Genomic DNA, 72,089 nt, shown 5'->3' on the forward strand with positions numbered 1-72,089 from the left:
AAAATCGAAGACCTGAATACCTGGGAAGATTGCAGTGTTCCCAGAATGAGAGCTTGATGTTGTTAAGTTAGCAACACATGTCACCAAGAGTCATTACACATATGAGCAAAATCTCAAATCGCCTTTTTCTTTTCCCTAGAAATGGATGGCAGTTCCAAAATCCATGCAGAATTTCGAGAGACCCTGGGATAGACAAAATAACCATGAAAAATAGAATGAATTTGGGGGAGTAAAACTTTCTGATTTCAAGCCCTGCATCAAAGGAAAAGTAACACTCCTGTTCTCTTAAAATCGACAATAGCAAAACAGTAATCCAGACAGTGTAGCATAAAACCAGATTAGACAAAACCATAAATACATGGTCAGTTGCTTTGGAGAAGGGTAAAAGGCCACTCAATGAGGAAGAAGCACTTACATCAATGAATGCTGCTGCAGGAACTTGAAGAGTCGTGAAGAGTCTTGAGTCCTTCCTCACACCATATGTGAGGAATAACTCAGCCTAGGTCAGACACTTAAATGTAGGAGTCAAGGGTGTAAAATTCTTAGAAGAAAACAGGTGGGGATCTTCATGGTCTTTGACTCCTCTTAGACATGAAGCCAAAAGCACAAACACACATACACATGTGTGTGTGTGTATGTGTATGTATATGCATGTGTATGTGTGTGTGTATGTATATGCATGTGTGTGTGTGTGTGTGTGTGTGTGTTTTCATTGAAATAAAGCATTCACAAGGTAAAAGACACCATCACAAAGGGGAAAAGACAACTTGTAGTTTGAGAGGAAATATTTTCACCTCACCTGAAAAGGCTCCAGAATACAGAATATAAAAATAATTATAAAACTCAAGTACAAGAAGACAGGAAAGTATTTGAAAGAAGCAAAGATTTGGGACATGTATCCAAAAATGTCACACATAAATGACCAATAAGTGTGTGAAAAGATGCTCAACATCGTATTAACAACATGCATATCAAAACATAATAGGATGCCTCTTCATTGCCACTAGGATGACTATAAATGTTCCCTCAGGAAGGGCTGGGAAGATGGCTCAGTTAGTAAAATGTTTGCTGCACAAGCATGAGGACCTGAGTTTGATCCCAGATCCAGACCCATTCAAAGCTAAATGTGTTGGAGGAATCCTGCAGTCAGCTCTGGGGAAGTGCAGTATCTATGGGGTTTGCTGATTAGCAAGTCAGCTGAAGTGATAAGTCACAGGCTCAGTGAGACACCCTGACCCAAAAGGTCAGGTAGAGCATGAATGGGTCAGACATTCAATGGCAATCTTGGGTCTGCACATGTGCGCATATCTACGTGTACACATGCACACTTGTATATTAACACAGAGAGAGGGAAAATCAAGTAAGTAACAAGTAAGGTGCTGTGTAATCTCAACACTTGGAGGGAAAGAGGAGGATCAGGCAGGCTGGGAGACACTTTCTGAAAAAGTGACATGACAACATTGAACAAAACAAGAGACTAATAAAGAAACTTGAGTCCTCATTCACTACCGGTGAGGTGAGTGAAACTTGGCTTAGCCTCTTTAAGGAGCAGCTTGACAGTTCCTAAAGACAGTTAAGGATAGTGTTACCACGTGGGTCTATTACTAAGTGGATATACACGAAAATTGAAAACTCTTCACAAAGCATGAATATTCATAGTTGCCCAAACATGGAAACAGTCCATATGTCCATGTTGAGGGTTTGATTTGGGCTTACATGGTAATTTCCGCTTCTGCTGAGGGTCCCTGCCAACAGTTGGTTTTTTTGATAGGTCAATAAAGAGCAAGCAGCCAATGGCTGGGCAGAGGGACAGAGGCGAGACTTTGAGGATTCTCTGGAAAGAAATGCAAAGGAGAGAAGGGGCAGAATCACCAAGATGGGGAAGCAGACAGATCAGACTTAAGAGCCCGACGACACGTAAGGATCTGGGAGAGCACGCTCCCTCAATTGGGTCTGGAGTAGCAGAGACGAAATATAGATTTAGCAAGTATCAACTCAGATATATCAGAGGGGAGTGTGCTAGCCACATGGAGGTTCAGGAGTGACCCAGCCACTGAGCTAGGAAGGCATATTAAAAATAGTGCTACATGTGTGTGCCTTTCATTCATGAATCCAGAGCTCTTGGGTGGGTGCAGAGCCATGCGTGCTGGGATCCTAGAGCGGATTTCTAAATATTTACTGCTATATGCCCACAACACAAGTGAACAAAGTGTAGAATATCCATAAAATGAAATACCATTCAGCAATAAAACGAAAGGCATGCTGACTCATACTGGAGAGTTGATGAACTCTGAAAACATTTTCTACATAAAAGAAACATGACTTACGCTCATAACCTCATGTGTGAACTATTCCACATGACCCAATCTGTGTGGAAAAAAGTAGATTTGTGGTTGTCAAGAGTAGGAGAGGCAAATGTGGAAGTGGGCAATAGGGTTAGAGGATGTCATTTGGGGATGCTGAAATTATTTACTTCAGAATTGGATCGCGGTGATGTTTGGGCAACCTTAAATAGGCTAATATTATGGCATGAGAATTGCAGCTTGAATTATTTTTAAAAACTGTGGCGATAGAAGAGAGTCAGAAAAAGATGCAGCAGGAGATAAAGAGGTACTTGTGACCCAAGAAGTGGCTTCTGCAGTCTAGAGGAAGCATGAGGACATGTTTTTGTCTTGAGTCTCCAGTGGAACCCACCCTTTCATCACTTTGATTTTATTCCTCTGAGGCCTATGCCAGCCAGCCAATTTATACGACAAGATAATCACCTTATATTCTTTTTAATTACAATAATATAAATAGAGATGAGTATTCCAAAGTTTATATGATGCTTCAGGGTTCAGGCATGGGCTAGAAAATTCTAGGCTTTATTCCAGTGTGTGTGTGTGTGTGTGTGTGTGTGTGTGTGTGTGTGTGTGTAAGAGAGAGGGGGGACGATGGCATAGGGAAATAAACACATCAGATAAATATAGTCCCTTGAGACTAATTACTTCTTTTAAATAAGAAAACTAGGGCACGGAGTTCAGTAAGTTCCCTGAGGAATAGTGGAGGAGCTGACTAAAATATAGGGAGGGGGTTTGCCTTTAGAGTTGGGGATTAGTTGTAACAAATGTATCTGCTGAATGATTATCAAGTAAGTGGTAACAGAGGCCGTCTGAAAACAACCACCAACAGTAGGCAGCGGGTGCACACTGGTCAGCTGGGATGAGAGGCTTGGCTGGGTGGCGGAGCAGCTGAGGAGTTGACTGTTGGTATACATGGCCTTGCTGCAAAACATAGCTGTGACTTCACAGGTAGAGAGAGACAGATCAGTCCAATATGCCATGTCATTGGGTATCGACAGAAGCTTGGTTTTACAGGGGAAATCTTGAAAATGTGTAAAACAAAGACAAACAACAACAAGGAAACTATTTGGAAATTCTGGTGGAAGGTATAAATCTATAAAAGTGAGAGAATGGTCAATTAGTTTGCGTCTCTGTTACTGTGATAATCACTTTGGCCAAAAGCAACATGGAGAAGTTTATTAAATCTTATGGGTTAGAATGCGTTATGGAGAGAAGCCAAAGCAGGAACTGAAGCAAGAACCATGGAGGAACATTGTTTACTGGCTTGCTCTCATGGCTTGCTCAGCCTGCTTTCTCATACAACACCAGACCACCTGCCCAGGGAATGGCACCGCCCACAGTGGGCTGGGCCCTCTTACATCAATTATTAATCTAGACTTGCCTATTGGCGAATTTGATGGTGGCATCTTTTCAATCGAGGTTTCTTTTCCCCAAACAACTCTGTGTCAAACTGACAAAAATCAAATCAAATCAAGTCAAGTCAAAGCCAAGCAAGACGAAACAAAAAACCTGACCAGCACAAATTGATCTAGAAATTCTGGAAAAAAAAAAATGGGTAGGGACTCCAAACACTTATGGAGGCTTTATGAAGCAGGGGTTGTTTTTTCATTTTATCAGAGCGGAGTTCAAGGTTGGGTGTTGGTTAATATATTCAGTCCCTGAGAAGTAAAAACATTTCTGAGGGGTTTTGGTGGTCTTTTCTCTCCCTCTCCATTTCTCATAGAAAATAGAAATCAGGCTCACCCTCTGAGTATGGTGGCGATGGTGGTGGTGGGGTGATGGGCACATAGGTGACATTAGTGGTTGTAGCAGCCACCACAGAGTATGAGAAGTCTCAAGGGAGTGGAGTAAGATTAAAGTATCATTATGGGGAATCAGGAATAAATTGACCCAACCAGAATCACAGTGGTAATTTTATTGTTTTCAGGATTCATTTTAAGATCTACCAGATCTACAACTATTATCGTTTTGTTATTTCCAGGTTTTCACATGTGCATAACATTTTCCTTGCTCTCTGTCTCATTGATCCAAGGACTTGGGCCTGATTGGAGCTGCAAGAGAATGAAGAAAAGACGCACGCACGCACGCACGCACGCACGCACGCACGCACGTGCGCGCTCAAGCGCGCATGCACATTGGGCATGGGTGGAGACTGGAGTCCAGTAGACTGCGCTCTCTGACAGAGAAAGTGGAGGATCCTGGAAGCTCATTGAGCGGTGGGTGGGGTTGTTGCATACAGGAAAACAAGGAGTCATGGTTATTATATACAGGTAAACAAGGAGGATTTAGCTAATCTCGGTATGAGCAGGCTCTGTAGGGGAACAGTCCTTAGGTAGTAAATATGCAGAAGAGGAAGCTGTAGCAGACATTACACAGCTTTAACATTTGAACCTGCGGAAACTTTGCCATCACATACTCCTGAGCCTTACCTGGCCAAAACTTTGGCACTCCCATGGTGGTGCCCACATCAACAACATACCGTTCACCTAGGACTTCACCCATTTAGGGCTTCTTCTGCTCCCCATAATACCTTCCCCCATGTTATAAAATTATTTTTCCTATTTCCTTCTAGTATCGAGGATAGTGTTGAGAAAAATTTTAAGCTATACATTTAGATTGCTTCCCTAGGACATTTAATTAATCAGAATATCATCAAAATTCAATTATCAGAATGCTTTTACACAATGGACATACACTAAAACATGTTTGAACAGGCAGATAGCCTAGCCGTCCATTCAAACCTAGTTTTACAAGACAGGAACTTTAGCCAACTAAGTGACAGAACCACCTCAAAATTTGATTTTAATGAAAGTCTCGAATCAGAAAAGTCAAGTATGACACATCTTTTTCAATTTCAAACAAAACAAAAAGCAACTCAACAACAACAAAAGGTTCTGTCCTATCGCTGCTAGGAAACACTTCAACCTTCTTGTTTTCATTTTGAGATTCATAAACCTCTTCATGTTGTAAACTTACAGGCCCCTCATCAATGTGATCAACCTATACACAAGAGGGTTGAGTCTTGAGAAACTGAGAACTGGTGGGAAACAAGACCTGGAGCAGAAAGGGTTAAAGAACCAACCTCATTCCCTGCCTGCTACAGCTCACAGACGTGAGTGGTGTGCCCGGCATCTGCTCTGCTCCAGAGGCTAATTAAAGAAAAAAAAAGTGCTGGCTTGGCTACCAATGGAAATCAGAGTCTAAGAAACTCAGCAACCAGGACTAGCGAGTCCCCAGGAAATCGCCCAGCAACAAATAAGAGTTCAAACAATGCCTCATAGCAACCACAGCATAACTTAGACAAATTGAGTCTAATCCATCAGGGTCAGGGGTCAGAAGACTTACACCTATTCAATCATACCCAGTAGATGCAATATGCCATTGTTTTGGTGGGAGCTATGAACTCTCAAGTTAAACAGAAAAGGGTCATTTTCTTTAGTGACAAATATTTGAAAACCCCAGTAATCCAGTTCAATAGTGCAAAGGTTTGGGGGAACGGAAGAGCTGGGCTGCTTCGGGATTTAATCTGAGATGTCTTCGGGGCATTCAAGTGAAGCTGATGAATTTACAGGCTGGATGCTGAAGGGAACAATCCAGCCGGTCAGAAATGTATGTACTCAGTAGTGAACGCCATGTGTGTGAAGAAAATCATGGGCATACAATAAAATAAGTCAGCACCCTGGGGAGCAATAATAGTTACAGGAAGCCGGAGAAGGGAACACACGTAGAGGAGAGCCAGGAAAGAGAAGTAAGGGAAGCAGAGGAAAGGAGAGATGCACACAGCTTGCCCAGTGCCGCTCACACAGCGAGTGCCCAGTGCTGCTCCGCTCTTCCAGGTACCAATTGGAGTTGGAGAGGAGGAAGTTGTGGCCAATACTCAAGAGATTATCCCAGGAGAAGGGCTAGGAGGAAGTCGTGCAACATGAGTAAGAAGGAAGAGAAAATAGAAACAGGTTCTGGTATTAAAAAGGAAATACAGGCCGGGCGTGGGAGTTCATGTTTGTTATCCTCCCACGCAGGCTGAGGCCGGAAGAACGAGAGTTCAAGGGTGGTCTGAGCTGCTTAGTAAGTTCACCAGGGACCACCGATTGGGTTGTGTGGGGGGAACCCTGTCTCAACCAAAGCAAGTAAAAAAAGGTGTGATGGTGTTTGTCTGTCATCCTCTAATCCTCATGGGAGGGAGAAGCAGGAGGATCAGAAGTTCAAGCTCATCTTCAACTACACGTGAAGTAAAGGTTAGATCCGTGTGTCTGCGCTAAATGAGAGCCTGCTTCAGAGAACAAACAAACCTGTAAAACAAACACTAGCAAGCAAACAGCCAACCAGGTGGAAAATCCCGTGATTCACGCAGCTGCTTTGACTAGAGCTTTAACAAAGACCTTCAAGCATCTATGTTGGTCATGGTTCTTGGCTCTGCGAACACTTTCTCCCTTCAGATGAGGGAGGGTTCAATGGTCAAACCTGGGACTCCAGCAGAGTGTGAAGTGAACGGACACTAAACTGTTATTAGGTACAGGGTTCTTTGTTTCTATGATTCATTTAATTGCCACAAAACCTGTTATAGAAGATACTTTTACTTTGAGATTTAGAGAAATAGCGGTGCTGAGATGTAACTTTAGTATGACCGGCTTTGATTTTATAGCCCTGGGAGGAATTTTCATTTTTCTCTTGCTTATAAATTTTCTAGGGTTTGAATACTTTTTAAGGGCTGTCACCGTGATGAAGAAGCAACGTTAGCCCTACTCCATCAAGAAGAATGGATTGCTTAGTTCTGGAAGGTCTAGAGCATGGTACTGGTGAGGACCTGACTTATGACATCAGAGAGACAGGGGCCTGCGGTGGAAGAGCTGCTTTCTTTGCTAGACAGAAGGTCAGAGAGAAATGGGGATCAAACAGTCCCTTCAGAAGGCACATCCATGGTGACCTCAGCACCCTACTTAGGTCCACCTAGGAAAGGTCCCAATTACCCCAGGATCACACTCCATTTACTTGAAACCCATGTTCAGTCCTATGACGATTTTCTTCCAAGTGAAAAAGGTATTTCTGAACACTGACTTGAAACAATTTACCCCTGTTTACATTCCCACTGCATGCCTGGTCCAACTGTATGAAACTCCTGGTCTCAGCGTCAGCAACCCCACGCAGGCTTCAGATGCTCACCTGAACTTCGCAATGAATGGAATGTTTGGTTTTCCACAGATGTCGTGGAGTTCGGGGTGATTCTGGTTAGGTGAGTTTATGAGGGTGGGTCCTTCCTAAGAGGAATCAGTGCCTTTCTCAGAGGCATGAAAGAGCCTAGCACCCATCTCTGCTTTGTGGGGTTGCAATAGAAGGTGTTCTGGGTCCACCTAGAAAAGAGCCCACTTCAGGGCCAGATCACCTGACCACGTAGGTTCACAGAGGAAAAGTGGAAACGGAACATTGACTTCATATTTTTCTGTGATCTAATTAATATGTATGCAGTCCTGTGCATTTAGTTTTTATTTTAAAATTTACACTGTTTGTATATTAGTAAGCTTGGGCTATGATTTTATTACTTAGGACATGCATTTACTTTTATACAAAAGAATCCCAAAATGGCATCGATTAAGTGAAGGGTTTAAAGCCCTCTATCGTACATCTATCTCTGAGGCTGAATTTTCACTAACTGCTTTTTGAGGGAAAAGCTATCAAGAGTTGTTCTCCACCTACACATGGCAGCTCCAGGCACTTTAACCAGGCCTCTGAGTTGCTGAATAATATTTCCTTACACAAATTCCTATCTGGAGCTCCACTTCAATCTATTTCAATTTCTTAAGCTGCACAGGAACAAATACCACATTAACTTTAAATATCAAAAGCATGCACTCATGTTGACAAAAAATATTAAGATCAAATCATATAGCCTAAATGCCTACTTTGTATTTGGTTTAAGAATTCGTTTACATACTCTCTTATTTCCTGGAGGCTTAAACGTTTACATCAGAAAGTGTATTGTATGTTACACTTTAAAATCAAGCTATTAGATTTTAAAAGTTCACCAAACACTAACAGAATGCTAATGCTACCTTTATATGGCTCTGGGAAGGAATGACAAACCCTCATATGGAAAGCTCATTTGAATTCAAATCCTCTTATGCTCGAGGAACCTGTGAAACAGGAGAACAAATCTCCAGCACGTGAACCTGTGGAGGCGAGCCGCGCCGCGCTGTAGCATCTGCTTGCTCTCGCAGGCTGCATTGCAGAGCACAGCTACACCAGAGCCATCAATCTGCAGAGTTACGGGCACGTCACCTACGCAATCTCTCTTTACCATTTCTTCAAGCTCATAGAGCTGTGCCCTGGTTATTCGAAGAAAAAAATGTTAAAAAGTATTTCCTAGCCTAGACAAAGTCTGACTTTCTACTCGTCACAACTTCAATCTCTACTCCAAACACATTTAATCTACTTCCCACTGGCAATCCCATGGGGGAAAATACAGTATCATTTCTCACAGTAGTTCTGTATGACTTTGATATGTAGGATTATTTGGGCTGGACCAAACGTATCTTTACGTTCTTTTTTTTTTCATCTGGAAATGAAAAGATTGGAAGATTCCAAAATAAAGACACATTTTCGTTTTTCTTCTTTAAAATTCATTAAAACAGAAACTCACATGGAATAGCAACCAAATCATTGGCTGAACATGGGTGGCCACGTGATGAAAAATAAGGCACACCTCGCCATCAGGAGAAAGAGATGGTTGGACAGGAGTCAATAGTTTCGTATGGGAATGCTTAAGGATTATAAGAGCGCACCGTGAAAGTGCATAACCCCAGCTGTAGTCTACAGTAAATTGCTAATGGAAGGCAAGATGTTCCAGCCTAGTGGAGACTACAGTCCCTTAAAAGGTATGGAAATGGAGTTTTATATCAGAGCTTTAACTCTTCAGAAAATTACCAAAATAGTGGAAGCTTGGGAGAAGCCTTGGGGACAAGCACTGTTCATTGACACTGCTTGCGTGGAGGAGTAGGGGGATGTAGTGAGATGAAATAAGTGACTTCAAAGGCACAAAAAGGCAATCCTGTGCTTTCACACCTATGACCCTGTCATGGAGTGGCCTGGTTGTATGGTTCCCACTACTGGAAACAGGAGGAGCATAAGAACTAAGGGTGACCAGAAGAATCCTGACCGCTCTTACCGTATAGAAGATGGCAAAATTGGGCCTCCAAGAAAAGTGATTGGTGGTATAATTGGGATTTGAACTGAGGGACTCTGTTCCTTGTCTTGGGGAAAATTTTGTTTGTTGTCACCTCTATGGTCTCATTATTTTTTTTAAATATTATGTATTTATATATAAATAAATATGCTGTGGCTGTCTTCAGACACACCAGAAGAGGACATCAGATCCCATTACAAATGATTGTGAGCCACCATGTGGTTGATGGAAATTGAACTTAGGACCTGTGGAAGAGCAGTCAGTGCTTTTAACCACCGAGCCGTCTTTCCAGCCTCGTGGTCTCGTTTTATTATTCTGGTACTGTGGTAACAAGGGCGATACAGTTGATGCATGTAAATATACACTACAATCATGGCCATTATTGCAGCAACTGTCTTACTAAGCATCTGAAAAAAAATCAACTCATAACCACTTGAGATAGAAACTGAGGATCCTCTGGAAGCCTTGGGACCAAGTTCTAGATCAAGGCTTTTACACAGGTTTAATCACAGTTTCTGTCGTTGATTCCTTTTGGTGAAAAATGACTGTTGACATTCCTTGTGGGTCTCAGTTACAGATCGTAGTTTCTTGGTTTGTTCTCATTTGTTTAGTTTTGTTTGCTTTTTAAAAATACAACATTGGACATTTCATAGAACGTTCTTCTTTGTAACATGAGGCCATGTGTGATGGCTCAGTCCCTGTTCCCCTCTGTAGGCTACCCTCAGAGACATGTGCCATCAGTAGGGATCCTACCGCAGCCCTGTGGTGAACACCGTGATGGTGCTCTAAACCATCGTGGTACCTATCTCCCAGGGACCAGTTCAGCTACTGGTAGCTCTTCTTGGGTCCTGGTGGTAGGTCCTTCCCGAGGCTGCTTCAACTGCCATCCAGAGTCTCTGAGGAGAGGCTGCTGTGCTGGAACTTTCCATGTCCCGATCTCAAGCTCATTCAGCAAAGGCTACTCTCAAATAATTCCTTCTGAAGGTACGTTGTGTCCCAGTTTCTTCAGGATCTGGCAGTGTGTTCCAATATGTGGGTTTCGGGCCCTTAACAAGTCAGATTGTGCACATGTGAATCATCAACCTGGTCAATACCTAACATTGACAGTTGTGTGACATCCGCAGTGTGTCCAGTCCTCTGCAGGTATTATCTCATTTTCATCCTCACAAAAGTGCCGGGAGGTTTTGTTTGGTAATCACCACACTCCACAGGTGAGGGAGTTTAGCCTGAGAGAGATTAAGCAGATTGCTCAAGATAATAAAACCAGCAAAGAAATAGGTCTTCAAATCCAGGCTAACAAACTATATGTATGTACACACACACACACACACACACACACACACACACACACACACACACACACACACAGTGTATGTGTATATATGTATATTTTTATAATGTTTATATTTGTTTTGGCTATAAAATTATGTATTTTTAAAGTATCTTATAATTTATGGTAGATTTTTGTTATTTTTCCTTTCCACTAATTTTCTATATTGAAAATGTGCCTCTACCACAGATGGTTGGTAAGTCATACAGCTTTTAAATCTCTGTGTGTGTGTGTGTGTGTGTGTGTGTGTGTGTGTGAGTGTGTGTGTGTGCGCGCACACACACGTGTGTGAACACAAGTGCACAGCAAACAGTGCTCAGAGGACAACTTTGGGCATTGGTCGCTGTCTTTCACATTGCCTGTGACAATGTTTACCACTGCTTATGTCACTCTAGCAGCTCGGGCTCTCGTCTCCCTCTTGTCTCTGCCTCGACTCTGGTGGGAGGAGCACTGGCTTGGCAGAGGCTGGCTTTATGTGGGATTTGAACACAATTCTTCCTGTTTGCAGAGTCTTTTGTTACATTTCTGTTGCACTGACAAAATATTCTTCACAAAAGCAACTTAGAAAGGAAAGGTCTCTTTTTTTTCCTCACAATTCCAGGTTATCATCTGTTCTTTCTCAGAAGTCACTGGGTAGAAACTTGAGGTGGCTGCATTGCATCTCCAGGCAAGCAGAGAGTGGTAAACAATTGTGCTCAGCTCAACTTACAGCCTCCTAATGTATACGTCAGGATAGCATCTCAGTGAATTCTGCTACCCAGGGTAGGCTGATCTTCCTGCTTCAATCAGTCTAATCAAGATAACGATTCACAGGCAAGCCCAGAAGTTAACCTAACAAAGACAATCCCTTACCAGAGTAGTCCAGAGGCTTTCCCCCTAGGTGTTAATTTGACAATACTAATCATCACAGGTTAACAAGTGATTTCTTTACCCATTAGCCAAACAAGAGCCAGGATTTGAGGTTATAGCTCAGTGGTGAAATACTTCCCCAACGTGCGCAAATCTGTGGGTTCAATCCCCAGCACTGAAATGAGTAAACTAATGACTGTTCAAAACTTTAAAATATGCAGGTGGGGAAACTGTAAGGTACCAGAACATCGTGCTTTAGTAGCATTAGACCCCAATCAAGACTTCCAGTTACATTAAGTTGGTCAGTGCTCCTATGTGCAGAAACAAACAAGGTAAAATTCATTCCATTTATTTATTCATCCATTTAATATATTTATGTCTGCTTCTACCAGGCATTGAGTTAGGAACTATATGAACAGAGCTCAAATAAGATATATGGGCAGACCTCAAACAATAAACAATGTCCTTCAAGCTAGGATTGGAGGTTCATGCCTGTAATCTTATCAGTGGGGAAGCCTACGTGAGAGGATTCCTGTAAGTCTGAAGCTAACCTGGTGTTAAAGAAAGTTCTCCAATAGTCTAGGCTAGACAAAAGGAAATTGTGTCTATCCATTGCAAGAGAATGACACACACTTTACCCTGTGAGCTCTTTGTATTCGTTTTCTAGTTATCCTCGCTTAGAATAAGCTCATATACCAAATGCAGCCATAAATCAGAATATAGAACACTCCACTCTAGGGAGCCGGCTTGGTCTGCTCCCCAAGTACTTTAGACACCTCTAGTTACTCCTGATGTCTTTAAATGGGTTTCCTCACACCACACAGAGTCTTTGGGTAAGAAGGAGAATTGATTTTTTTTCTTAAAAGGCTGTAATTCTCTTGATGGTAGAGGAAAAGTATGATTCATAGATTGTTTTTGAGAAATCCCCTTTCATATATTGAGGGGCGAGTCAGGAGAATGATTGGACAAGAAGAGTTTAAGAGCTTTTGTCTGTCTGGAAGTCAAGCTCATGGCATCCTCACTGCTGTCACCTTGCCTCAGATAGAAAGTGTGGATTTGGCCCCTGCTCTGGTGTGGATGTCAGTTTCTCTGTGTTTGTCTTTCTTTTCCTAACACTATAGTAACCAGAAGCCCTACAGCATGCTGACACATCTTGCTTGGAGTTGTCCTGAATCCTCACATTTCATGCCTCTGTCTGCCTTACCTTTCACTTGGCTATTGCTCTGTCCAACCCAGCCATCTTTGATTTATTCATCGAAGGACTGTTGACCATTGTTCCTTGACTTAGACACAAATAAAGAGCTTAATAGAATATGGTAACTAAAAGAACAATTTGATGATAAAAAATCACCACGGAGTTTCAGATACTAGAAGATATCAAAATGGAGTGAGCTAGATTGTTCCCTCATCTTCCATGCTAGGCTCCTCTTCCTGATATGTTCTATTTCCAGATTCTCAATCTGCACTGTCTGCTGTCCCATTGCAGTGAAAGAAACTTCCTCTTACAGGATATTAATAAAGTGAATAAGACTAAGTGCATGGGGGCACCATAAACTTGGAGATCAAAATAGGATGAGCTTTGTAAATGTTCAGGGGGCAAAAAACACAACTTCTGAAATTTAGTTAAAAAGAGGAACATGACCTGGGCTCCAACCTCATAGGTAGCACTGAATAGCCTAGCAAGAGCACCAGTGGAAGGGGAAGCCCTTGGTCCTGCCAAGACTGAACCCCCAGTGAACGTGATTGTTGGGGGGAGGGTGTTAATGGGGGGAGGATGGGGAGGGGAATACCAATATAGAAGGGGAGGAGGAGGGCTTAGGGGGATGTTGCCCAGAAACCGGGAAAGGGAATAACAATCAAAATGTAAATAAGAAATACTCAAGTTAATAAAGATAAAAAAAAAAAAAGGAACATGAGGCAGTAGCCTGTGTGTGAAGCCACAGCAGCAGTGAGCTACTATTGACCTAAGTCTACTTGGGTCATACGCTGGGTGTCATGGTGCCTCCCTGTCATTTCAGCCAATCAGGAAGCAGGATTACAAGCCTGCCTTGTCCTTACTGGAAAACAGCAATGTAGCCTCACCAACTCCAAACTCTTCCTACTTAGACAAGTATGCTTATTTAGACAGTTCTTTGGATTAGGAAGCCTCAATCTGTCCTTTAGTAGCTTTTGCATGAAGATTCTAGTTCTGAATTTTTAGTCTAAGAAAGATCAGTTCATTTTATGGCTTATGGTAGGCCTGGGCTGAGAGCTGCAGCCAGCTCTGAATTTAGGTGTGGAACACCACTTTGTTTGACCAGGAGTCTTAGGGGTTGAAACCAAGGAGAAAGTCCTAGAAACTTTGGTGAAGTGTTAGGTCACAATTGAAGGGCCAGTGTGAGTGGACATGGCCAATTCAATGAGAGCAGGGCAGAGATCATTTAAGAGAGACATGAATAGCAGTTTGGAGCAAATTGTGGAACAATAGCTTGAGCTCACCTGAGCTTTGAGGAACAGGAGAAAGGAGTAGGATATTATTGATAACGTGAACTTGTCTTCCCACCCACACACAGCTCAGTCAGAGGTGACAGAGGACTAATCAGCTTCAGAGAGTAATGGGAATATCCAAGCATTATCTGAGAATAGGTACAAGACAGTAGACAGGCATGTGAGGTGTTCTTGAGTCGGACTGCCTGAGTCTGATTCTTCTATTTGATCTCTGCTACAGTTCTTCCACATGGAGTATGGGAGAGTGAATATCACATCACGGCACAGGACTACTACACAACCTAGGTATGTTCTTTAGTTCAGGGAGTGCAGCAATCTTAACTTCTTAATACACCATTACGATCTAGTGACGTCTCCTCTGACAGACAATGTTTAGATTCCTCCCACTTCCGGCTGTCACTGAAAGCTTGACTTTCTAATAGACTGACAAAAGCTGCAGGAAAGTCATAGCAACAAATAGTTATAAGAACTTGAATTAGTAGTATTTTTTTCCTAGATTAAGAGGAGTAGAGAATCCAATTTGCCTCCTTTCTAACTATCTAGTTCTCTGGTGAGAACCTTCACTCTACTGTCCTGTTTAGAAACTGATAGAAATACGTACTTTGGGAGCATGAAAAATTCACAAAACAAGTATTTCATCAAAGAAAAAAGTATTTAAAGGAGATGACACAAAAATCTTTAGGCCTCAAAACCTAGCAGTAAATGATTTTATGTACATATCCAAGAAAAGCAGAGTATATATATATTTGTGTGTGTGTGTGTGTGTGTGTGTGTGTGTGTGTGTATATATCCTTACTTACTGAGCATCACATAGCTCATTCATCAAGGTACACAATATGCTATTACCATATAAATGCTTCGATAATTGAAAAAGTACTCAGGTCACACAAAGTACTTCTGACCACAATGGAATTAAATCAGAAATTGATAACAAAATGATCTATGAAAAATCTATAGACTTTTGATTAACATCAACACTTCTCAAACATCCATACGTTGAAAAGAGGGGATGGGGATACCAGAAAGTATTCTTAACTGATGGAAATTAAAACACAGCACATCAAAACTTGTAGAATGCCTTCAAAGCAATGCTTTAGGATGGGAATTGAAGGTACTATGTTTTTATGTTAGAAAAGAAAAGAATTTGAGTCAATATAAAGGGCCTGTGACCAAGTGCACTGGGCTTGCCTGGTTCTGAATGTAAAGCGACCAAGATTATATAGAAAACCTTGTCTCAAAGGAACCAAACCAATTCAAACCAAACAACCAAAACCAGCCTTTAAATGAGATCTAGTTAAAGTGCCAGCAACATTTTTTTGTAAGTATAGGATCTTTGCCATGAAAGTACCTGGAAACTAACGTATCTAAAATTGCCAAAACTTTTTCTTCTTCAATACAGAATTGATAGCTTGTTACTGTTTTTAGTTAGGATATGTGCTGGTTAGTTTTTAATTGTCAAATCCACATCCCTTGAATCATCTGGGAAAAGATTATTAATTGGCTAAATCAGGATAACCTGTGGGCATTTCTGTAGGGGATCATCTGCGTTGTTCACTGGGATGGGTGAATGCATCCCGGATGTGGACAGCACCATTTCATTGTCTGGGTCCTGAATTGTATATCAGAGAAGAAAAGCTAGTTATGCAAGGAGGCAGCACAGATGCGTTCTTCTCGGACCTTGACTGTGGACGTGACGTGAGTGAGTGGCTGTCTCCAACTCCTGCCTCTGTGACTCTCCTATAGTGATAGACTGCAAGTGGGAATTGTATGAAGAATAAGCTTCTCCTCCCTAAGTTGTTTTTGTTCAGGAGGCTTTTCACAATAGAAAAAAACCAGAATAGCATGTGAAATAATGTTTCATTACAGTTTTTGCACACATACATATGCTGTTGTACTTTGCCCATATTCGCCTCCCCATTCTCTCCTTCCCATCTTCCCTCACTGCTCCCCTCCCTTCCCCCAAAACTCCCCTCTGCTCTCTCGGTAGACATACACTTTTCTCCTCCTCTTGTTCCACCTCCTTTCCCTGACTCCTCTTCTCTCTCTCTCTCCCTGAAATCTAGATCCAAAACTGGAGAGAAAATATGTGATGTTTCCCCATCTGTCCCTTTAGATCTCCTCGTCTCACAGATCTTGATCTACTTTCTTCTCATTCATGTATTTACATGAATGACACGTGTTTCCACATATAAGAAGATATGCAGTATTTATCTTGTGTAGGCTAGCTTACTTCACTTACGCATTGATCTCCAGTTTCATCCATTTTTCTGAAAAAGACATAATTTTGTTTTTTATGAGAGCTAAAATACACTTTTATGAGCACTTCCTGATGGGTATCTAGGTAGGCTCTATTTCTGAGCTGTTATGAACAGTGAAATAAATGTTGGCTGTGCAAGTACATAAACATGTGCCTACCTGAATTTGTGTGCAAAAACACACACTCATGCATACACATGAACATGTAAGCATACATACACATACTCATGTATACTCATGCATAAACATGTGAGCACACATACACACAATCATGTACACACACACACACACATATATGATATGTATCACAACGTTTATTTCTGAATGTTTTACAAAGTGCTATAAGTACAATCTTGGTGGCTTTTGAAGTTAACATGGTTCAGAAGGTATACAGAATGAGCTTTTACTTTTGTCTACATTTTTTATTTTGCAAATGAGACTGAAAAGTATTTTCTGAGGGTCGTTATATAGGCTTGCAAGTAGGAAAGGAACGCTGATAGGATAAAGCAGGTTAATCAAGGTCAAAGGAATTCTTATTACACATAGATCCCAATCAAGTCAAGGATGTATTCTGACACTAACAATGACTGTAATCCTTTTGAAATGTTTTTCAGAAAACTGTATGTTTAAATATAATAAAGGAGGGTTGCCACAGAACGTAAGTGATATGAAAACAGAGAAGGTGAATTCTGGGAAGAAGGAGTTCTGGAGAGATAGAGGTAGAGTGGTGGGGAAGGCCAAGGAGAATGGAATGTTAACCAACTGAAGGGTGCATGAAAAACCATACAGAAATGGATTACTTGGCAAGCCAACTAAGGATACCTGAGAGCTAGAAGGATGATGGCTTGCATTAGGTTGCACCTAAATATCCACAGGTTAGTAAACAAAATCCCACTGTCAGAAGGAAAATACCTTCTCTTTTGCTATGGGTCAGTGAGGACCCATAGGCTCCTAAAACAAAAAAAGGTTCTTGGCATCCCTCTTAGTTGTCTACCAGAGCTAGCTGATAAGAAGAACCTACTGTTGAAGAAACCATACACCTTGGGTGCAAATACAAAGACATCAACCTGGAACTTAGATAGATACTTCCTCCATGCCGGCCAGTTGTAATAGTCATGGAAGGTTCGATGCAGGGCACGAGGGGAGACAAGGCATCAAATGATTTTACCTGTATAATTCACTACCAACCTACCAGGCAAGATGTGCCTACTAGTGCAATGGTGGCAAAATTGTTATGGGGGCTGTCAACCACTCTCTGGTTGATTTTGAGGCCCACCTGACAAGAGGAAATCCATCCCTGGTACTGTAACTGTGGTTAAATCCCATAGCTAAGAGGGAACTCATAGAATCCACCTCCAGTAGAAAGACAGGGCATCAAGTAGAGGGATGGGGTTGCCATCCCACAGTCAAAACCTCTGACACAGAGTTGCCTCTGTCTAAAAGAACTGCAGGAACAAAAATGGAGAAGAGACTGAGGGAAAGGAGGCCCAGTGACAGCCCAAATTGGGATCCAGCTCAAAGGGAGGCTCCAAGGCCTGACACTATTACTGATGCTATGTTGTGCTTATAGACAGGAGCCTAGCATGGCTGCCCTCTGAGAGGCCCAACAAGCAGCGGAAAGAGTCACATACAGATATATACACCCAACCAATGGACAGAAGCTGGGGACCCCTGTGGTTGAATTAGGGAAAAGCTGGAAGAAGCTGGAGGAGGGGGGCGAGCCCATAGGAAAACCAACAGTCTCAACTAACCTGGACCGCTGAGATCTCTCAAGACACTGAGACACCAACCAGGCAGCACACATTAGCTGATATGAGGCCCCCAACACATATACAGCAGAGCACTGTCTGGTCTGGCCTCAATGAGAGAAGATGCACCTAACCCTTGAGAGACTTGAGGCCCCAGGAAGGAGGGGAGGTTTGATGGGGTGGGCGTGAGGACATCCTCTTGAAGACAGGGGAGGAGGAATGGGAAGGGAAATGGTCGAAGGGTAGATTGGGAGGGAGATAATGACTGGACTGTAAAATAGATCAAATCTTTTCTTCTTCTTCTTCTTCTTCTTCTTCTTCTTCTTCTTCTTCTTCTTCTTCTTCTTCTTCTTCTTCTTCTTCTTCTTCTTCTTCTTCTTCTTCCTCCTCCTCCTCCCCTCCTCCTCCTCCTCCTCCTCCTCCTCCTATGGCTAAGGTATTTGCTACTCTTGATGAGCTAAATTGACAGCCTGCCAATCTACCTTTTACGTACGTAACGCTTATAGTAACAGCCAAGTACTACTCGACTCCCAGCCTTCATCAGAGAAGCTTGTCATGGTCGGGGATGATAGCAAATGTAGAGACGCATGGCCATTCAAGCTGGAGAGAGTAAGCGAGGCTTCAATGTTCAGCCTTAAACAGGACCATCATTCCACCCCCTACGTCTCAGGAAACAGTCAGGAAGCAGGGCAGAAAGAATGAAAAAGCTGGAAGAAACAGAGACAAAGTGCACCGCTCTCTTCTTGGCATGGCACAGCCAACGCAGTCATGATCTCATAGCGGCAGTGGCTGCTTGCAAGGGGCCCATTCCCACCCTTCTGAACTGTGGGCTATTGAAGAATATTAGTGTTGTGCACTCATGAAGAACCTACCGTGCATTAGTCCAATGGATAGTTTTAAGTCTGTGGTCATACATAACACACACACACACACACACACACACACACACACACACGGCCCTGGTTAAACTTAATGGGTCACAAACAAAACAAAAAAAGCCATTTATGTGGGAAAGCGACTTGCAAGGGTAAGAGAGGGTGAGAGTGATGACAATCAGAAATATATACATATATTTATAGATATACACATACATAAAGTATACATATATTACTATATGAAATATGTGTAATTGTGAAAGATAAATTTAATGAAAAATTTTAAAGGTGGGGAAGAAATGAAGTTAAACTCAGTGGCTACCATATGCTCTGGCCTTAAGCATGGCTCTTCCTTTGTTCATTAACTGTGTCAAAATCCTTGATTCCTGGACAGCAAGAGACTTAAGCCAGACCCTGGAGATGCAGGACTTCTGTCCCTGTCCATGTGTCCTTAATTTCCCTTCTTTTTCTTTCCTGTCTCAACAGTGCTTCGACTATTACCACTGCGGCTACTAAAAGGTTTACTCACACCCATGATCATTTTCTATTCAAAAAAATTTGTTTTTCTCTCTAAGAACTGGGTGGAAATTAAGGGTCATCTCATAGGTCAGATCATTGAATAAATCATTCGAATCAGTGAAGGGCAGTGGGAGAGCCACAGGTCAAGAGTATGAAAAAAAAGAAAACAAACCTTTTAAGGCAGACACTTCATTATTATCTTTCCCTTGAGAACTGAGAAAGAATCAAAGAAAGCCTCGTCTATGACCTCTCCCTTCTCCCGTGGGGATTGACATGGCCTCAGGCATGCTGGACACCAGTGCTCTGAGTAGTGCATGCAGTCTTTGTGCTTTTTATCCCAAGACCTGATTTCAACTGAACTGCTCCGGTTGGGCTCTGTAGGCCTCGAACTTCACAATTCTCCTGCATTAGCCTCCTGAGTAACCCAGATTATGAACCACGACACCTTGCTCTGAATTCGTTGGAGTTTGGTGGGGTTGGTGTTGGGAATTCTAATCTCAGGATTATATTAAGTACTTCATTGACCAAACCCAGCCTTGTTTTGTGGTGTGTGTGTGTGTGTGTGTGTGTGTGTGTGTGTGTGTGTGTGTGTATACCGTGTGTACCTAGTCTCTATGGGTAGAGACTAGGGCACGATGCTGGGTGTCTTCCTCAGTTGCAGTCGACCTTATTTTCTGAAACAGGGTGTGTGCTTACAAGTTCTGTGCTTACCCATTCTGCTAGCCGACTGTCCAGAGAGCCCACGGACCAGCGAGCCTCAGAGATTCTTGTCTCTGCTCCCCAGCCCTGATGTGCTGGGCTTACAGCTGTGACCACCTGGCCATCTTTTATGTAGGTCTGCTCTCAGGTCCTCATGCTTGTGTGACAGGCGCTTTACTGACTGAGCCATCCCCCCAGCCTGCAGCTTTACTTAATAAATTCTATGAATTCAAAGCAGTGTGGCCCATAGTTTTACAAAGAACCTTTAACAGAGGAAACTTTTGATCTTTAAAATCAGGTGCACTGTCTGATAGCAGGTAAATTACCCACTTCATTTACTAACAGTTTTAACGGCTCTAACAAATGGGGCTGGGGTGGGGCAACAGTGGAAAGGGAAGCTCAGAGGTGGAGTCTCAGACGCCAATCAGCAGAACGCCTTTCTGTGCTGACTAACTGCACGCTGGTGTTAGTACACGATTGTAGAGTCAGGTGGCTGTCCAGTCCCTCTTGCTTGTGGTGCTCCGTACATGCTCAACAGAAAGGCGGCTGCCACAATATCCTCTTTCTCCTCTTCCTCCTCCCCCTCCTCCTCTTCCTCCCCTTTCTCCTCCCCTTCCTCCCTCTCTTTCTCTTCTTTTCAGAAAGTCTTAACTCAGTATCTACCCACAACTCACTAGAAAACAAAAAGTAAGTAATCTCGACAGACTGAATTTTTCCTTGTGTCGATTTTCAGCCCTGGCTGTACTTTAGTATCTTCTGAAGAATGATTTAAGACACAATGGGCCCCACCCACCCCAGAGCAATTAAGTCAGAATCCCCAGACATGATCCCTGGGGCTTCAGGTCATTCCTGTTTGTTTGGTCTGTTTTACCCTCTTAGGATTATTCTACTGTGAAGCCCCTTGAGACCATACCTGAGGTTTTTGAATGGGAAACCAGCACTTGTTGTCTCTGGAAAAACCTCGCTGAGTGCCTTTGTTTTATCTTCTGCAATTGCACTTTCCTGAAAGACCAAATTCTCATTGGTTCTGTACAGGTCATGGTAGTTATGGGAAGATTTATCCTATAATTAAGAATAAAATGAGACTTAATTTCTGTAGGAAATTATATTGTACTGTGTGGTAAATTACACTTCTCGCTAGGAAATTATAAAATAAGAATTTGGCATTGGCTAGAATAATATGATGTTTAATTCTTTAAATTATATAATTAAAAGACAATTAGCCAAATAGGTAATAATTTGGTTAATTGCAATAACCAAATGATCGCTTCCATAGCGAAATTTACTTCTTACCATAGTCAGTAATATGAAGTATTTTCTAAACGTCTAGTGGGATTTTGAACATTACATTGCTTTGTGAGTAAGTGGCCAACATTTGATTGATGAACTGACTCCTTGTAACCAATTTGTTATTGTGACTGTTACTAAGAGTTGCTGGGTCAGCCAGGCAGACAGGTGTTCCAAAGGCAGCTACAATAGGAGCAAGGAGGAAGAATGCATGCCCGGGGTTCTTGGTTGGTAGGCTAGAAATGCCAGAGGTGGGGGAAGGGCAAGAGGGAGATGGGAAATATTAATAAATGTCTTCATCCCCATTCCTTTGCCTGTGAGTTTACCAAACCATTTTAGAGATCACTGCTACAACACGCATATAATTAGTCTCAAGGAAATGACAGTGATTACTTTGGAAGACTTTCTTGAACACAGGGTCTCACTTTGTAAAACAGGCTGGCTCCGACCTCCCTGTGTTTTTCCTGCCTCAAATTTTCACATACTGCAATTGTAGGTGTGCATGACCATATCTGGAAAAAAGCCATCTCTGTAAATTCCTTATACTTCTCATGGTCTGTTGACTAACCAGAGGACAGAGCTATGGTGAGCATGGAACCTCATGGAAGTTGCTAAGTTTCTGGATTTCCCTTCTTGAAGCTGCAAGGTGGAAGGGGAGGTGTGCTGAAGCAAGTGAGGTCGAATGAGGAGAGGTTGGGAACAGAGGCAACACCAAGCTCATAGAGAGGTCATTCTCAACTGAGCACAAGGGGAAGCTGGAACTCCATAAGCTGCTGTAAGGATCCAAACCCATATGATGTCAGCAGGCAGAGCAGGATTCAAACCAACATAGCAAAGATTCTCAGTATGTCTTCTACTGTCCATTTCCCTCTCTCTAACATTGCACACTCTAGTGGGAGGTGAAGCAGGTCTTCTGCACGCAAGCAGAAAGGAGTGAGAAAACAGCATAGAATCATCGAATGTTTTTCTTTAATTGGATATTTTTTATTTACATTTCGAATGTTATCCCCTTTCCCAGTTTCCCCTCCAGAAACCTGCTATCTACCCCTGCTTCTATGAGGGGGGGTTTACCCTCCATTCCCCACTCCCTCCCACCTCCCCGCCCTGACATTCCACTACACTGGGGCATCAAGCCTTACCAGGACTAAGGGCCTCTCCTCCCAATGATGCCCAACAAGGCCATTCTCTGCTACATATGCAGCTGGAGCCATAGGTTTGTCCCTGTGTATTCTTGGGTTGGTGGCTTAGTTCCTGGGAGCTCTGGGGGGCCTGGTTGGTTGATATTATTGTTCTTCCTATGGGGTTGCAAACCACTTCAGCTCCTTCAATCCTTTCTCTAACTCCTCCATTGGGGACCCCGTTCTCAGTTCAGTGATTGGCTGTGAGCATCTGCCTCTGTATTTGTAAGTCTCTGGCAGAGCCTCTCAGGAGACAGCTATATCAAGCTCCGGTCAGCATGCACTTCTTGACATTCACAATATTGTCTGGAGTCAGTGGCTATATATGGGATGGATCCCCAGGTGGGGCAGTCTCTGGATGGCCTTTCCTTCAGTCTCTGCTCCATACTTTGTCTCCGAATTTCCTCCTGTGAGTACTTTTGTTCCCCCTTCTAAGAAGGACTGAAGCATCCACACTTAGGTCTTCCTTCTTCTTGAGCATCACGTAGTCTCTGAATTGTATCTTGGGTATTCTGAGCTTTTGGGCTAATATCCACTTATCAGTGAGTGCAAAGCATGTGTGTTCTTTTGTGATGGTGTTACATCACTCAGCATGATATTTTATAGTTCTATCCATTTGCTTAAGAATTTCATGAAGTCATTGTTTTTAATAGCTGAGTAGTACTCCATTGTGTAGCTGTACAACATTTTCTGTATCCATTCCTCTGTTGAAGGGCATCTGGGTTCCTTCCAGCTTTTGGCTATTATAAATAAGGCTGCTATGAACATAGTGGAGCATGTGTACTTGTTATATGTTGGAGCATCTTTTGGGCATATGCCCATGAGTGGTATAGCTGGGTCTTCAGGTAGTACTATGTCCAATTTTCTGAGGAACCTCGACTGATTTCCAGAGTGGTTGTACAAGTTTGCAATCTCACAAACAATGGAGGAGTGTTCCTCTTTCTCCACATCCTCACCAGCATCTACTATCACCTGAGGTTTTTATCGTAGTCTTTCTGACTGATGTGACGAGGAATCTCAGAGTTATTTTGATTTGCATTTCCCTGATGAACTAAGGATGTTGAACATTTCTTTAGGTGATTTTCGGCTATTCAATATTCCTCAGTTCAATACTCTTTGTTTAGCTCTGTACCCATTTTTAAGAGGGTTATTTGGCTCTCTGGAGTCTAACTTCTTGAGTTCTTTGTATATTTTGCATATTATCCCTCTATCAGATGTAGGATTGGTAAAGATCTTTTTCCAATCTGTTGGTTGCTGTGTCCTTTGCCGTACAGAAGCATTGCAGTTTGATGAGGTTTCATTTGTTGATTCTTGATCTTAGAGCATAAGCCACTGGTGTTCTCTTCAGGAAATGTTCCCCAGTGCCCATGTGTTCGAGTCTCTTCCCCACTTTTTCTTCTAATAGTTTGAGTGTTTCTGGTTTGATGTGGAGGTACTTGATCCACTTGGACATGAGCTTTGTACAGGGCAATAAGAATGGATTGATTTGCATTCTTCTACATGCTGACCTACAGTTGAACCAGCACCATTTGTTGAAAATGCTCTTTTTTCCACTGGATGGTTTTAGCATCTTTGTCAAAGATCAAATGACCATAGGTGTATGGGTTCATTTCTGGGTCTTCAATTCTGTTCCACTGATCTACCTGTCTGTCTCTGTACCAACATACAGTTTTTATGACTATTGCTCTGTAATACTACTTGAGGTCAGGGATGGTGATTACCCCAGAAGTTCTTTTGTTGTTGAGTATAGTTTTTGCTATCCTGGGTTTTTTGTTATTCCAAATGAATTTGCAAATTGCTCTTTCTAAGTCTCTGAAAAATCAAATTGGAATTTAGAATCTATAGATTGCTTTGGACAAGATGGCCATCTTTATTATATTAATCCCGCCAATCCATGAGCATGGGAGATATTTCCATCTTCTGAGATCTTCTTTAATTTCTTTCTTCAGAGCGTTGAAGTTCTTGGATATTGATGGATTTCCATATATTGAACAATTCCTGCATCCATGGGATGAAGACTTCTTGATTATGATGGATGATAGTTTTGATATGTTCTTGTATTTGGTTTGCCAGAATTTTATTGAGTATTTTTGCATCAATATTCATGAGGGAAATCAGTCTAAATTCTCTTTCTTTGTTGGGTCTTTGTGTGATTTAGGTATAAGTGTAATTGTGGCTTAATAGAATGAATTGGGTAGTGTTCTTTCTGTTTAATATTTTGTGGAATAGTTTGGACAGTATTGGTATTAGATCTTCTATGAAGTTCTGATAGAATTCTGCACTAAACCCATCTGGTCCTGGGCTTTTATTGGTTGGGGGACTTTTAGTAACTACTTCTATTTCTTTACAAGTTATGGGACTGTTTAGATGGTTTATCTGATCCTGATTTAACTTTGGTATCTGTCTATATAATTGTCCATATCCTCCAGATTTCCCAGTCTTGTTGAGTATAGGCTTTTGTGGTAGGATCTCATATTCTGTTGTTATATCTCCCTTTTCATTTCTGATTTTGTTAATTTGGATAGTCTCTCTGTGCCCTCTGGTTAGTCTGGCTAAGGGTTTGTCTATCTTGTTGATTTTCTAAAAGAACCAGCTCCTAGTTTTGTTGATTTTTTTTATAGTCCCTTTTGTTGTTACTTCATTGATTTCAGCTCTGAGTTTGATAATTTCCTCTTTTTGCTCTGGAGCATTCAGGTGTGCTGTCAAGCTGCGAATGTATGCTCTCTACAACTTCTTTTTTGGAGGCACTCAGAGCTATGAGTTTTCTTCTTAGCACTGTTTTCATTGTGTCCCATAAGTTTGGGTATGTTGTACCTTCATTTTCATTAAATTCTAAATAGTCTTTCGTTTCTTTCTTTATTTCTTCCTTGGCCAAGTTATCATTGAGTAGAGCGTTGTTCAGCTTCCATGTGTATGTGGGCTTTCTGTTGTTTTTGTTGTTATTGAAGACCAGTCTTAGTCCATGGTGATCTGATAGGATGCATGGGGTTATTTCCATCTTCCTGTATCTGTTTATGCCCTTTTTGTGACAGATGATATGGTCAATTTTGGAGAAGGTAACAAGAGGTGCTGAGAAAAAGGTATGTTCTTTTGTTTTAGGATGAAATGTTCTATAGGCATCTGTTAAATCCATCTGGTTCATAACTTCTTTTAGTTTCACTGTGTCTCTGGTTTCTGTTTCCATGATCTGTCCATTGACAAGAGTAGGGTTTTCAAGTCTTCCACCATTATTGTGTGAGGTGCAATGTGTGCTTTGAGCTTTAATAAAGTTTCTTTTATGCATGTGGGTGGCCTTGCATTTGAAGCATAGATATTCTGAATTGAGAGTTCATCTTGGTTGACTTTTCCTTTGACAAACATGAAGTGTCCTTCCATATCTTTTCTGATAGCTTTTGGTTGAAAGTTGATTTTATTTGATATTAGAATGGCTACTCCCATTTGTGTCTTGGGACTGTTTGCTTGGAAACTTTTGTCCCAGCCTTTCACTCTGAGAAAATATTTGTCTTTGTCACTGTGATGTGTTTCCTGTATGCTGGGTCCTATTTATATATCCAATCTGTTAGTCTATGCCTTTTAATTGGGGAATTGAGTCCATTGATATTCAGAGATATTAGGGACCAATGATTGTTTTTTCCTATTATTTTTGTTGTTAGAGGTGGAGTGATGTTTGTGAGTCTGTCTTCTTTTGGGTTAGTTAAAAGAAGGTTCTTTCTTGCTTTTTCTAGGGTGTAGTTTCCCAATTTGTGTTGGAGGTTTCCATCTATTATCCTTTGTAGGGCTGAATTTGTGGAAAGATATTGTATAAATTTGGTTTTGTCATGGAATATCTTGGTTTCTCTATCTATGGTAATTGAGTGTTTTCCTGGATATAGTAGCCTGGGCTGACATTTGTGTTCTCTTAGGGTCTGTTTGACATCTTCCCAGAATCTTCTGTCTTTCACAGTCTCTGGTGAGAAGTCTGGTGTAATTCTGATAGGTCTGCGTTTATATGTTATTTGACCTTTCTCCCTTACTGCTATTAATGTTGTCTTTGTTTTGTGCATTTGGTGTTTTGACTATTATGTGACAGGAGGAATTTCTTTTCTGGTCCAATCTATTTGGAGTTCTGTAGGCTTCTTGTATGTTTATGGGCATCTCTTTCTTTAGGTTAGGGAAGTTTTCTTCCACAATTTTGTTGAAGATATTTACTGGTCCTTTAAGTTGGGAGTCTTCGCTCTCTTCTATACCTATTATCCATAGGTTTGATCTTCTCATTTTGTCCTGGATTTCCTGGATGTTTTGGGTTAGGAGCTTTCTGTGCTTTACGTTTTCTTTGATAGTTGTGTCAATGTTTTCTATGGCATCTTCTGCCCCTGAGATTATCTCTTCTAACTCTTGTATTCTGTTGGTGATGCTTGCACCTTTGACTCCTGATCTCTTTCCTAGGTTTTCTATCTCCAGGGTTGTTTCCCTTTGTGATTTCTTTATTGTTTCTAATTCCATTTTTATATCCTGGATGGTTTTGTTCAATTCCTTCATCTGTTTGGTTGTGTTTTCCTGTAATTCTTTAAGGGATTTTTGTGTTTCCTCTTTAAGGGCGTCTATTTGTTTCCTTGTGTTGTCCTGTATTTCTTTAAGGGAGTTATTTATGTCCTTCTTAAAGTCTTCTAACATCATCTTGAGATGTGATTTTAAATAAAAATCTTGCTTTTCAGTGTGTTGGGTATCCAGGACTTGCTGTGGTGGGGGAACTGGGTTCTGAAGATGCCTGGTGGACTTAGTTTCTGTTGCTTAGTTTCTTGCACTTGCCTTCTGCCATCTGGTTATCTCTGGTGTTAGGTGGTCTTTCTGTCTCCCGTTACTGGCTTGACCCTCCTGTAAGCCTGTGTGACAGCACTCCTGGGTGTGCAACTCTCCCCCGGTGGGATCTTGGTACAGAGAGCTGTGGCACAGGGTCAGCTAAGGACGCAGACAGAGACAGGTGGAATCATCGAATTTAGGACTCGAGTGGCTCCTATAAATTTGTACTTTTTAAAAAGGGCTCTCCATAGAAGTGGCTGAGTGGAAATGAGGGGAGAACTTGGTCCCCAATGTACAAAAGTTGACATATCACCTACGTTCACTCTCACCAGTAAGGATTTAAATATTAAAAATCATGTTGGAAACCCAGAGAATTATTTAACTCTTCTATTCTGTTGCCATATTAATAAACCACTGCCAAGTTCTCCCATTGCCTCTAATAGAGTTGCTTGGCTGCCAGTCCTTCTCCACTGTGGTGAACTAGATATACCCTCTGAAACTGTGAGACAAAATAAAGTATACCACTGTTAACCGATGGTCAGTCCTGGCTTCAGTCACAGTGATGAGAAAAATAACCAATACAGTTATTTTTCATGATGTATTCTGTGGACTCTGTTTATTCATCCCAGACAGGAAGGACAATGACATACCAAAGAGATGATCCTTCCCAAATGTAGCTCAGTGAGCCAGAGTTTACTGGGCTTACTTACAAGAGTGTGGGTGAGGGATTATTACCAGGGCCATGGATGCCTCTCTCAGCTGCCTCACTAAAAAGCCCACCCCTAGCAGAGCTAGTGACTCTAGAAAGCTCTTTGGACTCTTTCTCCAATTAATGTTTCAGTTCCTATCTACTGTACCATTCCTTAAGATCACATGCAGATGGGGCAAGGATATATGAAATGGGGGATAAGGGGAGGCAGGAAGAGTCTGGTGGCTGGAGTCTCAGGTGAGGATCTAATGATTCTCCGTACATCCTTTTTCTTTGAGGGAATCAGCTGGGACATATAGACCCAGCTTTTTAAGGGTCTCCTGAGTATGGTTAGTCACAGTTACTCTGGGTTTGAGATGACCATGCTGATATCATTCCTGGAAGACATGAGTTCCACACCGCAGGCTCCTCAGAGCCATTTAAAGGTGTGGAGATCAGTAACAGATCAGTTCCATGGCAGGTCCTCAGGAATTTATCACACACAGCCATATTTCTCACAGCAGAAGCATGTCTAGTACTTAAATTATCTAGTAATTAAATTGTAATTAATATACAAATATCTGTCCAAAGATGCAACTTACTCATATGTATTTAATGAAATCTGATGGCCCCTATCAACCACACTTCATGGCCTCCTCATTCTTTCCTTACCTGTCTGTGCTTGGAATTATTTATCATTTACCCTGGTAGTCTCTCTTCACAGTACTGCTGGCAGTAGTGAGGACCTGGGACCTTCTACTGTTTCTTGTTCTTGGCCTGTTATTAAAAGAATTTATAGCACTTCTGGTTGGTGCTGGGGCTCAAGGAGGGGATGCGTGCCAGTACATGCGCCGGAACACAGCGGTCGTGATCAAGCAAGCAACTGAAGCATAACCAGCCAACACTGTACCCATTGAGGGCCTGTACGGACCCTCTGTCTCTGTGTAGAATGAGCCAAGGAGACTCAAACCCAGCAGCTATTCCACATGCAGCAGAAGATATTCAAGGAGGTGACAGCTGGATGTCTCAACATAATAGGTTTGTTCTGGCTGTAAAGACAAGGAGCTGGACGTGCTGTTTGTGGGAGACTCCATGGTACAGTTAATGCAGCAGTACGAGATATGGCGGGAGCTGTTTTCCCCACTTCATGCTCTTAATTTTGGAATTGGGGGAGACACACATGACATGTTTTATGGACACTAAAAGACGGAGAGCTGGAGAACATTAAGCCTAAAGCCATTGTTGTCTGGGTAGGAACAAACAACCATGAAAATACAGCAGAAGAAGTAGCAGGTGGAATTGAGGCTATTGTACAACTTATAAACACGCGGCAGCCACAGGCCAAGATCATTGTACTGGGTCTGTTACCTCGAGGTGAGAAGCCCAACCCTTTAAGACAAAAGAATGCCAAGGTGAACCAGCTTCTCAAGGTCTCCCTGCCGAAGCTTGCCAATGTGCTGCTCCTGGATATAGATGGGGGCTTCATGCACTCGGACGGTGCCATCTCCTGCCACGACATGTTTGATTTTCTTCATCTCACAGGAGGGGGCTATGCAAAGATCTGCAAACCCTTCCATGAAGTGATCATGCAGTTGCTGGAGGAAACACCAGAGGAGAAGCAGACCACCACTGCTTGACTGGCCCCATCAGTGTTAACAGCATCCCAGTTTCCTCAGATCAGTTAGATCATTGGCACTACAGAATCCTTTCTTAAGGCACTTTGCACTGTACAATGTTCCTGGATGCTTGTATGTTTGAGGGGGAGGAGGGATTTAAATTGGTCCTGTATATAAAGGTTTGTTTGAGAGGGGAGATAAATTAGCCAAGGAAGATTCATTTGAAGCCAGAAGGGGACTTTTTAGTTGTTTATGACACACGTGTAGAATTATCACTGTTTTTCCTAGGACATCATCAAGCAAGAGTGCAATATGAAGATTCTTTTCTTGGCCCTTTTTTCTGTTTTTGGTTTTTTTTTTTTTTTTTTTTGGTGCTGGGGGCGGAACCCCGGGCCTCAGGCTTGCTTGGCAAAGCGCTCTACCACTGAGCTAAGTCCCCAACCCTTTGGCCCTTTTTTCTATGGATTATGTCATGTGTGATAATTATCACAGCTACTTGGCTTTAAACTTATTTTTGGTCCAGTTTTAAGGTTCATGAGTTAGTGTGTTGTGTTGTGTTGTTTGATTCATGTATGCTCAGTAGTTTTATTAACATAGAGCATCAGATTAAACATGCTTGTCACTCCAGTATGCGAGATGCTAGAGTTACAAGAGAGTTTGTTCCTCTCAGTCCTAAGCACTGCAAACAGGGTCTGGGGACTGGGATAGAGGTCTTACTGCTGCTGAATATCATGTCTGTAATAGACCCGTGCATGCGGCCTTTCTGCTTCCCCTTCATCTCATTTTTGATCTAGGACTTGCACTGCCGTCAGGACGATCTTGCTAATGTATAACTCACTCTGTGGTGTACTGTGATGCAGGGTCTGTGTAATGTTAATCACCAGAGTTCTGCTTGTCACCATCCCCCCCAACCTGTTGTTTTCCTTTGTTTTGTAGGAGGTGGGGGGTGGTGTCAAAATTGTTTCCCATTCCATAATGCCTGATGTTATTTCAAGTTTTATATTATTTTAAGGTGTATATGTTTGTTTTCGTTTTATATATATTATATATAAATAGATATATTTTACAGTACTGGAATCAAACCCAGGGCTTAGCACATACTAAGCAAGTGCTCTGCCACTGAGGTAATCCCTAGACATGCTTGTTTGTTTGCTTGTTTGTTTGGGTTTTTTTATTGGTTTAATTCTTAAATTCTTTCAGTAAAAAAATGTTTTTCCCCCCATGGGAAACAGTGAAACAAACTGCTCTCACAATAGATGTGCTATCTATGTCCCACCACCTCCCTTTTTTGTTTTTCTTTTCTGAGACAGGGTGTCTCTGTATAGTCCTGGCTATCCTGAAGCTCTGTAGACTAGGCTGGCCTTGAACTCAGGGATCACTTGCCTCTGCTTCCCAAGGGCTGAAATTAAAGGCGTGTTCCCACCACACCTGGCTTTAGATGTGCTATCTTTATTCTCCATTTTAGTAAAGATAAGCTAGGTTCCTTTTTTGGTCTAGGAGACAGGGTCTCACAGTATAGCTCTGCCTGGCCTGGAGTTTGCTTGTAGACCAGGTTAGTGTTGAACTCACAGGGACCTGCCTGACTCTGCCTCCTGAGGACTGAGAGTAAAGGCGGGCACCACCATGGAGATGGCTCACTGATCGTTTAAGGTTCCTTATATGATTTAGTGTCTTGGTTGAGATTTCAAGAGAGCTCCTTACATTCCGTCTGGTTTGCTTGAGCTATGCAAACTGCCCCTTGAAAAAATAATACATTATTGGTTGTCCATAAACGATCTACAAACATTTTAAACTGGACCAGGTCGGGGACTGAGGTAACTCATTGAATGTGCTCTGCAATGCTTTTGCTCAACGGTCACATTCAGTAGCTGTCTGTGATCTAGGCTTCATGTTCCGCTTCCAGAGCAGCCGTCAGGGCTGTTAGAGGAATTGTTGGTTTGTGCTGAGACCCACCTGACGGAGAAAGATAGAAGTTGAAGTGGTTTTTTCCTGGTGAGCATCTATGTAGAATTTAACACATAGCGTCATGAATGTATCATGTCTTCATTAGCAACAGGAAAATACACATGGTGTTTACTAATATTGTCTACTACAGTGAAATTCCCTTTTATTTTTTTAGTAGCCCAAGTTCTTGAGTTTTTCAAGACACTGTTTTCTGAACCAAGTATAATTTTAGGAAGGGAGAGTTAATTAAGCCAGAATTTTGCGTGTAAAAAGAACATTTTGGGGGTTGGGGATTTAGCTCAGTGGTAGAGCGCTTGCCTAGGAAGCACAAGGCCCTGGGTTTGGTCCCCAGCTCCGAAAAAAAGAAAAAGGAAAAAAAAAAAAAAAAAGAACATTTTGACCCAGGTGTTCCTGTGATCCTCAGAGAGTAGGAATATGGTCCAAATGAGTCCATTAGGTCACTCCTGCAGCATGCGCTTGTAGTTTCTCTTGACCAAGGATGAACTAGTCCTATGGGCTGGCCTTCAGCTCCCGCACATGTGGATAAACCTCAGATGTTACTACATTTTATACCCGCCAGAGCTCTTCAAGCAATAGCATTTGAGCCACTAGCCTTTTAAATAAAACTCTGTCCTATTGCTGACATGCAGAAAAAAAATAATTAAAATATACAATGTTTTATATGATATATAAATACATGACTATATATAGTATATAATTATATAAGTGTATGATAAATATGATGTTTATATATTATATATTATATTATACAAATTATATAATGTAAATTAAAATAGATGATATTAATATTACAATATATTAATATAGAATTATATTTAACTACATATATGACAATTTATGACAATATATGACAATTTATGTATATGATATATGTAATATAATATAAACTATAATAAATATGCACAGAGATTACAAAGAAGCAAGAAAACTTTATCTAAAAGCGACTGTTAGAGATCAGAGTGTGATGTCAGACACCGAGCCACATGACTAAGAGAGTCCTCAAAAGCCCTGTCTTACTCACTGTTCTGGTGCACCGGCCCAAAGCCATTCTTATGAAACAAAGCATTTAGCTGAGGGCTCGCTCGCCGGTGCGGTAGATTATTATGATGTGGAACACATATGGCCCTGAGCAGTAGCTGATAGGTGCATTGGGGGAGAGAAAAAGAGAGAAAGAGAAAGAGAGAGAGAGAGAGAGAGAGAGAGAGAGAGAGAGAGAGAGAGAGAGAAAGAGAGAGAGAGAGAGAGAGAATATGAGCAATACTGAGTCTGGCTGGCATGGGCTTTTGAAATCTCAGAGCCTATCTCCTGTGACACACTTCCTCCAACGAGGCCACACCTCCTAATCCTTCTAATCCTTTCAAAAAGTTCCACTCCCTGGTGACCAAACTTTCAAATAGATGAGCCAGTGGAGGCCACTCTCACTCAAACCGCCATAGGCCTGATTAGTGTTGGGGGAGTTTGGTTATTAAGGGGCTTAGTGAAGGTAATTCTCTAATTTGATTGACGGGCTTTGGTTATATAAGTTTTTGCTCCTTGCACATGCTGTTTCCCGTAATGCATTTGATGGTAACCTTCTGCGTAGGCTCTAGATGGTAAATAGGGCCTTTTCTCTGAGTTTGCTCAGAGGACAGGGTTCGTCTTATTGCCGGTGTGTCAGGAATTAGTTTAGGCCAGATGAGTCCCTCTACCCTTACACTGGATAAAACTGAGTATGTTAGAACGAAAACTGTCTTCATTTGATGTTGTTAAGGGAAGGAGAAATTTATTTCATTGCTTAAAGCAGTTATGTATGCAGTCCAATGCACATAGAAGCCCAGTCTGATCACAGGTTGCTAGAGTTAGAAGGGAGAATTTGTAGCCCAAATCCATGTATCGGTTAAAAATAAAAAATGTGGTGCGACCAGATGTACCGAGGTCATTCTCTCGCTGGTTCCAGCTCCAGCAGGCCACAGGAACTAGCGCTAATTTATCTCAGCGGCTCCACGATGACCCCCCTGGTACTCTCTAGCCTGGGCGGTCCACCAGCCATTCCAGCATGGTACCTTGTCACACTACTTTGCTTTCACTCACAGTTCCCTTGACTGGTTGTTACCACGCCAGGCGTAGACATCCCAACTCTGTGGCAGGTTTGGTGCATCCTGCCACTGCACCTTCTCTTGAACTTAATTCAGTCGCCACATGAAAGAACACACCACACGATAACCTCTGATCCAGTTGACAAGATAAAACTTGCCCATGTAGACAGCACAAAATCCTGTACACACCCATCCCTTAAAAACAGTCATAATAACCTGTATCTATACACAGAGAAGAATCTTCACATCTGCCGCCATGTTCTCCCCGCTCCTTCTCACTCCTCCTCTTTCTTAAACTTTTCTCCCGCCCATCCTTCCTTCTCATCCAATGACAGGCCTCGTTCTACCCTGTGCCTGCCTTCCTGCATAAAGACGTCAACCTACAGATCCAGTGGAGGACGAAGTTGCTGAGCCATCTTGCTGGCACCCAATTGTTAGTTTTTAAATGAGTAAGATACAAACAAAAGACAACCCTACTTGCAAAAAAATGATTCAATGACGTATACTTTTAGTTTAGTTTTGTTTTCTTTAGCATTACAACCTAACCATGTGACCTAGGATATTAGGACGGTTTGATAGAGAGGTGTCACTCCGAGCTAACACAGGGATGAAAAATGTCGTGAAAGCAAAATTTGTATACCCACCATCCTCTCGTGGTCAGGTGTAATAATACAGCTTCCCACCTAAGGAGCCATGTCCTATGAAGTCAAGGTGAAAAGAAACGATCGAGAAATCACACAAAATAGACGGAAAATGCGTGATTAATTATCTGGTGTTCCAACAAATGTCTGTCTCTCATAAAGCATTCGAGATCTGCTGTATGTCAGAATTATTTACGTTTCTTTAGCAATGTTCTGGCTATCCATAGAACATTATGTGACAGGGTATCTCTTGGCAAAATGAGGCTGGGAAAGAATCCAAGGAGCTCATCTGGACCAGAGCTCAGTGTCAACCAGATGCCTACCTCAGCTGCTTAACTTCCTCATGCCCCGCCTTTTCCTTTTATCTCCCTAGTGACAAATGCAAACAAACAAAATGTGTGTAGACCTACTATGGTCTTTGTCTACTATATACTATTTCACATAATGTGAAATACCAAGAAAATACCACCAGCAACTTACTAAAAATTTTCCAACTACTCATATATGTATGTATGTATGCACGCATGCATGTATGTAAAAGAATTGATTAACTTTTAGCAATACTTGAAAGTATTGAAAAGAAAATTATACCTGGGTAAGATGGTAAAAGCACTGTCCATGCTAACCTGAGGACCTGACCTGAATTGGATACCTGGAACCCACACAGAAACACCCTAGATGTGGTGACCTGGGCCTGTGATCTCAGCATTCCAATCATGAGCTAGGATGTGTAGACAGAATGGACACAGAGTATGACGCACAGCACCAGAAATAACAATAGAGACTCTGCTTCAAAGATAAGGAGAGAACCAACTCCCGCGATGCTGTCCTCAGATCACCAAATGTGTGCTGGTCAAACTGTGTTTGGCTAGCATGAATGTGCTCTGAGAACTGGTGGTGAATCCTAGACAGGGCACGTCTAGCCATCACTAGTGTAAGCTACTTAGAACTCAGTCTTTCCAGAGAGGGAGATTCTCCCTCAACTGAAAAGACAAGAGTTCAGGTTCATCTCTGAGACGTGTTCTGCATCTGCAAGAGACTTAGATTGCACAGATGTTTTCGTGTTTAAGGTTTCATATTGTTGTACTTTGAAAGTCTTCACTGAAGCTTTAGCACTCATTACATCTCACTTTAAACTTTTGTTATTATGAAGGGAGGAGCATGGATGTGCGCATGCATGTGTGTACATGCATATGTGTGCATTCATGTGTGCGGGTGCATGTGTGCTTGTGTGGGGGTGATACTTGCCATTGCTAAGGTACATTAACTGGAGTATGAACAGCCCTGATTCAATGCCCCTCCCACCCAGTGTTGCTCTGCGTATCCTTTTACCAACCTTCTAACAATACACACACTTTGTCTCAGGGCAAGTGATCATAGTTCATTTTTTAAATTTCCCGTATTCTCGATTACATTGGTCCTTCCAGACTTAAATGTATCCAGGGGATATTGGCAGTGTGTTAAGAGGAGAGCAAGAGACTGGTGTAGGGAGAGACCGTTTAATTAAATGAGAACTGTGTAGCACTTGCCTACACAAAAGAAACCTCTAAGTGTGCGTGCTTCCTTAACCAATTGGGGGCAAATGTAAGTATATTTCTCAGAGCCGGGATCACAACATATATATATATATGGTACATATATATATATATATGTGTGTGTGTGTGTGTGTGTGTGTGTGTGTGTGTGTGTGTATGTATGTATATATATATATACATATTCCTATTTATCTTCTCTACTAAGATCAATAAGAGGAAACAATAACAGCCAGGAAGGAAAGAGTTGAAAACACAGAATGTATGTTACACATCCGTGTGCTTGCATAGTGCTACAGAAGCATAGGAAAGAGTTGAAAGATTGACAAATGGAGCACGTGCCCGATTTCAGCATCTAATAGCAATGATAATTTTTTGTATGTCGATCAAGAAATTGAACCCAGAGTTTCATACATGCTAGGCAGACACTCTACCCCTGAGCGATTTCCTCAGCCCTAATTATAAAGTCTTAATATATTTTTTCCAAGTTTGTTGATGCATAGAATTATAATGATAGGCTTCTTCTGATGGCAAAGCACATTTGCAATCAAGAATAAATTCTCATTCATGCTGTATCCCTCGGAAACTCTAGTCACTGGAGCATGATGGATGCTGAGGTATCCTTCTCAGGTTTCTGTATCAGTGGAATTATTTCCCCAGCTGCCCAAGTATCAGACAGAGGCTGCTATGGCTGGTAGCTAAGCTCTTGGGGAGGACTCAATGGTCTATGAGCAGTTCCACACTTTGATGAGACCTGGTGCTTATAGCTACGGTTGTACCTTTATTATCCACAGTAAGCTTCTCTTCCTACACCAAGCCTTGCCCATTTACTTTTACCTGGTGCTTCTAAAAGAAACCTTCAGTTAGACTAGGGCCATGTGTCTGATATGAGTCAAAGATACAACAACATGTTATTTTTAGCATCTTAGTTAAAATTTTTTACGTCTGTATTCTTAAGCGAGATGGATCTTCCATATTCTTTTATGTCCACATCACACTCTGGAATCAAAATTAATCTGTCTTTGCACAATGACTTGAGGAGATATTTTTCCCCCATGGCCTGGAAATATTTAAATCACACTGGAATCATCTGTTCTTTAAAGATTAAACCCATCTGGTCTTTGTTCCTTTTTCCAAGAATCATTCTTAATCATCATGCAGATGTCTTCAGTGATTGGCAATTTAAGTAATTTATATTTTGTTAGGAAATTGTTCACTTCCTCTGTGTGTTCCAATTTGCAGCCATTGAACTGGAAGCCTTCATACCTTGTAAGTCTTTGGAACTCTCCTGGATCTCCGAGTCTATTTCTTCAGTTCTAAGCCTGTTTATTTTTTAAAAAGTGCCTTGCGTGTGTGCATTCTCTCTTTAATTGGGTTCATAGGGAGTTTATCTGCTTTATTGGTCTCAAAAAAGAAAAATGGTCTCTAAATTAATTTTTCCTTTCTGCTTTGTTTTGGCTTTTTATTTTTAATGTACTTATTTTCATCTTTTATTGCGATTAATTCTTCCTAGTTTATTTAAAGAAAGCCGTGCGTTCGCTTTGAGTGCAGTTCATTTTGTTCTACTCCAGGGTGTTCTCCGGAATGTGATGTTACCTTTTTCAGTCTTTCTGATTTATATAATAAATTTGCAAATGTTAAAGCATACATTATACCTTTTCTCTTTCTATGTCTGATTAAAGTAGACAAACTGGAAACAGCTACACATTCTTCCTTACAGCTTCAGTGCGTTGAGCTTTTCTTTTTGGCCAAGTGCCTGATTGATTTTGCGTATATATCACGAATGCTGTTTACTGGAAGGGACTTCAGAGTCTCCATGTATCTGTTGAATGAAGTTAGTACTGATCTGTCTGCAGAATGGAGTCGATGCTGGAAGAACTCTATTTCAGCCTCTTTTTGATCTAGTCTGCCTTCAAATTTGAGATCCTTGAGCTCTTGCTCCCTTTGCAGCTCAGACATTGGGATTACAGGCGTCCACCAGCGGGCCTGGAAGTTCTTCCATTTCCGGTACATTTTGCTTTATAATTTTCACTGTCATGTTGGTCCGACTTTCCCTGGAGTTTTGGGAGTGATGTTCACATCCCTTCTTCCTAACACTCTTGTTCTTAGAGAGGACTTGTCACCTACCACAGAAGTCCAAGGCAGTCTGTCAAAAAACACAATCAAAGACAATGGACTGATTTTTTTTTCTCTCTCTATTAATAGTCACAGACAGTCAAAGTAGTTAAAAGACAAAACCAAATTGCAAACAACTTAGAATAAAAGGATGAAAATAGATTTTCAAACAATGAAAGATAAGCCAGGCATGGAAGTCTGCACCCATAATCCTGGTACCAAGGATACTAACAAAGCAGGCCTGGGCTACACACCAAGATGATATCTTCATCTAATAAAGATCTAACTAATAACAACAACAATAGTAAAACGGATGGCCAAAACATCAAACAAATGCACATGAAAAAGACAAGAGTGATATTAATATCACTCTCGGTTTAAAATTAAAAGCACTGAAGAATAAATGAGGACCTTGCACAATGATTAAAACCAGTTGTTGCATTTGGAATGTTGATGATCACCTAGACCAAGGCTAAACAGGAGAAACGAGAAAGTATCCTGAATACAGATGGAAAAGAAGGAAGGGAACATGGTTGGCCATCCTAATAAAATCAGAGTTTTGAGCCTCTGGACCAGCACTTGCTAGCTCAGTCTCTGGCCTGTAGAGATTTCCTTCCTGCTGTTTTCAGTTTAATAATTTATTTCTCTCTCAGGGATTCCGACTGCGTGTTATGTTTGCTAAGTTAATCCTCTGCCTTCTTACTGTTCTCTTGTGGTTTCAAATGCCTGGACTTGCAGCCTGCTCCTTCTCCTTTTGGAGATGTGGAGGCACAGGGTAGACAAATGCTCTTCCGGAGATCCGTATCCCCAGTCTTTGTTTTACCCGTACCCTCTATGGTCTTTTAGCCCATTCTGTGGCCTTTATAATGGCCATCCTCTTAAATTCATATCCTACATTATTTCTTTCTGTGTAGCCCCATCTGACATAGAATTTGGCATCCTCCTGCCTCAACCTTCCAAGGGCTGGGATTTTTGTGCCCAGCTTTTTGCTTTTTTCTTGGAGAAGCTTATTCACCAGGAGCATCATATCTTGTCCTGACCAAGATTCCCTTCTCTCACTCCAGGCCCAGAGTTCTGTGTGGAGCTGGTTGATGACATATCCCAACTTGGGATAGCATGACAAATTTCAGATGGCGACAGTCCACCACTTGGATTGGCAAAGCAGTAGCCAGAAGATAAACTTGTGAAATACCAAAAGAAGCCTCCAACTTTCTCATTTTTCCTACTTCCGATTGCAGGAGGAGGTGCCTGACTGGGTATGGTGGTACATATCTGTAAGCTTAGGACGTGCAAGGCAAATGCAAAAGCAAGAGTGTCAGAAGCAGGCCAGTTTAGCCTGCATGAAAGATGCAACTCAAAATATGAAAATAAATAAATGAATCAACACATGAATAAGGTTAAAGTAAATAAGAAACAACTAAAATAAAACAAATCTTAAATATATATTATATGTATGTGTAAATATCATACTGAAATCCACTATTTTGGTTGTGAAATCCACAACCAAGTGATGCTAATCAAAATGGGAAAACAATTCTAAAATATAATTTTAAATCTATGTAAGAAGAACAGTGCTGATGGTATAATTACCAATAAAAAAGGAAGAGAGAGAGGGGACTTGGTAAATCCATGCTGTGATTCCTTGTATCAGAGAGAGGAAATGCCTTAAGACAGGACCACTCACCAATCCCCTGTGTTGGCTGGTCCCTGAGCAATGCTCTTTGTAGTTGTTAGTGACCTGATCTTTGTCTTTGAAATGTAAACCAAGTCATGGACTCTCAACCATGCCCAGAAAAAAATAAATCTCACATCATTCTACTTGGAGTGCTTCCAGAACCAAGGACAAGCAGACAATGAAACCTTGCTCTGAATTTAACTGCATCAAAGGCATTACTTTTATTAGAGCAAAATAAAGAAAAAGGCCACACACAGTGGCACATACTTAGTCCCAGAATTTGGGAGGCAGGGTCAGAAGGATCTCTGTGAATTTGAGGCCAGCCTGGTCTACTGTGTGAACTCCGGGCATGGTAGGACTTCCTAGTCCGACCATGTTTCAAAACATAACAACAAACAAGGGATATTTTCTCTTTTGTTTCCTACCTTTTTCTTTTTAGTCCTATGACGTTTTTTGGTCATCCCACTTCTGTAAGACATGTCCTGAAGTAATTCCTTATTACTTGTTTCTTCTTTTGAACTGTCGGTGGCCTCAGAGGAGTTCGTCAGGCAGCCCAGTGTGGTTCATCATGGTGGCTTTCTATTCAGCTACTTTAACTGGACACCCTCATTTTGAGTAATTGCCTTAGCACTTAATTGGCTTATTAACCTAAATCACTAATTGTTATGTTTGATCACTTAGAATAGTAGTTTATTTACTGATCACCATAGAAGTTGGGTTTCTTAATACACAGCTTATACTAGCTAGAAACATGTACATATACACACTCACATAGATATTACAGTTGACATTCTTGAAACAGTGGTGTCTACCGTGTCTATTTGAATTGCGATCATAGATAGGCAAGTAATTGTTAGTATGAAAACTGCTTATGCTACAATAATAGCAGTACCTGTTAGCATAAAATTTAAAATAAACTAAAAATACTTCAGCTTACCTCTCAGGTTTGGCGTTCTTAGATAAAAAACTGCGAGCGAGCACATCAATATCGTGTAGGTTTGTTGGAGCCGTCAGCTGAGGGGAGAAGAAAGAGAAGATGGGCGACTAACTCATCCACCTTGTTTTGAGGCATTTTAAGGTGAGAACGTGGGTGTCGTGCTTTATGGAAGAGACTCAATTCTGCTAGCTATAAACCGTATGAGGTTATAAAACACTCTCCCTGCTTACTGAGATATCCCTACCATTTGTTACAGTGTTTGACACAAGCTGTTTGCAGCGATACTTTCTAAATTGAATGAACCATTTATTTTTCTCAATCCTAGACACTGGGTGACACTTCAGGTGCGCGCAATAATGTATTTGTGACTAACAGGGAAGATTTAAATTTCACAGGAGCACCCATCCATCGCCTTTATCTTTTGTCATTTTTATTGGCATTTCGTCATAAGGAGAGTTTTCCAGCTAAGAGTATCAAATCTCCCACCTATGAGGCAGACCTTGCTCATATATTTGTTTTTCGGTATAAATGATTTCCAGGGAGGCTCTGTTTGAGATAGGTTATGTTCTGGTGATATTCCTAATTGTGTGCATGGTTGTGGGCAACATCCAAGCCACAGATTCTTAGAATTAACACTAAGCTATTTACTACTTAGATACATGTTGCAAAAACACTATTTGTGGAGCGATAGCTTGAAGGAACTCATCTATATACTAGAATTATTATCTCTGGGACAAGTATAAGAACCAATAATCTGTTAAAAAGTCTGAGAACCTTGACCAATCTAACGAAACAGAAGGCATGGCAAAGAGTAAGAAAATATGCATCCACATTGGTGAAGTGGTGGTCCCATCTTTTTTAGGGTTATAGGATGTGTCTGATGGTTAGTTGTCTCATAGTTTTGGTTCCTCCTCCTTCTTCCATGATACAATTTTAATTTTGCACATGTCACCTTAGCTAATAGAGTCATTCCTCAGGTTTTATTAAGCTTGTTAGTGAGATGCAAGTGAAAATAATGTGTGAGTTTCAAAATGACATCCTTGAAAAGGAAGTGTTTTTTCCCTACCTCCACCTTGTGCCTGGTTTACAGACATTGCAGGAGGCTGTCTTGTACCATGTGATGGAAACTTCATGACACGGTGGTGGAATTGATGAGTGCCTGGGACCTGCCCACACGAAGCCACCATAGCAGCCCTGGAATACTTCTTCACAGACAATTATCTGAAGAGAAAACTATGTCTGGCTGGGCCACGTTAATTTGAGTCTCTAATATGTCTGCTGCTGAACAAGAAATGATAGTGCTCACTGGGAAATAATAACACATCATTTTACTTAAAAGTTATCTATATTTTAAAGCTTGAAATATTGTGTTATAGGCCACCATTTCCCTATAGAATCTCAAACATTAAAAAATGGATCATTAATTTAGTGCATACCTCTGAGAGTCTAATGACTAATAACATTCTTTTCCTTTTGTAGAGAGCTTATTTCTCCAAGGAAATGAGAAATTGATAGCATATGGATTTTTAAGTCACTAGTACCGATTTCTGTATGGTGGGCCTGTTACATAGTAGCTGCCTAACATCAACTAAATTGTTTGTTTGTTTGTTTCTCTACTTTTCTTTCCTTGCCTATAAGCCCCTAATTTCTGGCCTTATTGTGAGGTTTAAATGAGATGATATCTAAAACTCTAAATCCAAGAGGCAGCTTTAGCGACAATACTCTCCTTTCTCCCTCATCCAGAGCCCAAGGTTAGGCAGGCTTGCCATGCACTGATGCAACTGTGTTCAGCTATCTCATAATAATGAGACACACATTGGCTAATAGTCTGTTGTCAACTAATATTCCAAGTGAAGATTACTTTAGTGCCAACAGAGGCATGAGTGTTCAGGTATTTTCACTCTAAGTGTGTGTGTGTGTGTGTGTGTGTGTGTGTGTGTGTAAAACCTTGTATACTAACTTAATTTATATATATATATACCATTCTTCGTATTTATTAATCAAACGTGTTACACCACAGTATGGAGGCTGAATCAAACATATCTGTGGATAGTAACTTGCTAGTTTATCTCTACATATGGCCCACTCTGACAGAGGCTGACTCCTCTCTGCTTCAACGGATGCCTCTTGAGAAATATGTTAACTTAAGTTATGTTTAACATCAGCAGATTCATTTATCCATATGGAGCTGTATGCTTAGATTGGTATGTACTCCCAATCAGGTGCTAAAGTTTTAATTTAAAGATCCAAGTTAAGGCCAGATCAGCAGACCTTCCCGCACCACACAGCCTGCCTGTCTCCCAGGAAGTCTGCTGAAACCAGGGACACAGGGGAGACTCCTGCCCAAATATCCATGCCATCTGGAACACCCAAAGAGCCTAGCAAACTTGGAACCTACCCCCCCCACTCCATCTTCTTTCTGGTCTGCTCATCCACCTAGGCCACATTGGCAGGCTGCTCTGGAAGTTTGCCATAACCAGAGACACAGGGGTTATGCCGTAACTGAGGACACAGTCTATACTTTCATCTGTAACAGGGCTTCCTGTCTCCCAGTAGGTTAATCCTAGCCAGGAACATAAGAGGTCTGCCCTAACCAGGGACAGAGGAGGTCTGCCCTAACCAGGAACTCAGGAGCAACCCCACACACACACACACACACTCAACCAGAGATAGCATTGCCTGCCTCTAAGGAAACCAGCTCCTGTCAGAGACATCCAGGCTAGTTAACACCAGAGATAACAAGATGACAAAAGGCAAGCCCAAGAACATAAGCAACAGAAGCCAGTGCAAGTCAGCACCATCAGAACCCAGTTTTCCCACCACAGTAAGCCCTGGGTACCCTAACACACTTAAAAAGCAAGATTCTGACCTAAACTCACATCTCATGAAGATGACAGAGGAAATTTAAGGAGGACATAAGTAACTCCCTCAAATAAATACAGGAAAGCACAGGCAAACAGGTAGGATCCCTTAAATAGGAAACAAATAAATCCCTTAAGGAAGATATAATCATGGAAATGAAGGAATTGAAAAAATCAGTCCAAGACTAAAAAAATGGATATAGAAACAATAAAGAAATCACAAATTGAGGCAACTCTGGACAGGGGAACTTAGGAAAGAGATCAGGAGGTGCACATGCAAGCATCACCAACAGAATATAAGATATAGAAGAGAGAATCTCAGACATAAAGAATACCATAGAAGATATCAACACATTGGTCAAAGAAAATACAAAGTATAAAAAGCTCCTAACCAAATCATCCAGGACACAGTGAAAAGATCAAATCTAAGAATAATAGGAATAGAAGAGGATGGCGATTCCCAGTTCAAAGGGCCAGGAAATATCTTTAACAAAACCATAGAAGAAAACTTCCCTAATCTAAAGAAAGAGATGGCCATAAATGTCCAAGAGATCGACAAAACACAAAATTGATTGGACCAGAAAAGAAAATCCTCCCATCACTTAATAATCAAAACATTAAATGCACAGAACAAATAAAGAATATTAAAAGCTGTAAAGGAAAAAGGCCAAGTAACATAAAGGCAGACCTATTAAGAATTATACTAGATATTTCAACAGAGCCTCTAAGAGCCATAGTATCCTGGGCAGATGTCATACAGACCCTAAGAGAACACAAATGCCAGCCTAGGCTACTTTATCCAGCAAAACTCTCAATGACTATAGATGGAGAAGCCAAGATATAGTATGACAAAACTAAATTTAAACAATACCTCTCTTCTAATCCAGCCCTACAAAAGATACTGGAAAGAAAATTCCAACACTCAAGGAAACACAAGAAATTAAATATCCCACAAGACACCCAAGAGAAAAAAAAATCACAAACACACATAATATCACCTCCAACAATAAAGATAACAGGAACTAACAATCGTCCATCTTTAATATGTCTCAACATCAATGAACTCAAATGCCCAATAAAGAAGTCACAGACTAACAGATTGGATGCATAATCAGGAGCCAGCATTTTGCTGTATACAAGGAACATACCTCAGTGACAAAGACAGATATTACCTCAGAGTAAATGGCTAGAAAAAATTTTTTCCCAGCAATTAGTCCCAAGAAACAAACTGGAGTTGCCATCCTAATATACAAAAAATAGACTTTCAACCAAAATTTATGAAATTGGATGAGGAAGGATATTTCCTATTCAACAAAGGAAAATATCTATCAAGAGAAAGTCTCAATTGTGAAAATCTATGCCCCAAATCAAAGACACCCACATTCATAAAAGAAACGTTACTAAAGTTCAAAACACACATTGAACCTCACACATTAATAGGGGAAGACTTCAACACCCTCCTCTCACCAATGGGCAGGTAATTAAAGCAGAAACTAAACATAGGCACAGTGAAACTAACAGAAGTTATGAAAAAAATGGATTTAACAAATATTTACAGAACATTTCACCCCAAAACAAGGGACTATAGCTTCTTCTCAGCACCTCATGGAAACTTCTCCAAAATTGACCATATATAATTGAATATAAAACAAGCTTCAATAGGTACAAGAAGATTGAAATCCCATGCATTCTATCAGATCACCATGGAATAAAGCTGGTCTTCAACAACAACAAACACAGCATGCTCATAGAAACTCAACAACTCTCTCTTCAATGAAAACTTGGTCAGGGAAAAAAATAAAGAAACCAAGGACTGGCTGGTTTCTGCCTGTGCTCAGAACTGAACTGAACTGGTCCCACAGCTCTCTGCTCCCAAATCCTTTGGAGGAGAGAGCTGGACCCTCAGAAGTGCAGACAATCCTGAGAACTCAGAGGAGACACCTACTTTCTGCCCACATTCCTGACCTAATAGGAAACCACTTAGTGCTATCTGTGCCATCTAGGCACATGAATCTAGAAGCAGTCAAGGGCAGGACCCTTCGGGTTTCTGCCCGTACCTAGAGCTGAAAACCAGTCACCAGGAGCACCTATACACCTGAGAGCAGAGGAAAGACCAACTCTTCTGCATCAAGCAACTTGCCTGAAGGCCTCACGTCACACAAACGCAGGAGCAGCTCTCTGTTCCCAGATCCAGATGAAAGAAAACAGGTACAGTAATGCTGAAACACAGGCCTACAGGAGGGGCAAGTCACTGTCAGAGACAGCAAGACAAGCTAATACCAGAGACAACCTGAGGGTGACAGGCAAGCTCAGGAACCCAAGCAACAGAAACCAAGACTATTTGGCATCATCAGAGCCCAGTTCTTCCACCAAAGCAAATACTGGATATGCAAACACACCGGAAAAGCAATATAGGGATTTAAAAATCACATCTTATGATAAAGATAGAGGACTTTAAGAAGGATATAAATAACTCCCTTAAAGAAAAACAGGACAACAAAGGTAAACAAGTAGAAGCCCTTAAAGAGGAAATACAAAAATCTCTTAAAGAATTACAGGAAAACACAACCAGATGAAGGAATTGAACAAAACCATTCAGGATCTAAAAATGGAAATAGAAACAATAAAGAAAAGACAAAAGGAGAAAACCCTGGAGATAGAAAATCTAGGGAAGAGATCAGGAGTCATAGTGCAAGTATCACTAACAGAACACAAGAGATAGAAGAGAGAATCTCAGGGGCAGAAGACACTTTAACAGATATTTATAGAACATTTCATCCTAAAACAAAATAATATACCTTCTTCTCAGTAACTCATGGTACCTTCTCCAAAATTGATCATATAATTAATTGATCACAAAACAGGGCTCAACAGATACAAGAAGATTGAAATAATCCCAGGCATCCTATCAGATCAGCACAGAATAAGGCTGGTCTTCAATAACAATAAAAACAACAGAAAGCCCACATACACATGGAAGCTGAACAATGCTCTACTCAATGATAACTTGATTGAGGAAAAAATAAAGAAAGAAATGAAAGACCTTTTAGAATTTAATGAAAATGAAGGCACAACATGCCCAAACTTATGAGACACGATGAAAGCAGTGCTAAGAGGAAAACTCATAGCTCTGAGTGCTTCCAAAAAGAAACAGGACATATATTACAGAACATACATTAGCAGCTTGACAGCGCACCTAAAACCTCTAGGACAAAAAGAAGCAAATACACCCAAGAAGAGTAGAAGGTAGGAAATAATCAAACTCAGGGCCGAAATCAACCAAGTAAAAACTAAAAGGACTATACAAAGAATCAACAAAACCAGTAGCTGGTTCTTTGAGAAAATCAACAAGATAGATAAACCCTTAGCCAGGCTAACCAAAGAGCACAGAGAATGTATCCAAATTAACAAAATCAGAAATAAAAAGGGAAACATAACAACAGACTCTGAGGAAATTAAAAAAATCACCAGATCCTATTACAAAAATCTATATTCAACAAAACTGGAAAGTCTGGAGAAAACAGACAATTTTCTAGACAAATACCAGATACCAAAGTTAAATCAGGATCAGATAAACCATGTAAACAGTCCCATAACTCCTAAAGAAGTGGAAACAGGTATTAAAAGTCTCCCAAATGAAAAGAGCCCAGGACCAGATGGGTTTAGTGCAGAATTCTATCAAACCTTCATAGAAGACCTCATACCAATACTGTTCAAACTATTCCACAAAATAGAAAGAGATGGAGAACTGCGCAATTCCTTCTATGAAGCCACCATTACCCTTATACCTAAACCACACAAAGACCCAACAAAGAAAGAGAACTTCGAACCTATTTCCTTTATGAATGTTGATGCAAAAATACTGAATAAAATTCTCGCAAACTGAATCCAAGAACACATCAAAACGATCATTCATCATGATCAAGTAGTCTTCATCCCAGGTATGCAGGGATAGTTCAATATACGGAAATCCATCAACATAATCCACTATATAAAGAAACTCAAAGAAAAAACCACATGATCATTTCATTAGATGCTGAGAAAACATTTGACAAAATTAAGCACCCCTTCATGATAAAAGTCCTGGAATGATCAGGAATTCAAGGCCCATACCTAAATATAGTAAAAACAATATATGAAAAACTAGTAGCCAACATTAAACTAAGTGGAGAGAAACTTGAAGCATCCCACTAAAATCAGGGACTAGACAAGGCTGCCCACTTTCTCCCTACTTATTCAATGTAGTACTTGAAGTCCTAGCAAGAGCAATCAGACAACAAATGGAAATCAAAGGGACATAAATTGGAAAGGAAAAAGTCAAAATATCACTATTTGCAGATGATATAATAGTATACTTAAGTGACCACAAAAGTTCCACCAGAGAACTACTAAGCCTAATAAACAACTTCAGCAAAGTGGCTGGGTATAAAATTAACTCAAACAAATCAGCAACCTTCCTCTACTCAAAGGATAAACAGACTGAGAAAGAAATTAGGAAAATGACACCCTTCACAATAGTCACAAATAACATAAAATTACTTGGTGTGACTCTAACCAAACAAGGGAAAGATCTGTATGACAAGAACTTCAAGGTTCTGAAGAAAGAAATTGAAGATCTCAGAAGATGGAAAGACTTCCCATGCTCATGGATCGGCAGGATTAATATAGTAAAAATGGCCATCTTGCCCAAAGCAATCTACAGATTATATGCAAGCTCCATCTAAATTCCAATTTGATTTTTCACAGAGTTAGAAAGAGCAATTTGCAAATTCATTTGGAATAACAAAAAACCCAGGATAGCGAAAACTATACTCAACAACAAAAGAACTTCTGGGGGAATCACCATCCCTGACCTCAAGCAGTATTACAGAGCAATAGTCATAAAAACTGCATGGTATTGGTACAGAGACAGGCAGGTAGATCAGTGGAATAGAATTGAGGACCCAGAAATGAACCCATACACCTATGGTCACTTGATCTTTGACAAAGGAGCTAAAACCATCCAATGGAAAAAAGATAGCATTTTCAACAAATGGTACTGGTTCAACTGGAGGTCAGCATGCAGAAGAATGCAATCAATCCCTTTTTATTTTCCTGTAGGAAGCTTAAGTACAAGTGGATCAAGGACCTCCACTAAGCTAAGAAGTGCCTGCTGACAGGAGTCTGATATAGCTGTCTCCTGAGAGGCACAGTCAGAACATATCAAATACAGAGGCAAATGCTAGCAGCAAACCATTGAACTGAGAACAGGATCCCCATTGCAGGAATTAGAGAAAGGATTGAAAGAGCTGAAGGGGCTTGCAACCCCATAAGAACAACAATGCCAACCAACCAGAGCTTCCAGGGACTAAACCACCACTGAAAGACTATACATGGATTGTCCCATGGCTCCAGCAGCATATATTGGGCACCAATGGGTGGAGAAGCCTTTGGTCCTGCCAAAGCTAGACCCACCCCCCTCCAGTGTAGGGGAATGTCATGGCGGGGGCAGGAAGGGGGTTGGTTGGGGAGGGGAACACTCTTATAGAAAAAGAGGAGGGAGATGGGATAAGGGGCTTATGTCCGGGAAACTGGGAAAGGGAATAACATTTGAAATGTAAATAAAAAATATCCAGTAAAAAAAAAAAATCCTTTCCTATTCAGTAGGCTGCTTCTCTGTTTTGAATGACCATATTTTTGCTGTGCAGAAACTTCTTAGTTTTATAAGGTTTCAGAAATGAAAAAAATTTCAAATCCTTCTATTGATAAATGGATAATGAAAATATGGTGCATACTCAGGTGTAAGAAAAGATAAAACATGAAATTGTCAGATAATTGGGCGGATATAGAAAATATTGTATTGAGTGAGGTAGTACGGAGCCTGAAAAACAAATGGCACATGTTGTCTTTCATCTGTGTTTCCTAGATGCAAACATTTCTCATGTGAGTAGGTAACCTGTAGTAACCCCAAGAACCAGACAAGTTAAAAAGATTCCATGGGAGGAGGGAGCACCAGAGAGGGCAGTAGCACAATGCCAGAGATCTGAATAGGGAATGAATAAGCATTTGGGGAGGGAGGGCTTTTGTTGGGGACGGGAAATGAGATCTATACAGAAAAAGAAAGACAAAGAAAAAATTAACACCAAACATATTTCAAAAATCCCATGAGGAATCACATTATGTAACTAAAATATTTAACTGTATGTGTGCACATATGTACTTTATATGAAGTTGTGTCACTTATGCTGACAACGGTCCCAAAAAATCCACAGCCTATTGAACAAAACTCCAAAGCTACACATGAGAAGCCCTCTTCAAGTAAATAATCGGAGTAATCCAAGAAAACTCCCCCCAAATCTTTGTTTTTAACTGCTTGTAAGTAAACATGATAAGCATTTGCACAAAGGATTGCTTTGCAATGGAGTTTGAATTAATATTTAAAATATTGTACAATGTCATCTCTAAAAATCTACTTATCCCACATAATGTCATTTTAAAAATTATAGTCATTTAGAATATACTTTTCCATATATAAATATGCAATTTGAAATAAACATAAAATAGTATGTTTCTCTGCAACTGTTTAAAAAATCCTTAATTGTTTTTTCCTCCGTTTCCACCCTGTGCATTATCCTCTAATACTACCCCTATTCAATTGTAAAGAAAAATGAAACCATGAAAATTTCAGTTAAATGGACAGAAGTAGAAAATATTAAAATGAATGAAGTAACCCTCCCAAAAAAAGAAATCAAGGACTTTATAGAATTCTATGAAAATGAAGATACAGCATACTCAAACTTATGGGACACAATCAGAGCAGTGTTAATAGGAAAATTCATAGCACTAAGTGCCTTCATAAAGAAATTGGAGAGGTCCCATCCTAGCATCTTAACAGCACACCTGAAAGCTCCTGCACAGAAAGAAGCAAAAGCAGTAGAAGGCAGGAAAGAGTCAATCTCGGGCTGAAATCAACCAATTAGAAACAAAGAAGGATACAAAGAATCAACAAAACCAAGAGTCGGTTCTTTGAGAAAATCAACAAGATTGATAAAACCTTAGCCAGACTAATTAAAGAGCACAGAGACCGTATCCAAATTAACAAAATCAGAAATGAAAAGTGAGACATAATGACAGAAACTGAGGAAATTAAAAAAAGATCATCAGAACTTACTACAAAAGCCTATACTCAACAAAACTGGAAAATCTAGATGAAAGGAGTAATTTTCTAGATAGATACCATGTAGCAAAATTAAATCAAGACCAAGTAAACTATCTAAACAACCTCATAAGCCCCAAGGAAGGAGAAGTTGTCATTAAAAACCTCCAAATCAAAAAAAGCCCAGGACTAGATGGTTTTAGTGTAGAGTTCTACCAGACCTTCAAAGAAGAACTAATGCCAATACTCCTCAAACTATTCCACAAAATAGAAACAGAAGGAGCACTATCTAATTAATTTTATGAATCCACAGTTACTCTGAAACCTAAACCATACAACCCCCCCCCAAAAAAAGAAAGAGAACTTCAGGCCAATTTTACTTATGAATGTTAATGCAAAAACACTCAATAAAATTCTCACAAACCAAATCCAAGAACACATCAAAACCATCATTCACGATAGTCCAGTAGGTTCCATCCCATGGATGTAGGGATGGTTCAATGTACAAAAATCCATCAATTTAGTACACTATATAAACAAACTCAAGGAAAAAGTCACATGACCATCTCAATAGATGCTGAAAAAGCCTTTGACGAAATCCAACAGCTCTTCATGTTCAAAGTCTTGGAGTGATCAGGAATTCATGGCATATATCTAAACATAATAACAATATATAGGAAACCAACATCCAACATCATGGTAAATGAAGAGAAACTAGAAGCAATCCCATTAATACCAGGGACTAGACAAGGCTGCCCACTCTCTCCCTATCTGTTCAATATAGTACTTGAAGTTCTAGCTACAGCAATTAGACAACAAAAGGAGATCAAATGGATACCAATTGGAAATGAAGAAGTCAAAGCATCACTATTTGTGGATGATATGAGAGCATGCATTACCAACATTCTACCAGAGAACTCCTATAGCTGATAAACAACATCAGCAAAATGGCAGGATATAAAATTAACTCAAACAAATCAACACCCTTCCTTCATACAAATGACAAACAGGATGAGAAAGAAATTGGGGAAATAACACTTCACAATTGTCACAAGTAGTATTAAAATATCTTGGTGTAACTCTTACCAAGCAAGTGAAAGATCTGTATGATGAGGACTTCAAAACCCTGAAAATGAAATTCTCAGAAGATGTCTCCCATGCTCATGAAGGTAGGATTAACATAGTGAGAATGATCATCTTACCAAAACAATTTACAGATTCAATGCAATCCCTGTCAAATTTTCAATATAATTCTTCACAGATATGTAAAGAGAAATTCTCCCCTTATATGGAAAAACAAAAAATCCAGGATAGCCAAAATAATTCTTAACAATAAAAGCTCTACTGGGTGAGTGATCATCCATGACCTCAAGCTGTACTACAAAACAATAGTGATAAAGACCACATGGTATTAGTACAGAGACAAACAGGTCCATCAGTGTAATAGAATTGAAGACCCAGAATTAAACCCACACTCCCATGGACACTTGATCTTTCACAAAAAAGCCAAAAGCATATAGTGGAAAAAGAAATCATCTTTAATAAATGGTACTGGTTTAACTGGTGGTCTGCATGAAGAAGAATGAAAGTAGAACCATATTTATCACCTTGCACAAAGCTTAAGTTCAAGTGGAACAAGGACCTAAACTTAAAAGCATATACACTGAATCAAACAGAAGAAAAAGTGAGAAAGAGCACTGAACTCATGGGCCCAGGGGGAGATTTCCTGAACAGAACAACAATATATAAATGGGACCTCAAGAAAGTGAAAAGTTTCTGTAAGGCAAAGGACAGTGTCAATAGGACAAATTGGCAACCTACTACAGATTGAAAAAAAAAAACACTTCACTAACCCTACATCTGATAGAGGGGTATTATCCAAAATATATAAAGAACTCAAGAAATTAGCCCCCTCCCGAAAAACCCAAATAACCCGATTAAAAAATGAGATACATAATTAAATAGCGAATTCACAGCTGAGGAATCTTGAATGGCCAAGAAGCACTTAAAGAAACATTCAACATCCTTAGTCATCAGGGAAATGCAAATCAAAACAACCCTGAGATTCTACCTTATACCAATCAGAATGGCTAAGATCAAAAACTCAAGTGACAGCAGATGTTGGCAAGAATGTGGAGAAAGAGGAACACTCCTCCATTGTTGGTGGGATTGCAAGCTGGTACAACCACTTTGGAAATTAATCTGGCAGTTCCTCAGAAAATTGGACATAGTTCTACCTGAGGACCCAGCTATACCACTCCTGGGCCTATACCCAAAAGATGCTCCACCATACCACAAGGCATGTGCTCCACTGTGTTCACAGCAGCCTTATTTGAAATAGCCAGAAGCAGGCAACAACCCAGATGCCCTTGACCGAAGAATAAACACAGAAAATGTGGTTCATTTACACAATGGAATACTATTCCGCTATTAAAAACGAGGACAGCATGAACTTTGCAGGCAGATGGATGGAACTAGAAAATATTGTGAATGAAGTAACCCAGACCCAAAAGGACATGCATGGTATATACTCACTGATAAGTGGATATTAGCCAAAACTACAGAACACCCGGGATAAAACCTACAGACTGTAAGAAGTTTAACAAGAAGGAAGCCCCAAGTGAGGATACTTCAATCTCACTTGGAAGGGGGAACAAAATAATCATGGAAGGCAGAGGGAGGGAGGAGGAGGGAAGGAGGGAGGGAGGGAGGGAGGAGGGAGGGAGGGAGGGAGGAGGGACCAGGTAGAAGAGGGGAGAGGGAGGGGAAAGGGGAACTGATCAGGTATGGTGGGGGAACAGGAGAGAAGCCTGGAGGGTCAGAAGAAAGAATGGAAATACGCAGCTTCTGGGGTGGGAGATGGGGGGACTCTCTAGAAACTCCCAGAGACCTGGGAGGTGAGAGACTTTCAAGACTCAATGGGGGTGACCTTAGCAAAATGCCCACAGTGGAGGGAGGGAACTCAGAGTCCATCTCTAGTAGACTAGAGGCCTAGACAGGGCCTCAAGTGGAGGACAAGATTAGCAACCCACAGTCAAAATTTCTGACCCCAAATTATTCCTATGTATAAGAACTTCAGGGACAAAAATAAAGAAGAGACTGAAATAAAGGCAATCCGGTGGCCAGCCCAACTTGGGATCCATCTCATGGCGGTGGTAGCACCAAGGTCTGACACTATTACTTATGCTATGATGTGTTTACAGCAGGAGCCTAGCATTGCTGTCCTGTGAAAGGCCCTACCAGAGCTGACTGCAGATACTATTCCCAACCATTGAACAGAAGTCTGGGACCCCCTATGGAGGACTCCAGGGTGGCTAGAAGGATTGAAGAAGCTGAAGGAGAAGGTGACCCCATAGGAAGACCAATAATCTTAACCAACGTGGTCCCCAGGGAGCTCCCAGAGACTGAGCCACTACCTAGGCAGCATTCACAGTGTGGTCTGAGGCCCCAGGCATGTGTATAGCAGAGGACTTCCTGGTCTGGCCTCAATGAGAGAAGATGTGCCTAATTCTGAGAGACCTGAGGCCCCAGGGAAGGGGGATTCCCGGTGGGGGGAACACCCTTTCAGAGGCAAGGGAGAGGCAGAATGAGATAAGGAGCTGTGGAAAGGGAAACTTGGGGGTGGGAATGTAAATAAAATAATTTTTTAAAAAATCCAAGTTAAAAAACATGCAAAATATATTTCAAATTAAAAGATTCCTGGAGTTAAATCTATGAGTTATTTTCCATTACTATGGGCAAGAAGATGATGTGATAAAGAGTTTTATATTTATTTGATATATGAAGCCAAATACTTGAATGCTTGAGTGCATTTTAAAAAATCAAAATCAGCAATTCAATGAGTTTTTTTTTCCTCATTGGAACAGTCAGGAGTGGGCCTGTTGAAGTGGATCTGTGTTGTTGTAGCTTGCTCGGCTGGTAATGTCTAAATGAATTAAGTGAGTCACGTGTCACGGAAATCTCCAGGCAACTTTAATCTCCTGTCAGAAGGAGTAGCTAACTGAATCAAATGTTACTATTTTTTTTTTGTTTATCTTAGAATATCGTGTGCCTAGCTGCATATTTGTGGACTTGCGTTTTAATCTTAAAATTACACTCTTAATATATTCACTTACTCAAAATTCTTTGATGACCCAGAGTTCTGCAAAATAAAAGCTCAAATACCCATTGTTGTTTAAGACATCTGTCCTCTCAATTTTAGCAAGTTAGATATGATCGGTTGTGATGTTAATGGCTTATTAATTCCGTATAAAATTCAAGTGCACATTCAAGCATGAACGTGCATGTCTTTTGGTGTTTGGCTGTTTCTGGAAGGTCAGCTCCACGAGATGCCAGCTCTCTTCTGAGCCTCCCCAGTTGTTTTCTGAGTCTGTCCCTTTGCCGTCGAATCCAACCCGATCCCAGCTGTGCCTGTGCTTTCATTTTTGATAAACTTCAGCAAGTCCCAGATTTTCATTTAGAGATTATTCATTTCCAGCGGCTGTAATACAAAATACGTCTATGTCACAAGATGATTCTCTGTCAAGACCGTGTGTGGGTGGAATGTGATTTTCTTGTGTTTTATGTAAAATTCTCTGAAATGTCCCATGACTAAGAAATTTATGTTAGAGCAGGATCCAGGAATGAGGTCAGCCTTTTTTTGTCTGGCAAGAACCCTTGAGCTTCTGGAAATTTGTGTTACTACTGTTCCATTTGGCTTCCTTTTTAAACTGACAGGTTAAACTCCACTGAGCAGTTCTTCTAAGAAGAGAGGAAGAGAAAAGCAGCACCCTGTGTCTATTTACTTCAAGGTTGTGATACTGAGGGAACATTCACTTCCTCAAAATCCTTCGATGACCCAAAAGCTAAAAATATCCACTCTCATTTAAAGCATCTGTCCTCTAAATTTTAACAAGTTAGATACAACACACTGTGGTGTTAATGGCTTTATTAATCCCATATAAAATTCACATACACATAGACCAATAGATGCATGTAAATATAATGTTTCAGACACTCACCGTGTCCGGAAAGCATCATTGTCTGGGATGTAGGAACCAGTTCCTCACTTTCCCATGATTTATGGGAAGTGTTTGTAAGGCCTTTGGGTCTAGTGTGTTTTCCTCTCTGGAGTTCTTCACTATCCCTTGACTTCCCAGGCTGATAACTGTTGCCTCACATTAATTACAGACTGCTTTACTTTTGAAGCTATATATTTTTTTGACCTGAACATAGGTAACTCTGGCTTCCAAACTTGGAATTAAGAAGAGCAAATCTCATCTTTTACCTGCTCGCATTTCATTTTTATTTTGACTGCAGGATGTTATGAAGAACTCATGAGCCTACTTATCCCATCACGAAATTAAACACAACTAGCATTTCCTAGGTACCCCTCCTTTACTCATTTCTCTCCCCAGAGATAAACATTGTTCTGTTCTGAAGTATAATATTACATAGAGCCCCTCAGACATATGTACTATTTTGCATATTTAATACAGATATAAATTATTATAACCATGTGTCCTCTTGGGAGAATTTATGACTGTTAACACGACAATCATCTCTTGCCTCAAGGTACAGAAACTTGACGGGGATGTAAATATGCTCGGTGAGGATTCTCATTGCACCTCTACGATCAGCAAGTTCTTGGTCAGCTAAACACTCATGAGAAGAGATGTACATGGCCATTGCTTAAGCAATGTCACAACTGCAAAAAACAAAATACATATAAATACAGTCTTTACTGTGTAACAGTGAATAGGACAAGGTATACTTTGTATTCAAAGGCAAATCTCTAATGCCTTATCATTATTTATTATCAGTATTTACTACTAGTATTATATTTATACTACTAGTATTTATATATTATATTATATTATATTACATTATATTATATTTTGAGTATGTGGTGCCAGAGATCAAGTCCAAGACCTCGTGCAGGCTAGATAGATTCTCTTTCAGTGACCTATACTCCCAGCCCACCCTTTGTTGAAAGAGAAAATTAATATTATGATGTCATTTGTGTTTTAATATAATTTTATTCTGCATAGTAAATGGAGTGGAAGCTGATGGCAGTGGCCATCTCTGGGGTGAGGGGGGGATATTGAATTGCTGCCATTAGTTTAACTTTTACCAGAAAAATCTAACGTTAATTGATTATTTAGAAGTGCAAACAGGATTTAAGTTATACGGGAAAAGGTCAATGTAACATTTTCAGAGCAGGCTAATAATACTGTGGTTTGAAGCAAGAGATTAAAACTATCTCAGCAAATGACGAGCTTAAATAGCTTCAAGGAGAATAAATAAGCTGGAGGACTAACGCAGTGTCTGTGCAAATACGTACTCAATTCCCTTACATCTGCAGTGTGTGTGTGTGTGTGTGTGTGTGTGTGTGTGTGTGTGTGTGTGTGTGTGTGTGTGTGTGTGTGTAAGCCAGAGGGGCACTGTCAAGCAAGAAAAGTCACCATCAGCCAACCCGAATGTCAGGGCTCACCCAGAAGACAAAAATCAATGATCTTAGATTGACAAGAGCTGGAGGACTCATAAAATATGTGCATGGTGAAACCACTAAGAGGTCAAGATACTGAAACTCTGGAAACAGAGGGAACTGAGACAAAGAGCTGGATGAAGCAAGACAGCGATAAGGAGGCTGGTAACTTAATCAGCATGGAGTGCTGACAATGAAGTCAGAAATGCAGCACTAAGAGGCCAAGTCGTCTAGACGAGGTCCCAGGAAAAGTAAGCCACCAGCCAGGGGAGAGCACCGACCAGCGGAGAGTACCAGAGGAGGTACAGGTATCTATTAGAAAGAAGTGCAGCCAAATTTCACGACTGTGTCTACCCAGGATGGAGAAGCACTGAAGCTGCTGCTTCCTGGCGGAGGAAAGCCCTTCTTCCTAAGACATTTGAGCTCCACCTGTTGCCTGCTTCATTCTCGTTGTGGCTCCAAATAGTAAACAGACTGCTCCTGGTTTGTTAGACCCCTACAATGAGCTCTGACACCCATGGGAGAGAAAATTACATCAGCTGCCAGAAAAATGTAAAAGAAGGAGAAGCAGGAAAGAGGAGGAGGAGGAAGAGGAGGGAGAAGAAGAAAAGGTGGAGGATCTTGGAAGAAGAGGAGGAGGAGGGGGAGGGGAGGGGAGGAGGGAGGGGGAAGAGGAGGGGAGGGGGAGGAAGATAGTAACAGCTTTCTTTTTCTTTCTGTCTTTTAAAAACTTAGAGCACAATGGTATAAATCAAAAACTCAAAGTTGTGTGTTGATATGAACTCCATTCCTTGACTCCATGGCAATGTGGGTTGGATACATTCATTGCCCACCTATATATTTTCTCTGTTTCCTGGAGAGTTAACCTCTACTTCGATTCAGACTAGCTCTGCTGTTGGCTTCTTTTGACTGTTTGGTAAGTCTTCATTTCTAGATTACACTTTGGATCAATGTTGTGAAAACAGAGTTCTCATTTAGACCATACTGACTTTCTCCAAAGCATGGCTTCCCGTTTTCAAGCCTGAAATACAAGTTGTGCTTTCAGAGACACTGCTGGTTGGGAAGGGCAGTGGGAGCCTTCAGGGTGGGGATGTGACATTTGAGGCTGTGTGTCTTAGTTATGGTTTTACTGCTGTGAACAGACACTATGACCAAAGCAACTCTTATAAGGACAACATTTAATTGGGGGATGGCTTACAGGTTCAGAGGTTCAGTCCATTATCACCAAGGTGGGAACATGGCACCATCCAGACAGGCATGGTACTGGCAGAGCTGAGAGTTCTACATCTTCATCTAAAGGCTACTGAGAAGACTGGCTTCCAAACAGCTAGGATGGAAAGGTATTAAAGCCCTTGCCCACAGTGACACACCTATTGCAACAAGGCCACACCTCCTAATAGTGCCAATCCCTGGGCCAAGAATATACAAACCATCATCACACCGTGTGATGGAGCAAAGCAGGTAAGTGTGGCCTCTAAGACCAAATCAACGAGAGTCAAACTCTGGCTCTGCCATATGTAGCCATTGGAAAGTTTACCTAACTGCATTGTGCCTCAGTTTACCTATCCCTAAGGTGAGAAGAGTAGTACTGATTGTGTAGGGTTATGGGGACTAAATAAATCCGTACATATCAAGATCTTAGAAAACTGCTAGGCTATTATAGGGGCGAAAACACATTTTAGGATTTCTCCAAGTGATTTTATAAATCATTTTAATGGTTTATTGAGGATGTTTTTATTTTACTTTTTGAAAACAAAGCTCTTAGATATTTTTCTGTTTGACCTTTCAGAACTATAACTTATTTAAAGATTTACTTATTAATACACTGGAAAGATAGCTCAGTACTTAAGAGTGCTTATTGCCAAGCACCCACATGGTGGCTCACGACTTCAGGCCTCCACTAGCCTTTGCACACATGTGATGCACAAAACCTCACCAAGGGGCACACACTTAAGAGTAAAGAGAATCTACTCCTGTATAAGTCTTCTTGCGTGGTGCATAACTCAACCCAACTCAGCTTTTTAAGGTGAAGAAAAGATATTTTAGAAAGGTGTTTTGATAAGTTTTCTCAAATATCAAACGCAGAGACTGGAGAGACTGCACAGCTAGAGGAGTGCTCGCTGTGCAAACATGAGAATCTCAGTTCAGATTCCCAGTCCCCGTGCAAAAGCTGGGCATGGTGGACATTGGGGAGACAGATAGGTGGATCCCGGGAGCTTGCTGGGCAGCCCACCCAGCTCCGTGGTGAGTTCCGGGTTAATGAAAAGCAATTAAAGACGACGGCGGACATTGGGTGTCTGCCCTCCAGGAGTGTACGTGCACAGCATGCACAGCAGCAGTTACAGGGCTGCTGTCCTTAGAGGAGCTGTGTCAGTGCCGGAGGCGACCGGGAGGCGTTGACTTCCATTGGCGCTGTGATGTTTCTGATTATTCAAGTACCTTAGGCTAAGGCCAATCCTCAAGCAAATCCACAGCCAGAGATTTCTGCCCTGTGTTTGGAAAGATCAAGGTAGTGTTTTGGAAGATGAAGTCTCTAAAGCCATCTCCCAAGTCCCTGAAGCGCAGAGAACTCTAGTGTGCTTCAAATCATGTTTCTAATTAGATTTATCGATGGCCCATGCATTCTTTCGAGGGTATTTCTCTGAATCATAATTTTAAGGGTCTAAGATTTGTGTGTGTGTGTGTGTGTGTGTGTGTGTGTGTGTGTGTGTGTGTAAGATAGACGCAGACAGAGTATAAAAATGAGATTATGCTATTTTGAAAGTTACAAAACACATATGCATATCTAGGGAGACATACTATTGAAATCACCACTCTTTGTTCTAGGGGGAAACATTGTAACAAGCCATTTTGTTTGCATTGATGTAAGATGAACAAGGGCTAATTTTTGTGCAGAAATGGTATAAGAAACCAATGGATTTTGAGCTCTGGGCAGATGGCACATGGCTGTTTTCCCTTCGGGGCTAATATATTTGATGTCTTCTTGGGAAAGAAGTTAGTGGGGTTTCATGGGGGCCCAGGAAGCTGGGGAGGAATGAGCAGATCCTAATGCTTTGAGTTTCAGTGTCACTAAAGTGTTTGTGATTACTAAAGTGTCCTGGTGTGAGGTCAGCTGGCAGTAAGGGTCACAGATGACTCGTAAAGGAAGCCGGGCAGGGGAAAGGTTGAATCTGACGCCTGGCACTCGTCCCAGAGTTTGGGCTGGTTGGGGAATGAATGCATCTGGTCATGACTTATCTACGATGATCTAAGCATCACGTAGATGGAACAGGGCATGATTTCTGCCTTTGTCCATACTGAATGCCATTCTGTCACTGAAGAATTATACCTGAAAATCTCAGGTTTACCAGTATGGCACAGTATGAACTGGACCAGGGAGGCGGGAGACTGCTTTTTTTTTCCTCCGGTGTGGGAGGAAGTCATTCTCACAGCAGCAGAGGGAATGGCCAATTCAGGTGTTGGACCTGACCTATAAAATGCTGGGTTCCTTTATAAAAGGCAGAAGGACACGACATTGTAAATATAAATTAATATGGTCACGGAAGGGTCCACTGGGGTCCCAAAGCTTCTGCTAGGGTGGTTACAGGTCAGTGGGCCTCTGGCGGATGGGATGTAGAAGTGGCTGCCTTCTAGAACGCCAGGTGTGGCAGAGATGGGCTGGGGTTTCCTTGTTATGAATGCGATGTTTATTTCCTTTTACAGAAGGCTGGTGGGGAGGACAGCTGCCGAGAACCGCATGGCGAGGAGAACGCGGTGCTACTCAGTCATGCCGTTTGACTGCCATTGGTTATTCCCTTTCCTCTGGGCTGGTAACGTAGGATACTCTTGACCATTGTGTTCCATATCTGTGTCTCAGAAGATCATGACATACGTGACAAACAGTGACAAGCAAAAAACTGTCACGATAACACTTTAGCATCCTAATTTCACTTACGTGTTCTTTTAAACCTACCTTGGCTCAGATGTTGTGTTGCCATTTGAATTTACCTCTTTTTTTTTTCTTTTTCTTTTTTTCGGAGCTGGCACCAAACCCAGGGCCTTGCGCTTGCTAGGCAAGTGCTCTACCACTGAGCTAAATCCCCAACCCCCTGAATTTACCTCTTAATACACTTTCCAATCACTGGCCCCTGACTTTTCTTCCCTGGAATACTGCAGTAGCAGTAGATTTCACTGTGGTCTTTCCCTTCCTGAAGTTTCTCTGCGGTGCCGACAGGGGGCGCCCTTTCAAGATGCAGATCTAACCTTGTCTATCCTGTTACTCCTTATTTGCTAACCAAGGATCTGGTCTGTGGAGAAACAGCCGCTAGTGTTGGCAGCTTTACTTTCATTTGATGCGTTCGTAATGCTCACTGGAGGAAAGCCTAAGTTGTAGGTGAAACTCCAGGACTACTGGTTTTGATACTTCTTACGCATATTCTAAGGAGAAAGCGCCATTAGTTACTTAATTCATTCCTTCCCTCTCTGGGATCTATTTTGATAATAATAAATAATAGTATTTAGCTTCTTACTACTGTTCTAAAGTTTTGTCTTTAATAAGAAAAATTTTGCGTTAGAGATTATCCATCTGTCATCTCATCTCGTTTTGAATTATCTCTATGTTCCAAAGAACTACAGGCAACCTGGATGTAGTAAAACGGAGAAGCAGATCTTGACACGGAGCAGAATCTGCTTATAGAACAAATAAGAGGTGAACTGCCCCTCAGTTGTTGTTTCATAAAAATCCTGCCTGAAAATGGCAGAGGCTTGGCACAGAGGTCAGGTGACCCTAGCGCACTGTGGATGAGGACATTTTCTTTGTGGTGGGCGTACTTATCGTCCAAGATGCTAATGACAGAGGACAGCTGTGTGAGTTGATGGCTTTAGTTTACTTTTCAATTAGAAAAAGGCTATGGGGAAGCCGTGTACTGGGAAACCTGACTCCGGGTCACTGGAAGGCGGGGTTTCAGGAAGGCGGGTTCATCGGTTTTTTTCTTATAACAAATACACCATATGTACGAAGCTTGCACAGTAGTGACCTGGACTCCAGCAAACCATGAAAAAGGAGTATTTGGAGGCTGTAAATGTGGCTCAGGAATTAAGAGCATTTGTTGTTCTTCCAGAGGACCCTGGTTCAGTTCCTAGCTCCCATGTTAGTCAGTTCACAAACTCTGTTAACTACAGCTCAGTGGGATCTTCTGACTTCTGCGAGCACCTAACTACACAGAAAAGATACACACACATTCATAAATTAAAAATAAGATAAATATTTAATATAAATATTTTGAAAGTATTATGATTCTGCCTCGCATTGTTACTTTAATTAAGCCCCTAATAATTCTGCAGAATATAATAAGGAGTGCTGAAAACAATGCAAAACTCTCCCAGGACTCTTTTTATTAAAGATTTAATTTTTACTTTTTATTAAGTATGTGTGGGAGAGTGTCGTGCACATGAGTAAAGGTACCATGGAGGCCAGAAGAGGGGGTTAGATCCCCTGGAGCTGGAATTAGGGGAGACTGATCTGGTGAACATGGGTACTGGTTACCCAACGTGGGTCCTCCAGAAGAGCAGAAAGCACGCTTCCCTTCTGAGCCATCTCTCTAGCACTACTTACTTCCAGAGCTTTTATGAGAGAGAGAGAACAACAACAATGTACGTGGAGGTTATATATGAATTCTGCAAGTGTTTTAATGTCACATAATACATTATTTTTAAATCAATACCTTGTCTCCCAAACCTAAAATCTAGTGGCATTAATTAATTAAGTAATTAATTAATGGCATTGTTTTATTATTAATTAATGTCAGAAGGGTCAGAGTTAGTATACAATCCAACTTTAGAGATTTACAAGGGAGAATGAAGCTATTCTATCTAGAAAACTCTTGGAGGGCTTCCTGGAAGAGGTAGCATGTGGTCTAAGAGAAAATCAAAAAGGACACTGATGTTCTCGGGGTTTGTCCTCATTTGGCTGTTTTTGTGCCATCTCATGAGCACCAGGTTTTAGAGCAGTCACGTCATGAGTCACAAAGACTTGTCTTTAAAGAAATACATTGTTAATTGTAGAAAGGGTCGATCTAGAATCCCCAGCACCATCTTCTATTTCTACTTTCTCTCATGTGCGTTATAGACGTCAAGGTTCTTCATCTGTGTACGAGTCATATTCATCTTATTCTGGGACAAACACTGCTTTGTGTACGAGATGGGTAAAGTCCACTTCTGAGCTCGTGATGGTGGCTCACCGTGAGCCCAAGCTAATTATAATGTCCTGGGGGAAAAGATAGTTTTACAAACCATTAACAAACCACCTAAAATAATTTTAGTATATATTAAAACAAAAGTTATGGTTATTTTTTTGTTGAGTCAGGGTAGGGGAATATTAAAAGATGGTGTATTCTTTTAGGGGAAAGGTGGGTTTAGAGAGTGATTCTAAGAGCATTACCGTGATGAGTTAATGTAAGTTCTACAATGCAGCTCTTTTGCTTAGGAGAAAAATGATTTCAGGGTGTGCCTCTTCCAAACTCCAAGTTAGCTTTATGTTGGGAAGCAGATCATTGGCATGGAGTTCAGCAGCATAGTTCTGTCTTGAACAAGTACATGGCAGAGACCAGTAGCATCTCTGAGCTTAGACATGTGCTGAAGCCTTGAGTCAGCTGATGCATGGCTTACCTTCTTGGCGAAATGTACCCGAAGACTGAATTCACTTGACTGCCTTCTGGGGACCTGTCCTTTCAACTGCCAGGAAGAGACGAATTAAGAACTTCTTCTTAAAATACTTTAGTTTCCATGTAAGTACATATTCTATGTTGAGCGTATCCCCACTCTCTGTTCCCACCCTGCTCCTACCTGGTGTTCACACTGTGTGTTCCCACTGTGTGTTCCCATTGTGTATTCCCACTGAGTGTTCCCATTGTGTATTCCCACTGAGTGTTCCCACCCCTTTTCTTTTGTCTTGCTCCACCCCCTCCTTTATTCCTTTTGTCCTTCCAGACAGTTTCACTTCTACATTCATGTCATACATGCATACACATGATTTTGCACATCTATGTTAAATCTAGGGAACCACACATGAGAGAACATAACATCTTTCTGGGACTGGCTTAAGTTACTTAGTATGATCCTCTCCAATTGCAACCATGTTCCTTCTTCTGGTGACCAACTCAATTCTTCACAGCTAGAAAAATTCACGAATACATAACAATCTTCTCTATCTGTTCTATGCTGTTGAACAGCTGTATTGACTTCATAGCTTGGCCATTGTGAAGAATGCTGTAGTAAACACTGATGTTCGAGGATCTCAGTGACGTGCTTTCCTGGAGGCCTTTGGGAATGGAGTCTTAGGAGTGACATAGTTGGCTCATCTGATAGATCCGTCTCTAGTTTTAGAAATGCTTCCATCCTGGCTCAGTGAATTCCCCTGCCCACCAGCAGGGCTGTAGGGCCCTCCTCCGTTCACATCACCAGCATTATTTGTTGTCATTTTTCGACCTGAAATTCCGAATGGCTCTGGACACCTTCAGGTGATACTCCCGTTAGGATTTCTGAGCATAAGCTCACTGGATACCATCTCTCTTCATTTCCTGTTCCACCTCAGCCACCACTGATTCTTTTTTCAATTAAGAAAAAAGAACATTCTCTGCCTGTCATCCTGAGACTACTCACATGAAGCCTCTTCTGCTAATGCAGATGTGCTGAATGCAGATGTGCTGGATGCAGATGAGCTGGATGCAGATGTGCTGGATGCAGATGAGCTGGATGCAGATGTGCTGGATGCAGATGATGTGCTGGATGCAGATGTGCTGGATGTGGTACCTCAGCCAGGGCAGGCAGGCACTGAGCTCAGCCCTTAATGCTGGTAGGTAGTGGCCTTCCCAGGCCAGCCAATTGAGGACCATAAAGAATTGTTTTCTATGTTACTTTTTATTTAAAAATGCAATGTTGTTTATTTTTTGGAAAGTATTTCCTGAAACAACCAGGAAAGTTTAAGTTTAAAACCTTAAACTTAACTGGTATTCTCCAAATACAAAATTCCCCCTGACGAATCTTAGTTACTCTTAGGCTTCGTGTCTTTCTTTCTCCTTCTCTGGATGTTACTGACCCACCTGGGAAGACTTAGTCTTCTGTTCATCTCGCTGTTACACTATTTTAAAGCAATGCTGATGGATTTTGTCAAAATAAATTCCCACAAATGAAACAATGAGTTTCATTAAAAACCAGAGGTGTGATTCTAAACAGAAATACTTCTCAACTAATAACGATAAATTTTAAAAGTCTTCTGTGTTTGGGGGTTTTATCTGCCTGTGCACCGTATGTTTCCAGGGTCCACAGAGGCCACCAAAGGACACCGATCCCTTGAAACTGGAGTTACACATTGTTGTAAGGTACCGCGTAGTTGCTGGGAATTGAACCTCTGAAAGAACAGTCAGTGCTCTTAACCAGTAAGAGATCGCTCCATGTGAGTAATGATGGCTTCCTTTAAGGAAGGGTTAAAATGACACCATTCCAGATTCGTCCGCACTGAGTCACTGCTCAGCTGTTTTCTTGGGATGGAAATGTAGGTTTTTCATCTCACTCCCTGGTTGGTTCTCATTGCTCCCTCTACTTTCTGACCACATATTGGTTAACCGATATCTAAATGTGGCTATGCCCAGTCCTGCCACATCCTAGTTCTTTGAATGTTAGGGCACGCTCAGTGCTGTCTGGCATTTGTTTTGCCTGGCCACCTGGACTGCTTCAATACATATCAGGTAAAATCACTGTCACAAATTTACAAATTTGTCTAATAGAATTTTTTATCGAGAACTGTGGCATGATGAATAATTGCGTTCAATTCTTGACTTTCTTATATTAATACTGAGTATCCACAGTATCCATAGGATGAAGGTATCCTTTTCTTCCTTTTCTTCCTTTGACCTCAGGCTATGGTGCAGGATTTGCCTTGGTCAATGAGGGTTGAGATGTGATACAAACACAGGCCGGATGTGGATTTTACTCCTGACTCTAGGATGAGAAAGGTGTGCTCAGGGTAGTGGGACGTAGGAAGGATGAGAGGCGTGTGGTGTGGACCTGGACTAAGCTGCATCTTGAAGCTAAGTCAGCAGAAATCCGGAGAGCCCACCAGGGTGTGAATGGGTAACAAGCATCTGCTTTTAAAAGCCATTGAGCTCCTTACACTGGAAGGATTCGTTACACCGGAAGGAAATTGCCTGAAGAAAGCAGCCCAGCTCAGCCTCTCTTTCAGACACTAGATGGCTTTTTATCTCTATGCTTCCTAGTGTTTAGGCTTCAGGCGATGGAAACTTAAATATGTTCTGTTTTTTATGTGTAAAATGTATTTATTAAACTTGTGCTGAATTCTACATCTGCATAGAAAAAGAAGAGCTGCACACGATGTTGAAAGAACTTGGCTAAATATAAAAGGGAGAGAGAAGGATCCAGCTAACTGATTATACATCTAACTTAAGATGCCTGTCAATTCTGTAGAATTCCTTCATCCATTTTTCCCCCAGAGTAGCTATGAACAGACCTACAAGACACAAAGGAAACCAATGCACAAATCAGGAGGAAATTATGTCTTACTACAAGAGATATTTCTTTCTAGTTACCATAATACCTATGTCTACTTTATAGGTATTCCCACCTGATATCAGGTAATATGAAAACTGAATTAATACACATTCTATTTGAGATAGGGCGAGGTGCATATATCCAGAAGAGCAATTCCTACTTCTCTTCTAAGAAGTCTGAAATGTAGGCAGTGCTGTCATGTCTTTGGGGCAAACATAAGCAGGCCTTCTTTCAACCTGACTGCTCTGCCGTCACTGCAAGTCCCCTCATCCTTAAAGCTGCATCATGACTCAAGGTGCTGAGTTTCCAGCCACTGGCTCCAAATCCCAGAGGCATGAAGAAGGAAGGGCGAATGGCCCTGGGTTCACACAGACACGCTTATAAGGACTTACGAGTGTACTTCGTGCAGGTAGTCAGACAGTGTGAAGTTTAAACGCATGTACATACTGCTGTACTAAACTAAATCACCGTGTTAAGGAGAAATACGGAAGGAGACACGAAGGAGAGTAGCAATCTCTCTTCTCCTCTCTCATCCTAATGGTCTGCCACATCTCAGTGTTTCCAGGATCAGATGCTCCACATCAACATTGACGTAGGCAGTACATTTTCTCTGAAACTTCATGATTGACAGCATGCCTATTGACTTAAAGTATGGGGAGTCTTCTTCTCTGTGAGAATTGTGGCACAATGAGATTTGTAAATTATGGTAAAGGCTTAGAAATTCTTCTTGCCCCATGAAAGGTTTTACTCCTTAGGGGAGTAAAACGGTCTTGTTTGCTTAGTGACAAGGACTTTAAGAAATGTGCTAGAAGGCGATTTCGCCATTGTAGAAAGTGTAGCTTATGCACACGCAAACCTAGATGGGTCAGCCTGCTATACCCGTTGGCCACATGATAGAACCTACTGTTCTGAGACATTTGCATGGTCCGGAGAATGGTCTATCTGGTTTTGAGTGACTGAGTTTATCAGGTCATAGCAAGCAAAGTAAAAGAATCAATAGTAAATGATAGGTTGATAGGCAGGCAGACAGACAGACAAGTATCAAAACATCATCAAATACAGTGTTCACCGTATTTAGTAGAAATTGACTGGGGAAGCCTTAATGATAGTCTCTTTGGTGAGGCTTCCAAGACACAGAACAAATAACAGCAGAAAGTTAGCATCAGGAAATCGAGAGATAATAAATTTCCACCAGAAACCACTGGGGAAGCTCTCTTAAGGCAGCAACTAGAGTCTAGATGGAGAGAGTCCCAGGCAGAGGACTCCTCTTGGAGGAGGCAAAGCAATACATGGGAGAGGGGAGAGGGAGAGGGAGAGGGAGAGGGAGAGGGAGAGGGAGAGGGAGAGGGAGAGGAGGGAGAGGGAGAGGGAGAGGGAGGAGGAGGGAGGGAGAGGGAGAGGAGAGGAGAGGGAGAACATCATTAGATCTGACAGTTGCATCCAGTAACAACCAACTGGGGAAACTGAAGCAGTCATCTTGAGCTCCCCTTTGAGTGTGGTCATCTCTGCCCTCTCTAAGGATGGGTGGCCTTTTGTGGCTGAACTTCTGGCTTCTCTTTCCAATGGGAGGCGGTACTATGTCATGAATGAGCAATAGTAACTGTTGGAAATGGCTCGCCTTCCAGCTGTTTTTACTCCTGGAGTGTCTTGCTGTTATTGTCTCATCCCCTCACAGAGTTAGGGGCTCAGCCGAGCCCCACACACTTTGAGACCAACATCGGCTCTACTTCCAGAGCCAGATGTTCAAACAACATTCCACAATGTACCAAAATAGCACACATTGCAGCTTTGTAAGTTTTTCAGTTTATAAGCTTTTACATTTCTTTTAACCTTTAATCCTTAGCTTAAAGTACAAAAATATTGCATGGCTTTTTATTCTATAAGCTCTTCATACATTTAAATTTAATATTTATTTATTTATTATTAATTTATTACTTGAATGAAATCAGAGATACAAATGCATGCACTGCACTACACCTACATGGGCTCAGGACCTTCAATGTTACCATCTGCCACCTTCACCACTGTGCCACTGGATGCCCGTCAGGGACAACAGACATTCCTAAGGTTGACATCAGCTATTACAATGAGAGCACTTAGCACTTCCAGAGTACCCCTGAAGCTACTTTGTACTTTATCTTTCCCCCCCTGTTTATAAGTATGAAGGATATATTCTATAATAACAACAAGCTGTAGTTAATACATATACTAGTTGAGAGTCACTTATCGTCATCATCAGACATCAGACACTTTACAGAATGGCAGATGAAATAGTTCTTTACTAATGATGGCAGAGTAAGTTTCTTTACCCCAAACAGGCAAACACCCTGCTCTCAGTGAGATGGCCATGGAATCACCAAGAGATGGGGACTTTTCAGCTCCTTCTGGGGCCACTGCTGTGTGTGGTCTGTCTTTGGCTAACACAAGACTACTTGTGTTGGCATCAGGAACTGGCTTTACAGTCAGGCTTTATGGTCACAGGTCACCTCTGAATCCAGTGATGAAGGTGATGTCACTCATAGGCGACAGGGATCCACACATCTGTTGCCATGGCAATCGCCATACATTCCCAGCATCCACCTTTACCTGTGCCAGCTGTGGAAGCAGTTTTGTCACAGCCCAAATAAAAGGCAGACCATTTCTGACTTTTGCTTTTTCCTTCTTCTCCATCACCCTCTTTGTCCTTTCCCCACAATAAACCTCTCTTCCATGGAAGTGTACTGTCCTGGTGTGATCTGTCAGGATGAGTCGCCATTCTAACACAACAACTGGAGTCTTCGAGTGTGGAACTTTTGTGTGCTACTTTTCTGTTGCGATAAAACACCACAAGTGAGGCAACTTTGAGAAAAAAGGGTTTAGTTTGCCTGGTGATAATTTGAGAGGATTTGCATCTATAATTGCAGGGCAAAGGCAGCAGGCATGGCAGCAGGACCAGGGCACTGAGCGCTCATACCAGGCCACGATGCAGGGAGAGCCAGCTAGAAGTGGTTAGAGCCTTTACACTCTCAAAGCCCATATACGGTGACACACTTCCTCCAGCGAGGACACACCTCCTAAACCTCCTCAAATAGCACAATCAATTGGGGACAAGTGTTCAGACACACGAGCCCGAGGGTGGGGTGGGGATACCACACTTTGATTATGGCAAAAAGATAATCAATCTCGTTATCTTCTTGAACTGTCTGTTGCTAATGTTTCCCAGATAATGAATGACATTGTTTATAAGAGTTAGAAAACTTGTTATCTGTGGCTGCTTTCACCCATCACAAGCTGATATTAACTAGTTGAATTGTCAAAGGTGGTCCCCTCTGTCTAGTTCTGGGGACGTGTGTGGTTTTTCAAAGCCTCTAACATGGACGGCATTCTTTAGCCCAAAGGGAAGTTACCTATGGACATAATTAAGAACAAATTAATTTCTGAAGAAATATAATTTACAGAGTCATAAATTAGGGGTAAAGAGAAAATACAAAGACACACATGAAACTATGTACCCTATTTGATATGAAATGGGATGTTGTGTCTTCTGTGTTGACCCTGGAAGTAGCTTACCAGTTGATGAGAGGAGTCTGCTTTTGAGAACATAGAAAATGATCGCAAAATAGGTGTATGCCTTCCAACTTTGTTAAACATGAGTGTCAGTTAGATGTGTGTGGGTGTGTGTGTGTGTGTGTGTGTGTTTGCTATTTGCTTTGTTAACTTTATACGTATTATTCAATCTCTTTAACAGTTGCTTAGAGTTAATTAGTAAGAATTAATATGACAGGGGCTGGAGAGATGGCTCAGTGGTTAAGAGCGCTGACTGCTCTTCCAGAGGTCCTGAGTTCAATTCCCAACCACCTCATGGTGTCTCACAGCCATCTGTAATGTGATCAGATACCCTCTTCTGATGTGTCTAAAGACAGCCATAGTGCACTCCTATACATTAAATAAATAAATAAATCTAAAAAACACAAAACCACACACACAAAGGATTAATATGACAATCCTGATTTCTCACAAGTGAAATATGAGAAAGTGCATCTCGGAACCAGTAAAATACAATTGTACTAAAGAAATGTATATAAATGACTGTTAATACCGAAAGTTATGGAATATACACTACAAAGCCTAGAGATACAAGAATTTATAAACAAGGGAGGGGGGACTTGAATTGGATATTAGAGACTTTAAAGATGTTAAAAACCACAATTTTTATGTTTCATGTGCACAGCTTATTTGAATCAAAGGATCATCCAGGAAGCTAACAATCTTTATACTTAAACAGCAGGCAATGGAGAAAGGAGAATAAATGTACTTAAAAGTGTTAACAAGCCGATATTTAACTGTCCTTCCCCACTCTCAGAACTACCTAAGAGAAGAGAAACCAACCTTCTATTCTGTCCTTTAACTTTCTAGGCTTACGACTTCTCAGAGCAGAGACAAATTTTCCAGTGACGTCAGTAAGAACCTTGAACTTAAGTAATGAGCATCCCCAGCCCCGTGCAGACAAGATCAGCAGTAATCCACTAGTGGAGATGAATGGAGTGTGCTCTAGGGAACATGGAGAATGACTGTGAGGTAGGTATGTGTCTCTCACCTCGGAGAGCATGAGAGTCAGCTGGAGTGCTTACCGCTAAACATCGCTCAGCTTCTGGACTAGTAGCTCTAGAGTGGGGACCAAACTTTTCATTTTGTATAAGCTCTACTCTCAGTCTGGAAACCTTGACATGGTGGTCCGTGATGTAGGTAGAATTTACGTCTCGGTTATATCAACCACTCGCATCTCACTAGGGGCACATTGGGATGAACCTCATCCCTGCCATAGAAGAACTCCCAGTCAGGTTTAACCTGTGATGCTCAGACCTGTAAATTAATTATCTCACTAAAATGCTCAGAAAAAAAATCTGCCTCTCAAGACTTAAAGGATCTTCCTGATTTTTAATATTGGTATGTTTTTCAGGTGCTAGGGTCAATCATTTCTCAAAAAAAAAGTTTTCGGTGTCATAATACTTAGTTTAAAAGATGAGTATCTCCACTTAAGGCATTGTTGCCATATCCTAAAGTCGTGGATGGGAATTGGTGCTAATTCTACCTTCTAGAGATACTGAATGAAACATTTCTTTTTTTTTTTTTGGTTCTTTTTTTCGGAGCTGGGGACCGAACCCAGGGCCTTGTGCTTCCTAGGTAAGCGCTCTACCACTGAGCTAAATCCCCAGCCCCTGAATGAAACATTTCTAAGCTGGGTTGGAAATAATTCCAGCAAGCATCTCCTACCCAGGTATTCTCATTTCTCTCTCTGACTATTTGTTTTCTTGAGCGTTTCATCAGTTAACCT

At 41.2% G+C, this 72,089-nt stretch overlaps 1 pseudogene; it reads left to right on the plus strand.

Annotated features, from left to right (window-relative positions):
* Positions 1–29,135: 29,135 nt before the first annotated feature.
* On the plus strand, positions 29,136–29,963 carry LOC116906937 (annotated as a pseudogene).
* Positions 29,964–72,089: the final 42,126 nt, after the last annotated feature.

This window comes from Rattus rattus, chromosome 8, assembly GCF_011064425.1.
Source record: "Rattus rattus isolate New Zealand chromosome 8, Rrattus_CSIRO_v1, whole genome shotgun sequence".
NCBI lineage: Eukaryota > Metazoa > Chordata > Mammalia > Rodentia > Muridae > Rattus > Rattus rattus.